Source organism: Rhipicephalus sanguineus, chromosome 9, assembly GCF_013339695.2.
Source record: "Rhipicephalus sanguineus isolate Rsan-2018 chromosome 9, BIME_Rsan_1.4, whole genome shotgun sequence".
Lineage (NCBI taxonomy): Eukaryota > Metazoa > Arthropoda > Arachnida > Ixodida > Ixodidae > Rhipicephalus > Rhipicephalus sanguineus.
Genome location: NC_051184.2, coordinates 63,191,553 through 63,263,641, shown reverse-complemented (window position 1 = coordinate 63,263,641; position 72,089 = coordinate 63,191,553). Strand labels below are relative to the sequence as shown.

General features: G+C 47.9%; 1 protein-coding gene across 1 annotated transcript; it reads right to left on the bottom strand.

Annotated features, from left to right (window-relative positions):
- Nucleotides 1–27,760: 27,760 nt before the first annotated feature.
- LOC119405592 (glutamate receptor ionotropic, NMDA 3A) lies at nt 27,761–57,666 on the bottom strand. Its single transcript, XM_049419458.1, has 12 exons — nt 57,624–57,666; nt 53,826–54,078; nt 50,871–51,180; nt 47,529–47,766; nt 45,358–45,548; nt 43,799–44,092; nt 40,356–40,730; nt 37,070–37,276; nt 36,187–36,306; nt 34,535–34,608; nt 31,640–31,761; nt 27,761–28,333 (listed from the first exon to the last, which is right to left on the bottom strand). Exons 1-12 carry the CDS (start codon nt 57,664–57,666, stop codon nt 27,957–27,959), a joined length of 2,604 nt encoding a protein of 867 aa, XP_049275415.1. The 3' UTR covers nt 27,761–27,956.
- Nucleotides 57,667–72,089: the final 14,423 nt, after the last annotated feature.

Sequence of the window (72,089 nt, the reverse complement as noted above, 5' to 3'; positions counted from 1 at the left end):
GGTAGAATACAACGAACACAATAGCACTAATTTAAGACAAGAATACGACACAACCGCGCACTTATTAGACAGTTTGCTGCTTTATGAATGTGGTGAGGCAAGAGGGGTGAGCGTCAAAATCGGGAAATCGGCAAAAGGGGTGCCGAGTTGCCATGGCTTTTGGCAACCACAGTCAATGCCAGCGAAATCGGTGTGAACTTACAATCTTGAAAAACAAGCAAATGACCTTCTTCATTTGTAAAGTTCTTTTGCGTAAGCCTATCAGTTAAATCTTCCTCTATTTGGCCCACGTTTTTACCGAACGACCACGGTGTTTCATAAAAGATTCCAGTTGATTCCTAACGTACACTTCGTGGTTTACGACGAAATTCCGTGCTTTGCGTAGACAGGGGCTTGTAATTATACAGAGCATAGAGCTTTTGAACGGGGCAATGTAAATCAGCGCTTTAATCAGCTCGTTTAGGGATCTTTTTCAAATTTGCGCGATACACTATGTAAACTGCTCGGCGATTGAATTGCGGTACTCGGAGCGCATTGCTCTGCCGGTGGTAAGGTTGACGGTGAGGGCGAGAGTTTTCGTGACACGTGGTGACTGCGTCCGGCAAACCGTCGTTCAGTCTGTGGTTCTCGGCGATGCTGGTATAGCGCTGCAATCCTTCAAAACGCCCGCCAGCTGCAGCCTGCCTTCGCGGTGCTGAACGTTAGCGCATTGTTGAATATTCGGAATACAGCGGAATATCCTCAGGACATGAATGTATTGAGACAAAAGTGGATGCCATATGTTACGTGTCTCCATGATCACATAGAATTCATAAATACAGCAAACACAAGGGCACTAAGACATCGTCCATGAACACGACGCAGCTGAATACCCTTGAGACAGTGTGGTGCATGTAGAATCTAGTGAGGAAAAGTCGGACAGCTTCAGTTACGGTTCTGTAATTACGTGCAGACCATTCGTACAGCGAACACAAGGACGCTAAGATATCAGTCATGAAGACGACACAACCGAGCACTTATTGGACAGTTTACTGCATTGTGAATGTAGCGAGGCAAAAGGGGTGAACGTCGATTACCACTCTATCATTACATATCGTTCAAAGGCACAGCGCAGGCAAGGACACTAAAGTTTCAGGCAGGAACGCGACACAACTGGACACTCGTGGCACATTTTTCTGCGTTATGAATCCACCGAGGCAAAAGGGGTGGGCGTCGGATTCGGCTCTATGGTTACATAGAGTTCGAGGATAGAGCGTACACAAGGACACTAATATTTAAGGAAGTTGCATGACAAAATTAACGCTCGTGCGATAGTGTACTGCTTCGGGAATCCAGTGAGGGAAAAGTGGACGCTGTCAGATGCAGGTTCATCACTACACAACTTCAGCAGTGCAACGAACACAAGTATACCAGAATTTCCGCCGCAAGTGTACCACAGGAGAATACCTGTAGCATCGCGCGCTGTATGAAAACTCCTGACAGATCAAACTGAACATTTTCGGCTCCATCTCGTTGGTTGCAGTCGGACTGATCGGAAACCAGTCTACTTTCTTGAATAGCCCTGAAGAACCTTCCCAGCGGCCGATACATTTCCAGTGTTCTGGGTATTTGGTGTGCGGTGAATATCATCTCTTAGTGTTCTTTGAATACTTGCACTCAGGCAACTTTCAGCAATGGTTCACACGTTTGCTCCCATATGACATAAACACATGGTCAGATCGCCGAGCACAGCGACAACAGTCAGCGAAAGGGTTTTTAACAAGCTCCTCCCGCCTGTGTTGCGTGAAAGCCACTTCCATTTTGGACATTATTGAGATTTCACGTTCGGGGCCACGTTGCAGATCCGTGCATGAATCATAGTTGAAGACGCAGCAGGGCGCAACTTCTTGTCTGTCCAGAGCATTTTCCAACTTTTAGATTGTGTCTATTTGGTCGCCGGGTTTCTTAAGCGTTATCTTCGAGTTGAGTTCACTGCGGAAATACGATTACAGAGGTAGTATAGCAATCAACCAAAGATATAACAGTGCAATTACAGCTGTCGAGCGACGAGGAACTCTGCTGTGCTGAGATGTTGAGGTTGCCGGAACTGCAGTCAGCTGTAGTGTAACCGAGTCGGCGATTCTCGCTAAGAGTGGCCTGTGAGCACCTTCCATTTTGACCAGCATTAATGAGATTGTCACTAGAAGTACAATGATCAATGAGAATAGCGGCCAGGACATGGATACCATTTCCGAAAGAGTAAAATGGTGAAAATTGATCCGAGAATATAACGTATTGTGAACTACCGCAATATTCGGAATGTCCACATCAAGTTCATCATCCTCACTTAACCTGATTTAGAGGAGTGAATGTCATATTGGTTAGAAACAATCGCTTTTTTTTCTTTGCCAATAAAGAAACAACACGAACGTTGACCGAAACCTCCCATTCGCCCACAAAATGAAGCTTTTTGTCGACATAATGGTCACACAAATTGTTACTCATGGCATAAAAGCGGCCGTTAAGGCAGTCTACTGTCAGCCGGCGCTCTGAGATGTATTTTGATTTGTGGCGCTCTATTGGCAATTTTGACCGCATCTGTTGTGGTACTCTGTTACGCGGTGCAGTTGATTTCCTAAGGAAGAAACATTGGTGGTCTTGCACCTGGCGTCGAAAGCAGAAAATGAAATTATAGATCATTCATCTTGCTGCGCATCCTCGACATTTGGCTGCGTTGTTGTATGCTTGATCAATCGAAGTCTAAGAGAAATGGCATGTCAAGATAGCCTACCTGTCTACCGAGCTCGAGAACTGGCCAGGGCGGGGAGCGTCCCTTCTATATGGCAACGAAATCATCTAGCTGGCTATTTGGAAAGTAATAGGCCTTTTGTGATTATTTACAGGGCCAATCAGGAAAAGTGAAGTAATCAGGTATACCAATATGATCTTCATTATGAAGATTAGGGGTGTGCGAATATTCGAAATTTTCGAATATTCGTCGAATATTACATTCGAAATATTCGTATTCGATTCGAAAATCGTGTATTCGAAAAGTTTCAAATAATCGATAACTTCGAATATTCGAAAAATTCGAATATGCGATTCCATTATCATGCAGAAAATAACTCGTCTTCCACATTTCTGCTGCGTTCGTATAGCTAAAAACGTTGCCGAGAGGAGCGATAAACATCGTAAGTGCACGGAGGCACGATATCTGCCTGCGACGAGCGCCCCAATACGTATGATTTATTGCTGGTGCATCTCCGACGTGCCGCGCTGTTGGCGATCATGTAACCGTACATTTTCAATATTATGCTGCCGTAACGTGCCGCACTACCACTCGTTCACTATGCGGGACCACTTCTGAAGAAAGACAGTGACCCATGTGAGTGGTGGCGGACTGTAGGCACCTTCAGATACCCCAGTCTGGCAAAGCTTTGCCCCATGTACCTCTATACCAGCCACTTCTGTTCCAAGCGAGCGTGCCTTTTCAGTGGCGGGGGGGGGGGGTCTCTGTTTGAAGGGAGCGCCTGCTGCCTGATCATGTGGAGCAACTCATATTTCTTCATGATAACATCTAGTCATTACTTTCATTGTGCCGTGATATTTGCTTGTGTTGTGATGTGCATTGTGCTAGCCTGGACATTGTGTTCTGGAGATAGCAGTGTATGTTGTGTTACCAGTCAGGCTGTTAATGTTTTTTTTTTTTCAAATAGCTACATGTTAAATAAAATATTGTCACTGTGGAGGCATTTTTCCTTTGATATTCGATATTCGATTCGATATTCGAAGGTGGATATTCGTATTCGATTCGTATTCGAAAAAAATAATATTCGCACACCCCTAATGAAGATTGAATCGATTGTTTGTAGGTGCTGAGTCCATGAACAAACGTGACAGGCAAGCCCTCGGTCACTTATTTGCTGTTTTTCAACTTTCTTGGTGATCTCCTGCACTATCACGTAGCAGAGTTTGTGATTAGATATCGACAATTTCGTTTCGCCGCAGTTCTATTTCTGGACATACATGCTTTGTATAGGCAGGCGCAACTGATCGACCGCTACGTTCATGGCCTGTTCCAGAGCACCTGGTTTGTTTTGTTCGGCGGCTGCGAGTAAGGCAGCCATTGAAGTTGCTGCCCATGAATTCAAAGGGAAGCGGTGGTCTTCGCGTGTTAGATGGACCTATGCGAGAGCTGCTTGGTTTCGTGGGCGTGCCATTAAGGAAACATTCCTAGGCTCAGCTTTGACCATCTCCGCGTCAATCTCTCCGCGCCGAGTGTAGGATCAAAGGCATGCGTTCGAAGTGACAGTCTGGATAGGCTTCAACCACGATGGTCATTTTGGCTTGCATTCTGTTCTTCAGGAAATAGTGCCCAGGACCCCTTACCGCAACACGCCACGTAGTCACCGTTCCTTCGAATAGACGTACGAAGAAAGCGTGTTCTTCTCTCCAGTGCTTTTCGGATACGAGCATAACGTCAGCTCTTTTCGCGAACAGTGATCAGAGCGTAGTGCTTTCTTTTTTCTCCGAGCTCACTTCAAACGCTACGCCTTTCCAGAAGTGAATTGTCACGAAGACAATTACGTAAGACGTGGACAATGTGTGCGCCGTGTTGGGCATCGCAGTATGCTCGGCGCTTAATGTACGACAAGAGGTATCGCATATGCGTTCTTTGCCACTTGATGTGCGAATTGTTTTGCCGCTGACTTATCTTTGTAAGGAACGGTCAACTTTGACACAAAGTGGGCCACTCGTCAAATACTGCGAAACCTCTCTACACTCGTGTAGCATATGAAAGTTGAGGTTTCTTAGTATTCATTTTGCTGGTCATGTCAGAGGAAACCTGGAAAAACTTTCTGAGGCACTTGAGTGACACACTCCTAGGAAAAGTGCTGCTGCTTTCTGCAGAGTATCACAGTTATATAAGGTGCGTAATAAAGCGACCTGCAGCTGAAGCACGCGAGATACGAATGTTGTCATTTGGGCTCTTTCTTGCGAATTGATCACATGAAGGAGGAAATGCACGGTCTGAACCGATTTGCTTGTATTCCATGTCCATATCCCGTTAGTGAACGGATCGTTGTTGTATCCTTTTTGAATCGGTGCTCCGGATTTTTCTTCAAGCTTTTCGAAAGCCTATTTGTGCCTTTGTCTCAATATGGCGTGCCAGGGGACTTGCGCAACGAAAAGCGGCCGTGAGCAATGGCCTTCGATTCGATATTTCAGCAAAATTATTTTGGCGCCAGCTTCGAAAGCAATCGCGTCTGTAAATAATCACTGATAGACCACCTGGCTGGGGTTACTTGTTTGAAGCCTTCCGATTTGGCAGCCATTATAGGCAGCGAATAGATTGCGTGCTTGCGATGAGTCACTCGAAGAGTCGTAGGCGCCTCACGCAACACTCGTCTCCACTCTTCTCGTTTTTTTGATGATCATCTGCCCACTGCAGATGGAAAAGCGCCGTCTCGTACATATTTCATTTGTATACCAATCCATTTTTGGGCATTTGCACGTGTTTGACGACAGGGGCGGCCTGATCGGCGGCAGGTTTTGTGGGACGCGCCAGGGTGACCGGTCGGCTTGGCATTAGCAAGGAATGGAAATGCGTGACTGTTTCGCCGCAAGGCAAAGCAGTGAATGCGGAGCAATTTGGAATGTCATACGAGTTAAGGCTAGCAGCTAACTCCTTTAGTGTCGGATCCGGCGTAACTCCACAAAACGCTGGCGTAAGGGCGTACGGCTGCTCCACCAAGCGAAGTGGTTTTCGCGCTGTCATTCCTTCACCGCCAAGTAAGCGGGGAGATCGTAGCACTTAAAAATGTACGGAGCGTCTGCTGATCCCCACCAAAGGTGTGCAGTGGGAACGCGGGCGACCACGTGCTGTTAGTCAAAGCACGCCTTCTTCCAATATCAGCGATGCCACGGAAGAGGTTGAAGGTCTTGCCTGCCTTCCTGAGTGCATCTGGTGCAGAGAAGTCGACCGTCGCATCCCGCGGGAAGTTTCACTGCGTGTCTTCTCTACTACTATTTTTCTTTTTCAAGCGCGTCGGAACTGTGGTTCTGAAAATGGTTAAATCCAAAGGTCAGTCTGGTATTCAGCAGCACGTGTGGAACATAGGGGTCAAATGGGGATGCATGTTGTGGGTTCTGGAAGATTCGGAAATGGGTTACACTGTTCGTTTCAACGTAGACACGAAAAGGCACCTCAGGGTGCCCAATACCAACCACAAAAATTTAAAAATACCAGAACGAAACACTACGCTACAAAGAAAGGAAAGTTGCTCAGAAAAACGAATGTTTTCTGCGAAACATGTGCAGCCAACCTGCGTTTTACCGCGTCGAGAAACTGCTTCGCGTGGTGACATGGTACACACTAGCGCTTATATTTTTGTTTGTGTGTAAATAACTTTTTTACTTACAGAGCTTATATTTGCAGTATTATTCCATGAGCAATTTGTGTTCAAAACGTAATTTCAGTTTCTTTCAACGTTTTCGCTTGCAGAGTATCATTCATGTATTTATGAATTTTTTCTTTTTGTTACATTTTTCTTTCTTTTGATAAGTGTTTGTTAATATTCGAAATAAATGCGTTATCTGAAATTAATACCGTTGGGGAGACCAATTCTTCCTCTACCATTTGATACCATACACTTTAGCATGAACCAATTTTTGTGTCACGAGAAAAAAAAATATATATATCCCGGACTGCCCAAAAAACAACCGAATTTTCCGCGGTCACGAAAGGGTTAAGTCGACACAAGACCGCACGTGAGCGCACCACGTGACGTCACTACAAACGTACCATATTCGTTGTGTCTTAACGCTATAGGCGAAGCTGAGAGTACGCGGCCGGTCACACTAAAAAAGCACGATATATAGTCAGCTTCCATTAATATTTGTTGACATAGCCACCGAAGCACGTCAGGACTTTTTGGCCGACAGCACGGCAAAACAATAACCGGAACGATCCTCGTTGACTGTATGCCCTGGAAACAAGGAAGAAAACCATTTACCTTGGGTGAGCGAAGCACCCGACGACCGTCGATCTCTGACGCCGTTGAGACAATGTCGTACGTTACACTCGGAAGCTTCATGGCGTACGATAATATACATTCGAGCGCGATTTGAAAGTTATCGCGCGAGCGTCGACTAAGAACTACGACACAACAGCGCCACGGCCCAGAATCCTCTTTCGAGGAGAGGGAGGTATCAGACAAGCTTCACTACCTCTCTTTGCTGTTCCTTAAGCAGCGATCACTCCCGCCTGAGGAAGGCCCATTTTCATCTTTTTTTTTTTTCATAATGACAACGCGATATATTTTGTTCAACTTAGCAAGCCGTTGAAACGAAGTAGTAGCAAGCACCAGCTTTACCAGATCTTTCCCAAAAATTGTGTTACCGTCCCCGAAGACAAGAGCCGACGAAGGATATACCTGATCGCAACGAATCGAAAGCTCCAAATAGAGAATTTGTCGTAGGGGCGATTGTTGTAGCATGCAACAGCCAACGAGGGCTAGAAGGATATGTAATCTTGATATTCACTCTTCCGGAACGTGCCGCTAGGTTCTGGGACGCTAGGCCGGTCGACGCTCGCGCGATAACCTTCTTATCGCGCTCGACTGTACGGGCCATAGCCTGTAGCGCCGTGTGCAAGCCGCGTCACGGTTCACCGAAAAATCGACCATCACATCTTGCAAAGGCTCCGGTGGCACGGGCAGTGGGCCGGTTATGAGGGAGCATGTGCAGACAGTCGTGCGAGGCGTGGTAACGAAACCGTTGAGGGGCGGGCTCTGTACGTTTGCGTCAGGCTCAAAGATAAAAAATGACGGCTCTTCGTAGAAGACGAGACCGAACAGGAAGGAGCACGCAGGTAGACACGCACGTATAAGCTCTGAGTAAGCATGTGGGCAGGGACGTGTTGTACATTCCGACAAAGAAAAAAAAATAGCGTCCGGAGGAACGCGCCTCCCACATCCGATAGGTAACCGATAGCGTCTGGCTCGCTGCTGATCCTGTTGCTAACGTATTAATATCTGACTATAGAATGGCTTGTCATCACAGACGCCCTAACAGTGAGTTCAGCAGTAGTAAGAAAGCACAAAAGCTGTGCCTCTGCCAGTTAATGCAAATAGCCTATCGTGCTGGCAATCGTGTTGTGCCACCAAGTTATATTGTTATATTGTTTTAATTGCATGAGATTTTACGTTACGAAACCACGATATGATCACGAAAGCCGCCGTAATGGATGGCTCCGGAATTTTCGACCACACTGGGTTCTTTAAACGGGCGATGTGTAGCTTCCAGCGTGCCCGTCGGAACGAGAGAAGACAGAGAGTACCCGAAGCGCACTTCGCTCGTTCTGGAGCGATTCCAGAAAATTTTGCGGCAATTGACTCGCAAGGCAATAAACTGCGATACCGAAGTCATTCGCTGGTTACTTGGCAAAGTGGCTCATGACCCCTTTAGCGTGCGCCAAAATCTAAGCACACGGTCCACTGGCATCAGCCTCTATCGAAATGCGGCCGCCGCGGCCTGGATTCGATCCCGAGACCTTCGAGCCGGCAGTGAAGCGCCATAACCAGTAGACCACCCACGGCCAGTTCCCCAAATTCATGAATACTTCTAAGGTGTTTCAAAAGAAACAGTCCACAAAAACTAATTATCAACATAATATTGATAAATAAAAATTCGAACGGCCTTGAACACAACCGGAAATCTACCGAAAACGGGTTCGCATAGTATGGCATGCAGCAAATCACTATTCCCTTTTCGGTAGCAGTCTTTTGAGATTTAGGATCCTGAGCAAGAAACGATGAAACCCAATGGCGTCTGAACAATGACGCCTGTTGCGGTAATTATTGCTTTAATACGGGTAAGGAACTGAAGATTGCTTGCTCCTTCAGCAATCTGCAGCACTCCTTCAGCAATCTTCAGCAATCTTCGGATTGCTGAAGATTGCTTGCTCCTGTATCTTTTTTTGTTGTAGAAGAAGTGACGCTCTGAAAAAGCGCCAAAGCCACGACATGACTTCGAGGCACGTCGTAGGGGAGGACTCCGTAAATTCCAAAAATCGGCTGTTCTCTTGCGTGCACATACATCGCAATACACACTGGCCTCTAGCATTTCGCCGGCATCAAAATGCGACCGCCGCGGCCGGGTTCGAACCCGCGACTTTCGGGTCAACAGTGGAGCAATGGAACCACTGTTCCACTGAGGCGGATGCTACCGAGAAAGGCAGCCAACGAGCAAGTCAGTGCTGAGCACAAAATCATTCATTTATTTTTGATTCCTTACAGGTCCTATTAAAAGCATTGCGTAAGCGGTGGGCTAGTGCAAGAAAGGGTGGTATTACACAGTGCACGAGCACATAAGCAGATGCAACGATTACATACGTGCTCGTATAAAAGCGTCACTTTCTGAAAAGGTCTGAGGCAGCTAAAATTAACACCCCTTCGCTGCCTAGGGGATACACAAGTTTTCAGCATCCTTTTTTATTGCGTAAATGTTCTAATTTTGGCCGTCAAGATAGAGTTTTTCTTGGTGGAGTGCTAAAAACAGTTTACCATGTCACAAAACACAATTACCATGCCAGAAGCGAGATTGGGCTTACAGCATGGAATGGAGCCCAGGAGTGACTTTAACGACATCACTTACAGAACGTAAGGGCCTCCTGTAAGGAGAACGAACTGATTTGTAAGGTTTAATGATCAAGCACTCAAGATTCGTCGATTAAACTGCGAGCACCACACCATCAATATCGCCACAACCAGAACGACACAGCTCGCAACTTGTAACATGGCGTGCTGAATAAACAAACTGTCCAGGTCAAATTCGAAAGTCCCGGCTGTATCGTCATACCTACATTCGGCATCAATCGGCGGGATCAATTTTCCCTCCTGAATGGCGAGGAATAACCTTCTAAGTGGTCGGTACGCAGGCAGAGACTTGCGGACTCGCAACCCGCTGAGAAGTACCTTGAAGTGCTGTCTGAACTCCCGAACCTCTGGAAACCTCTCGCGCAAGTCGCAGGGTTCCTCAAGCATCGCGAAACACACTCTGTCGCGTCGCAAAGCGCAGGCGAGGCAGTCCGGGAAGCTGAACGTGCTCAGTTTCTCAATATCATGGTGCTGGAACGCAGCTCGAAGCTTGCGCATTAGCGGCGCCTGTACCGCATATTGCTCCTCAACGGTGAGGTGGCCCCAGGCTGCCGAGTTCACTTTCGCACAGGGCGCCACCTCGCGTCTGTCGAGGGCGTCTTTCAACTCCTCAAGCGTGGCGACGCGCTCAGCGGAACGTCTGAGGGTCACGATCGCTGCGGAGGTAGGCTGAAAGGGGCAGTATGGACAAGAACCACAGCCCCAGCAACACCCTGTGACCGAACACGCCGCGCCTCGTTCGAGTTACGGGAACGGTCGCCGAAGTCGCCAGTACGGCAGCCAGGAGGAGGGTCACCGTACCGGTGGTTCCGTGAGCACTGGGACGTGGTCCTTCGGTAACGAGCACTTGCGCTACGGCGACGAAGACCAGGAGCGTCAGCGTGGCTACTACAAGTCTCCAGGACTCGCGGCCGACCTCCGAGAGCTCGATGGTTCGGTGGGCGCTCTTGCGAGAGAAGAAGGTTTCGTGGTCGATAACCGTAAAAGGGAAGTCGAAGACGAAGAAGTCGTGGTCGTAAATGAGAGCGATGATGTACGCTACGTCCCACTTGTGAGAGACCGTACCGAGCACCATGTTTTTGATAGACATCAACTTTAAATCTAGGGAAACGTTGCAGTTATCCTTCAGTAGGCGAAAAATATTCCACGCTAACGCATGGTGGCAAAAGTCTTGGTGGTCATCCCCGTAAAAGTTGGCCCTAGCGCACGCTACCGTCAGTCTCTGGCCGCTGAGCCGCTTCGATTCCACTGGGTGGTATTTTGCATCCTGGAGCGCCGTCAGTCTCTGGCCGCTGAGCCGCTTCGATTCCACTGGGTGGTATTTTGCATCCTGGAGCGAAGCTCTACATGTATGATTAGGGGCAGCGGTTGATGCAGCGGGCGACAGAGCTTCGCCTGCTGCGGTGTCATTCAGGACGACTAGGCGGATTGACTGGCATGGTAAGAGGTGCGGCCAGGAAACCATTTCGTGCGACGGTGTCTCGGAGTTGGGTCGAAGGAACAACCAGGAAACACAGAAACGACTGAGATTTGCGGCGCTCACGAGCTTCGGCACGTCATCGATAGGTGTGCTGGTATCTGCGCCGACCAACAAGGATTTCTTGCCTTGTTTCCAGTTTCTGATGACGTGCGAAAGGAGCAGTCTGTCCGGGACGCGCCACGTCGTTATCGCCTTGTCGACGAGTCGAGCGAAGAGAGTGTGTCCTTCGTTCGATGGCTTTTGCTCGAAGGATACGATGATTACGTCCGTATCTCTGGTCGACAGCGATGACAGGCCTAATCGCTGCTGCTCCTCGCGCGAAACTCCGACGGCAGCTGCGAAGCAGACGAGAAGAATGGGTATGATTGTCGCAGGCGCTGCTGAACGTAATGCCGCAGCTGCCATTTGAGTGAACCACCGCTGCGGTGGCGTATGCTTGCGCTATGCGTCACTTTTATGCAGTCACGTGACACGAAGGATATTTCTCCTGATTCGCCAGCCGGAATTGCGACGTCTCTTGTTTGTTGGCGTTGACTCTAACACCTGGAACAACCTGTTTCGAAGTGCAGGTGCCAAAGCGCTGTGCTCGTGCGGGATGAAGCTTTCCTCTGTTCCGAGCCCTTGAACGAGGGAGGGGAACTATGTTCTAATTGAGTTCCTTTCCAATTCATTCACGCATTGGCTGCACCTGAAATGAACGCGGTAGCTCCGAGTCATCATCTGTTGCCGGTCTCACACTAGGGCTGCCGTTAAAAAGCGCTAAAGTAAAAAAAAATAAGATAATGATAACGCTGACGATGCGACTTTCATGTTTTCATAATGGTATAACAACGAGAACAGTAGTTTAGCTTTTTTTTGTATGTCAAGTGTCAGCAGGCTACATCGACGTTCAATCTATCTTTTGACACGCTACGCGTAATCTAGCTTTTTTTTTTGTATGTCAACTGTCAGCAGGCTACTTCGACGTTCAATCTATCTTTTGACACGCTACGCGCACAATGGTGCATAAACACAATTACCGGTAAGGGATGTCATAAGAGCACGCGTATTATTGGAACACCAACTAAAGTGCCAGGCAGTCTAATTTCACGCCCGAAGACCACGTAATAGCGCATAAACATACTTAGCCGCGACACTGTAACCATGACAACGACTTAGAATTACAAAACAGGCGGAGTATGGTCGATGGTTCTTCATTACGTCGCGCGGTGTTGTTGGACACACCTCTGCTTGAGTTCTCATCAGTAAGCCAGATAAATTCACACAGTATGCTGTTGCCATTGGCGTGCACAGGGTTATCTACTAGTGGGGGGTGGGGGTCGAGCCGAAATAAAGCGCAGCACCCTCTCTTCGCTCCACCACTCGCTTAGGCCGATAACGAAAGAAAACAAGCTTCTAAATGGATACAAAAGTCAAAACGAAACTATGAAGTGCTTCTCACAACGGCCTGCCTTTTTTTCCGACTTTCCGTGGTTAAATGTGGCAAGTACACAGTCATTAGAATGCGATGCCATGTATTGCCTCCGCCATTATCATAAAAAAACATGGTTGATCCCTCTGTCATAGGAATCAATATAACACGAAAGTAAAACGTGTCTCCGCAGAAGTAGTGGAATGCTTATTATACACGAGAATTTGCACAATGTCTATTGGTGTTGGGCAGTTATAGCACCGCTTGATGCGGAGGCACCCGCGTTGAAGCCTGGTGGCACATCTCCACCCCGACTACTAACGTCCATGAACATGATTAAACCTTTGTGGTAGCTGTAGTACTTAATATACACATGGACACATGATATGGCGAATACCGCGCATATGGGTAACGGCTACAACACGTACATACTAAAAACTAACTCGACGTGCACTCTTTCAAAGCGTCGTAACTTAAGGAGAGAAACGGCAAGATGTGCGCTCACTAGTAGTCGGTGCCAGTGCACTCGAAGCTGTAGACGATGGAGAAACTCCATTAGTCCATTTGGAAGCGGCCCTACGATGGCGAGGAGGCGTCACACGCGGACGCGAAAGGCGAATCGCGCAACTGCGTCGTCGCCGAATAGAATCACCGTTGACGCCCGATTTCATCGCGCAGAGTTTTCTACAATATTGCAGCGAAAGCCTCCGCCGCGCTGAGACTACCGAAATGCTCGCAGTCGACGCTCGTTTGTGTCATGGTGCTTTATTCGTGGCCTCCGAGATTGGCTCCAGCAACGCGCCGTTGCTAGTGTTGCTGAGGCCATTCCATTCGCACGGGGAGAGCGTAATCAGAGCAAGCGATGTGACAGGCAGAAGAGCGTTGGTTATTGGACGCTGAGCTTGGGCTAAGGTCGTCATCTCGCAGAATGTTAAAGAGTTAACAGAAAGATCACAACGTGACCGGCTATAAACGCGACGCGAAAACTCGACGCGCGTCATGTCTCCCCTCTGGTCTGGTCGTGATTTCTCGCGGTTCGAGGGGAGAACATGGTGTGACAACCAGGCGAGCGTCGCAGAGCTATCTTTCTAATATGGGTGGATGCTATGAGCGAGGCTTAGGCTAAAGCCGCGACCTCGCAGTATGTTAAGGCGTTTAGAAAATTACACTTGTTTTGGAAACGCACCAAACGGCACTGCCGTAGCAACGGTGCAACATCGCGTTACCGGAGCGAATCACGGAGGCCACGCATTACTTCGCCCTACTGCTCCCAGATGGCGACACCACCACGCTAACCAAGAGCATTGGGAGAGGAAAGTGTGAGAGATAAAAGACGTGTTCGTGACGCCTCCTGCATGTGTGGCCGTGGCACAGTGTTTTGGGCGTCACTCGCCTATCGTCGCGGTCCGAGAAGTCGTGGGTTCAACTCCCGTTTACGGAACTTTTTTCTTTGCCATCTGACCGTATGCATTTGGTGACCTATTTCCGTCACAGAAATACGTCATAAATGTCTTGGTGGAACCTGGCATAAAACACTTCCGTGTTGGAACACGGCATCCTGCACATTAAACAATGACGGCACAAGTCCAACTGAGTAATGGCATGGGACAGACCTGGCACTCCTCTTAGATGTCTAGGAGGGGGCGGCTGCTCCCCTTGTCTCTCCTCTGCGGATATGGGCGTTGCGATCTTTCACTTATCACGAAAATGGCTTTTAGATGTGAAGCATCTTATAGCGGAGTTCAATCCGGTGGTGGTGGTGTTCGGCGTGACCACCCTTAGTGCGCACGCGCAAGCCCTCTCCACATACCTCCTCTCCCTCTCCACTCCCCTATCCCCTCCCCCTCTCCCCTTACTATTTCCCCCTTTCTCCCCGCCCTTTCCTCCTTCCCCCTCTCCCCTTACCCACCCCTCTCCCCTCCCCTCTCCACTCCCCCTCTGAAAGCGGGCTCTACATGCCGAAACGCTGCTTCGCATCGCCTCATGGTCCCCTTTAGCGGGAGATGGTGTGATTTTTGACGTGTGTTTTTTCCCTGGATTCAATTCTCGGTTTATGAAAGCTTTGCTTCACGTGCGCCCATCCACTCATTTCGCGACTTTGCCTAACCCAGTTCCTTCGCGTTATTTCCTTAATTTGCTCGAATCATCCCGTACGTACGTGGTTTTAAAGGACTAATAATATATCCCAATATTTCAACGGTTTCTTAGCGCTGATGTCGGTAGTCTGCACTTAATGACGATGGACGAAATGTTCTGCGAGATTTGGGTCACAGATTTCGCATGTGTTCGCACCTGGTGTCTGCTCAAGGGGCCACGGCGCGCAGCCCGCGTACACAGTGATGAAAATGATGGTACAGGAGACGGCGGCCTGAGGTTTGTCATTAAATTTATTTCAGCATCAACAACTTCGAACAAGTGGCAGCCTAGGCTCGACCATGCGTCGAAACTATGTACATGCGGTCAGTGCTTTGTTACCAAATAGAAAAAAGACCATCCTTCTTCTCCGCTGGCTGACAAATTGCGCTTCAACCAACACCCGGTCAATGCTGGACCAACACTGGACCTTCGCTCCTTGAAAAAACTACAAGCGCAATCACTCTAAACAGCACAAAATACAGCAAGCACAGTCGAGAGCCAATCGCATCGACGTAATGCAGTCATTCGTCGAGCGCACAAATAAGCGATGAAGGAGAAAAACGCGTCACAGAGTGGCTCAACAACAGGAAGAGAAAAGAAGCAGCCATCGTAGCTGTACACGGAATTTTCCGTTAATTGCCCCTAACAGATTACTAACAGCTACGAAAATGCCCGCTGACAGTACTTTTTTTTCCTCTCCGGAAAACCAGCATGCATCATACGTTAGAGCTAGCACAGGCTGCTCGATCTCATAACGCCGATAATCAGTGCAAGCGCAAAAAACTGCGACAGGTAAATAATAGCCAAGGAATCGTCGATAGGAGTCTCATTGCAAATCGCATGTCAAACTGGCTGTTGGCTGTGGTAGCAAAAAGGAGCGTTCGAAATGTATTTTTTAGAATAGCAGACACATGAGCCTGATTCATTACAACTTCTAAGGAAATGCGTGCACGTTACACGTTCGTAATTCAACTACACCGGTTCTACCTGCACAACTAACCTTAAAAGAAAAAAAATGACTATGATTCATATAGCCATGCACCTAACAACACTGATGCATTTCTCTTCACAGCTTTAACCCAGCACAGTGACATATTTGAAGGCATGGTGTGACTTGGCTCTAGTTCCATTCAATCCTAGGTGGCAAAGTTTATCTAAGCTTACCGACACCAACATACGTTTGTAGATAGCCATACTAAGTTTCAATCGATACTCATCCGGTATGTACGGCCCCGCAATTGAGGGCTCAAAGGCGTTAGAAGCGGAAACCCACCCGCTGCGCTATTAGGAATCGATCATTAACCAAGTCACAGCACTTACAGCACAAGACATCGGCTAGCCTTTGTTCGTCTGCCAACTAAGAACGAAATGAGCTCATGGTGCTTGGTTGTAAAGCACATGGTAAACTGCGACGCAAGCTCGTCACGCTTAGGATTCCTTCGACCATTTTACAAGCCTTATTGCAGGCGCCCAGCAGACAGTTGCCGGCGGACCGAATATGTAGCGTTAAAGTGTGAGACAACGATAGGGAAGGTCTCGCCAAATAGTATTCGAATAATGGTCAAAGCAATCTTGTAGTACACGTGAACTGGGAGAACAACGTAGGAGACAGGATACATGGTCGAATGATTTGGAGGTCAGCACGGTCAAACATTAGCCGAGCCGCCACTGACAGTTTCTTAGGCAAGGGTTTGCTCGGTAGCAGGACTGTGTACGCGTCCGCACTTCAGGTCTCAGAGTTAGGCATAGAACTAGCGATGAATACTGAATGGCTGAAAGCATCACACACATTGTCTCACAAGACGTTGTTCACCTAACTAAAAGGTCAGAGGAATATTGAGTGCAGTCAAAGTCATTGCTTCAGTCGCAAGTAAACGGTCAGTACCAGCAATGCGATCTCAACGCCTTCACAAGACTACATAACTACGCTGCGAAGCAGTAGTTTACATTCAATAAAGAGAACAGAGCGACCGTTAATGGGCCGTGAACAAGACATTTCAGTTTTTTTTTCTTGACATACATACAAGTCACAGCAAAGTTGTGGTTGGGGCCGAACCACAGCGAAAGTCTGGATGCCATTAGTGTAGCTTGCACTGCTAGTAACACTCGGTAAAAGTGAGCACAAACACTGACCTGTAAAAGAACAAATACACCTGCCAACGTTGGCCCAACATTGGCCAGCACTGGCATCAGCACTGTAGTCTGTGCAGGGCCGACCGAGCCCTTATGCCTTAAGACCAGTAATATCGCGAGTGTTCGTGTGTGTGTGCTCTTTTTTTTTGCAACTTTTTTTTCTGCGCCACAGCATTAGTACACGGATTCTTTTTTTCCAAAAGAGAAGATTGCCGCAGCGTAAAAAGCAACGGCGTAAGCAGTGCTACAGAACATGGCACACCACATACCATTATCTGGCCTGGTCGTCTTGTGGCAAGTACATCACCGAAGCGGGAAGAAACACCGTGTTATCAACGTCATCGCAATGCAGCCAGGCTTTCTAACTGCCGGTTTGGTATAAGGTTCGGTGCAGAAGTGTTGCAGCAGTCGCTAATACAGAAAGGCCTATTGTTACATTCGTACAGTTCACTGAAAACTATAAACTAATGGTTAGCAAGGAGTGGGGCAAAGTGTGGAGTCGACCTGCACTGCGCGTATTCGAGTGGAGTTAAGCAGGGAAGATTTGTCGCATGTTAGCGTATCCTAATGCCGCGTAAAATCAGAAACGATGGCGTAATACGCCTTCGGTCACTAAGTCGCGTCTGAACTTGCATTCCCACTGAAACGTCATCGTGACGTGGGACAGCTTGAGTCCTGCCTGTGTGATGTTCAAAACATTTGTGGACAGTACGACCGTGTACATACCGCGGAACGTCTGTCACGGAAACATCGAAACATAGAACCGCACTTACGACCTCAAAGCGGACGTGCTGATTATGCACCTCCGACGTAGAGTATGGAAATGCGTCGCTTACGCTACACGGAGCAGCCGGTGGAGGGTGTCACGCGTGGTTACCATTTCGAGAACTCAGGCGGCGGGAACACCGCGACCAGACCAGAGTTGGGTTGTGCGATGCGCCTTTGCCTGGACTAAAAAGCGGACCCCCTCGTTCAGAGCCCCTAGGAAAAAACGCCTGCGAAAGCACTACGGTGAAGTGTTCTAAAAAGCCGTCTACGAAACACCTTCGTTCTCTCTTTCTTTTTTTCGGACCTGTGACGTGCGGAAAGATGGCGCCACGGTTATGACGTCACAGGACACTTTAGCGCTTCCGCGCGCCCGCGCCGCTTTTTAGATTAAGGTGGATACGCGCTGTAATAAACTACGTGCATTCACCGGCTACACATACAGTTTCATTTGTGAGATGAAAGCGTTTACTTCCCTCGAAGGGCGCCTAAATACGTTAAGTTCGCATTGCAGGACATTGTGAGATCCTAAAGTTATTTGTGTCACGCGCTATCTATACTCTTAATCATGTCCTGGTTAAATGCTGGCTATATCCAGGAAACCAGACGAAAATTGTCCGGTTTCCTGGCTATATCTAACACTTTAAGCGGGACCTGATTAAGAGTGTAGGTGTGAATCAAAAAGAAGCAACCAGAATCTGCGGGAAGTATTTGGAAGTGGTCATTTGCCATGGCGTTGAACAGATCACCGAATATGAGCATCTCACTATCCACAAAACCGTTCTCACTGAAACGGTTCGTTGAGTGTGTTATGACGTCCATATCACGCGAATCGGGGTTACTGCAATTTTTGCAGGGTCGCATTGACGCTTATAGCTCCATAACTGAGAGTTAAGGAGGCACAAGTGCACCACAAGTGCGAGTTTTTTTCTTGACTTTTTTTTTGCGCGCGGCCCGTGTGCGCTTGCTTCGGCAATTAAACTTGCTGCCACTGTGTCATTGGAATTAAACAACAATAAGGCAGCAGACTCAGTGCATATATTTCCATAACGACTAACAACATGTAGCGCAGTTGTGCAGTGGTACAGCATCTTTCTGGGGCAGGAAACGATTAGTGTGTTCAATCGTAAGACAGAGCAATTTTACTGTTCCTCGCGTGGTCCGTACGCAAGTTGAGATATCGCGATTAGTACGCACCATTACCGCTTCGACGTTAAGACTTTGGACCTTCAGACTTACGTGCAATGTACAGGCGGATGCCTCCAAGACATTAAAAAAAAAAGGCATAACCGGGTTCCATCGAGCAGCAGTGTTGACAAATATACCATAGAAGCAAACATGACATAGTACACGGGTCACAAATTCGGGGTTAATTCCCACCACAAAGCGTCACTATTAAGACTAAGTCACACAAGAGCGCTACACTCAGCTTTACACAGGCGCCAAGGTGCGAATAACACGGAACAAACAATGTTTGAGCTGGTGTCACAGAAGAAGGAGCACAGTGCAAATAATTGTGATGTATCGCAGGGTGTGACTTTCTGGTCACACTTACCAAAAAAGCATGCCATTGATGTAGCAGACTCACCGGGTGCAAAGAACTAACGCCTGAGGCGAATAATGAGGCAAACACGTACGGGGAATTAGTTCCTACCAAAGTGGCTAGTAGTAGCGTCCTGTGAAAGTGGCTAGCGGTAGGAGAGATCGTAATCGATAACTCTATTGGCACAAGAAAGACTGAACTTCGATATTGGTCCTACACGCGAGTCATAGTCATATGCTGTCTGTTTTAGAGGCGCAGTAGTTTCAAGTGCGCAACAAAGTCTTCAGAAGATGCAAAGAAAAAGAGGCTTTAATTCAGGTTTCTCGGACCTCAAATACAGGGTACACTTAATAAGGCAATGAAAAATTTCGGGGTTTGCGAGTTTGCCCATCTTCGCAGTGCACAAATGCATACTGTTCTACCACTGATGCCTGCACGGATTTATTCATCGGCGCCCCGGGTATCAATATTCTTCCTAGGGTTTTATGTAATCATGATTGTTTCTTTCTCAAAGAGGTTTACCATAGTTATGCATTAGTTTTCGCGCTGCAATATCTTCATGTAGAACACTGCTATAGAATACAATATTTAGAAGATCACTGCAGTTCTTAAAGTCCTTAACTGCATTACAAACTCTTGTACGTACGTTTCTTGAGAACGCCGCTAAAACAAGGTAAAAAAAAAGTTTCTCGTTGCAGCAACAACCCCGCACAGTACCTTCAAATGAATATCGAGGTTGCCTGACTACTTTTTACCGTTTCTTTGGCAATAGTTTTGTCAACCTAACTATGTAAAGAGCGAGAGTGATGGATATAATGAGCGGGAAGTAATTAGTGTTATGAGTGCAACGTTCACTCGCATTTTCCCTTTCTCGAATAAATTGGCAATGCTGTTGCGACAAACACGTTTGGCGACCTTGTGCCTAAGATCATGCAGAGAATCAAACAGGCTGGGCACTAGTGAGACAGCCTAGATAATGTGCTTGCAAATGTGCGATGACATTCGCGTAAGCATTCACCCTTTGCTTTGTCGAAAAATCATTATCGCCATGTCTAGGTCTGAAATTCAGGAGATATCTCGAAAAGAGCGAAACTGCATGGACATTTAACCCCGTATTGTTGCTTCCGAGTTCGATATAATAGGCTCGCAAACAGCAAGCCATTGACAGCTCACATAAGTATATACCAGTATTTTGATAGGTGAAGAGTAGAAGTGCCATGCGACTTTTTCTCTTTATTTTGATTGTTAGTCTTATGTGCAGCGACAACGTGCGCAACTTTGACTCATACCTGACGAAAGTATACCTCACGAAACCTCATGCGTTTCTCGAGTACTATTAAGGAACATTCTGTAGTTCTGTGATGCGGCTAGTGTTCGTTATCACAAGCAATGGTCTTTCCACTGAGCTATGCAATGAGTGTTTATTCGGAACCAAGCACACGGACCTTCAGCTTTGAAAAGCCTTACAAGAATCCACCTTACGGTTCCCACGTCCAACAAGAACTACAAACAGTTTCAAGTGAACACTTGTTTCGCCGTACTTTCTTTTTTGAAAAGTAAAAAAAAAAAACACGAAGCGATCTTTTGCTAACCACCCCTCACAGGCGGGATTCGCATACCTCGCAAAGTGCCCCTGCATAGCCGCTGCCAAACGCCCGTCACACTCCACGTCTTAGCCGCTAAAGCAAGCACCAGCGTTGCGTCGCAAAATGAACGCTTCGCGCAGGAATATTGTGTACAGGCTCAGCAGAGGGACCGTCTTAGAAAGTGCATAGTAAAACTTCGTAGAGCAATTGGTGCTGGCGTTCATCTGCGGTGTTGGCCCAGTTATTGACCTTCCCAATATATATATATATGTGTATATATATATTCTCTCTCTCACATTCAGGGCGTGCCGGTCACTGCCGACTGACTGGCTTTTCACTTTCAGGACGTAGCGGAGTGCTCCGGCTGGAACATGACAGCACAAGTAGATGTGATATACGTTAGTGCTTGTGATGCCGATTGTTGAATGACTCTTGTAGTACCGCGGTAATATGGTTCGAAATTTCGTAACTGAGCCATGTTCCTGTCAAGATAATGGAAAAAGAGCATCAATGCCTCCTCTTAAGTGTGTCTCAGTACAAGGCGCTTTAGTTCAGTTCTTTATTAGAATTATTACTTTCACGAAGGCTGTCGCATCTTATTCATATAATATTTAAAAGTATATTCGACGAAGCTGCTTTTCATTAAACCTTGAGTTAGCAAAACTAGCAGGTGTAGGATATCCACAGGAGACATACATATTGAATATTGATGCTCGTGGCGTTATAGTCATTGTATGGCACTGTTTCAGTAAGACTCTCTAAGACATAGTTTATAAACATAATATACTAAAAAATATTGAGCCATATTGCATCAAAATAAAAGAAGCGCTTAAAGCAAAGGAGGACTGTTTTTTTCTTGTCAGTGTCCATCAACGTCGAAACAGGAAACGCGTTGTTTCAAAGTTCAATGACTCTGATGCAGCCTTGGTCCTGTTATTGAATGAATCTGCGTCAAAAACCCACCACGTTAAAGTGGTGCGGCTGAAATTGGTTAGCGGCCATTTCTCTAATCCGCACAGTAAGTAATCTTCATCCTGAAGATTCGATCACCGGGAGAGTCAACACAGAGAGTTCCGGCAGCCCTGACACCAACACAACCGTATTGCTTGTTTTTTTTTTAACAGGTGTCGCTAAAGAAGATACATTCGTGAACGTGTATTTTGTGTATACGCGTCTATATATATAGATTGTGTATAGTTTTTATATGTATATATATTTATAGATATATATGAATGTGAATTCTTCCGGTATAGGTGTACGAAAAGTCACAAAATACTACAGCATCTGCGTCGACTCCCATCAACTGCTTTCGTATAAAGCCATTTCACATTCCCCACTACAGGTGGCAGAAGGTTTCTCGTGCTCAGTTGTTCGAACTCAACGACGTTGACATCAGTGATGAGTGGTCTGTGAAACGTTATCGAGAAACCCAAAAAATGGTGACACCGCGAGTTTCAGCGCACCATGTTCCTTAAAGTGCGTTTCCTCCGAGGAAACTGACTTATAAAACTACAACAACGAATGCGCAAACAGTTCGTACCAAGCTTCGCCATTAGGTAACTGGATAAGGTAACTGAAAGCTCAGTGATATCTCCGAAGCGCGCGTGCAAGGGGTTACAGATTTTTAACCCGCACCGACAACGTAAGTCACGAATGCCTTTTAAGAGTCGACGAAAACGGTATTGCGGAGAAGACGTGATTGGACTGTTTTCAACATTAAAGTTGCCAATCCAAACTTTCAGTAAAGTTTTTCGCGAGGATTTTTTTTTCTATAGAACCGTGGTTCTAGTACGAAATTTGCTAGGAAGCCTGATGAAAATTGGAGCTTACTTCGAGACCTAAACACTTAAAGATTATAATTGCTAAAATGGCGCTTCCTCAAGTGGTACAACAATTTGGACTCCAGTGTTTCGCCACTTTACACAGCGAAGTGACTTTCAGTGCGCGACATGCCCGTAAAGACCACTACAGGCTATGGACAAATGAAACGCCAACAAGAAATTTTGAAGCGGAATATTATTCGCGAAGGAAAAAGTGGAGAGCACTATCTGCGACCGCTAATTATGTGGTTGCACCAAAGATGGTATAAGTCTCAAGACAAAACCGAAATAACGCTCTCATAAACGCGTACCGGAGGAAGCGAGAACGACGGGACACATTTTAGCAAAGTCTAACTTGTTCTTATCACAATTTTCCACGAGTGTGCACGCATTGGCGCAGATATACAATCCGTGCCGAACGTTTTCAACCGAGTCACAGTTCGCACGAGAAACCTTCTTGCAGCATTGTCAAAACACCAGCCAGGAGCGAATACGCACAGGGAAACGGTTAACTTGTGAGGGAGCAGTTCTTAGATATTTTGATTTGTCCTATCCCGACAATGAACAACCGGCGACATTTGTCCGGACTTTGCCCACGAGCATTATTTGTGCTCGTGTTCGTCGCAGGTGTTCTTTTGGTACGAGCACAATAGACGTCATGTGACTTTTCTTTTTTTTTTTTGTCGACGTGGAAAGTGCATACGCCCTGGCTATCACACTCGCGTCTGATGCGCGTCGAAAATAACGAACAAAGCGCGTTAGCTGGCCGAAGGTGTGCGATGCATAACGTCCCAGAGAACCACTTCCGTACCTGCAAACTTCTTTCGACGCGATGAGCGAATGGCGATGTTAAATTCGACGACACCCCTGTAAATAACAGCACATCAGCGCGCTAGGTTCATTGCCTTCTGCGTAAACTTTGATAAGAGATGAACGCGTTCAGTTTCCCTGCCTTTCAGGTATTTTTAGGGGCATATTTTTAGAAAGATTCGGTCATGGAACAGATCAAACAGCTTAAACCAATCGGGTCTTGAACAGTGCATTCAGGATAGCAGGCTGCTCCGCTTTGTGTATTCTTTTTGCTGGGAGGGTAACGAAGCGACGTCATTACCGCAAAAGAGAAGCATGGCAACGCTTTGCAGACTACGCTGCTATTGAAGTATTAAAACGATGCCAGGTTACCACGACGATATTGCGAAAACATGAGTAGCGTCTCATTTGTCTTTTCCTGAGAAATACAAGGTCCCTTAGGCGTAACTCACTGATAACATAGGTCCCCTAATGCCAACTCTCTCGACCCTTAACTACGCTGCCTAGTGTAATGGTCTGGGTTGAAACAAAGGGACACGGTAATTACGGCCAGGGAGAGATGCGGGCTGTACAGAGTGGTCAACACGCGAGAAGGAATCAGAAGCCTAACTTGCAATATCATGTGCAGGACTAACGGGACCTTCCAAGGAACCATCTTCGCTGAGCGTTGGGACGAAAGTATAGGGTGAAACCTAGCGCAGCAAGCTTACAAGGATAAAGTACAGACTCAAGCGTGAATCAAATGGTCATCGAGGAGCCTTCGTGCAGAACGTATGTGGTTATCTGGGGGGGTCTCGTGAGCGTTCGAGCATATAGGACAGAAGCTAGCTGGACTAGACATTGATGTGTTTACCCGCTGGTCTACGGAATGGCGTGGTGCCTACAAACAAATACATGATCTTGTTGCGAGAAAAGGCGTTCGCCCTGTTGCTTCTTTTTTTCACATTCGCTCCAAGAAGGAAAAAAAATGGCGACAACGGTAACACCAGCGAGGCGGCTCCTCTAAAAAGCATCTCCTAAAACGAGCGTTCGGCATCGACGCCGTGGACCTTGCGCAAAATACGAGTCAACTTTCGGTAACACGTGGTACTCTATAGTATATAGAATGTACAGTATCGGCAGGCCATCCGACACGGGGATGAAATCCGGCACTTCTCTAAACATTTGCATCGAGTCCTACACGACTGACCTGAGGGGGACGACTATACGATAACAATGAACAGCGGCTGAACACGGCGCCAAGAAAGGGACGCCGATTCAAGTACGTTGAACATAGAACCGTCCCAACTCTCGCCCATTCGAATGGAGGCAGCGTCTGTTCGACGAATTTGCGGGCGCACTGAAGTCAGAGCTGGCGGGAGGTGTTCAACGGAGTCGGGCTGTACCCTCCAACATGGGATGGTCCCATAGAATGCACGTGGATTCTTGTCCCCTTAAAACGAATTTTGTTTTTTTTTTTTGTATTTGTGGAGGGCGAAAACGTTAGCCAGCATAGTGAGCACTGTAGACTGTGCAGTCGAATAACTAAAACTGGAGCTCCCGAGCAGTGCGTATGTCTGATGAGCTGTGATGTACACCTTTTTCGTTGCCAGTGGGAGCGCAATGCCATGTACAAAATAAGGGAACAGCTATGCACGTGGCTTTCAGCTTTTTATGTTACCTCGTTATCCTTAATTTGTGGCGCTTTCAACGCTTCGCGGCGCCTGTACTGTATTCCGTATATGAAATTTTCTGGTCCATCTGGACAATTGAATAGAATAAACATGGCCAGATCACTAGCGAAAAGTACAGGATAGTTCCAAACGTGCAGCACAAGCCGGATATGCTGACGTCCCTAAGATATCATGTGACCACACTGAACTCCGTGATTCGAAGCCAGCAGCCTCCAGGCTATAAATGTGTCCTAGTTTCTTGGCAACGTTGGGACTTTGCGCTGATAATATTAGGGTGTTGTTCTTGCACTTTGCCACTGTCATTACTTTGCTGTTTTGTTACAGAATCTACTCTCCTCCTTTATTATTTCACACCCCATATCCCTTTCCCAAGTACAGGGTAGCCAACCGGAGGTTTCCTCTGTTTAACCTCCCTGTCTTTCCTTTACCCTTATTCAACTCTCCTAGCAACGGGGTAAGCCACGCGCAACCTAAGCCACAACCCGTCGGCTCAATAACTTCGCGCGCCCCGCCATTCGTCCTTTCAATCCAAGTGTCTGACGCGAGGCTTCGTGGCGTCGAGTGTTCTAAGGATGTAAGTGCCACAGTTTGGTCCCGGGGTGAGACTGGGTATAGGTCGGGGTCACGAGTCGGCGCCGCAACAAACAAAAACGCCTTTCCCGCTGGACGCAGCGTCTCCGCTTGAAACGTCTGTCTAAAACAACCGCCTTGATCCTCGGCAATGTGAAAGATGTAGCTGGGTGACTGGGTAATCCGCCTCCTTTTCACAACGCCACGCGCATGCGCCCTTCCCCCAGCGAGAAAGTCGCAAAACGCTGTGGTGGGGTATGCCTTTCGATTTTGGAGGCTTTTGTTCTGGCGATCCCGGTTCTCCGGGATCACTCCGCAAAGCTCCGCTCCCGTTAACAAAATGGCAGAGAACAGGACAGAAAAACAAAAGCCGGATTGCTTCTCAGATCGGGCAGTAGGTGTCGTAGAAGCCTATCTCGCGTGCGGTGCGTGCACTTTTAATAATAATAATAATAATTATAATAATAATAATCATCATCATCAGCCTGTCTACGCCCACTGCAAGGCGGTCTTGGTTAAATGCTGGCTATATCCAGAAAACCAGACAAACATATCCGGTTTCCTGGCTGTATCTAGCACTTTAAGCGGGACGTGATTAAGAGTGTGCTGTGGTCTTTGTTAGCGGCAATCTACCGGAGTAATCTCATCGATGCGAAGGAATGTAAGCGCCAAAATAGAGTGTCTGAGTCTGCGTCTTAACGACGCATGCTCGGCACTTCCGAAGCGCTGGATCAAAGAAACTTCACTTACGAACATGCGTTCGTTTGACGCGACCTCTAATAATAATAATAATTGTTCGGGTTTAACGTGCCAAAACCACGATATGATTCTGAGGGACGCCGTAGTGGAGGGCTCCGGAAATTGCGACCACCTGGGGTTCTTTAACGTGCACCTAAATCTATGTACGCGGGCCTGAAGCATTTTTGCCTCCAACGAGAAATGCGCCCGCCGCGGCCGGGACTCGATGTCGCCACCTTCGGGTCAGCAGTCGAGCACCAAAACCACTAGACGGCCGTCGCGGGTTAACGCGACCTCTCTGTCGAGGCACCGGTGCTGTTGGAAAGCTGTACCAATGCAGCCCAAACTGCGCCGTTTTATTGCGACAGCAATTATATGAACACTCGAGGCTTATTTTTGCCGTCTTCGTCATGTTCTGTATATACTACAAGACGATAACATCGCCCCGCACGTCATTTTTTTAACGGTATTCCTAACCTGCGGCATATATTGTAAACGCAGCTCTCTAGCGGCCAACCTGTTCGTACAGAATTAGTTCACATCGCGCAGAAAAATAACGCGAGCACATCGGACATCCTGTTCATTAACATCAGGGACACTCGTCCAGCAGGAAAGGCATTCGGACACCGACGCCGTACTCAGCTAGGAATAAGACGACAACCGCGCTTATAGAGCGGGCTTTATAGCACCATCGGTCTCCTCCACCCCCTTTAATTGAGAAGGAGGGGGCGATACTGAGCGTACAGAGCGAGACCAAAAGTATTACCTGACAACTACGTACGTTTCCGCCCCTCGCGCGGACCAGTTAGGGCGGAGGAGCCGAGAGTAGTTAGCAGTAGTAGTAGCAGAGATAAGAGTAATGGCTTCAGCGAGTAGAGAGATAGCGATGGCGACACATACAGAGATAAGAGAGCCCGCGGTTGTACGCTCATCAAGTGCTGCAGTGTGAGTGAGAGAAAAAAAAGAGATGGTCGACATCGGCACCCGGCGCATTTGCGAGTATTTCGCAGAAAACGATGAGGTTTTTCTCAAAGCACCGCAATCGACAAAAGCTGCGGAGACAAAAGACCCACGTTGCTTTTAAAAGGCTGTTACGCTGCTAACCGCAAAGACCTTCCACGTGCAGGTCCCGGGCACTGACCTGCCGCTTCAAATTTCCTGCAGCGCATCCTGGCAAAGAACTGTAGCTTCGCGCCGAGAAATGTACCACGTGACTGCAAGAATAGGCAAGCAGCTTTGGCTAAACTGTCAAGTGGACAGCGCCGCACGATTCAAACGCGTGATAGCGAATCAGGGACGGCCACGTGAAGCGACAGAGGGGGCCGAGCGTTCGCACCGATGACATAATAGTCAAACGCTTCAACAGTAGCCCCGCCCCCACCTCGTCTCGCACCGTCGGCGAAACAAGTTACAGTCTAATGCATAGCGATCTCGATGGCGCTAGCGCGCCGCCCAAAAGCAAGCAAAAGGAACGAGCGCATATAACGTAGATGGCGCTGCACCGTCGCGGGCCTCCCGGCCATCACGAGGTCCGATTGCCGAAAGCCCTTGCGTGCCACTTCATTGGTTGGCGGCCGTCAAAGAGTACGTAAGCACAGGGACTAGATGCCAAAGGAAGAGCCGCCGCTAGCAGAGCGGCTCTTCGTCCCATCATCAGGGCGGCTTCCTGCGCAGGGCGTTGTGCAGAAAGGCCAGCTTTCGCTCGAGCGCCTGCTTTTCGCGTACCGCCTCGCGCAGCAGGTTGAGCAGGCGGCGCTCGGAGTCGCGCCAGCGCCGGACGAGTTGCTCGCGGGAGAGGCCCTGTAGGCAGACGTCGTCCAGCGGCCCGGACGCGGCCAGGGTGACTCGTCGGGGCTCCCAGGGCGGCCGCATTTGCGAGAGGTCGCCCAGGGACTTGGCTCGCCGCCGACGCACCGGCACGCGAGGTGCCACGAGCGTCTCGAGGCTGACGCTTAGGAGTGCGCCCGCGCCCCGAAGGCGCGGCGAGCTGGGACGGGAGGCAGGACTGCTGCTGCTCGTTGATGGGGAGCCTGCGAAAAGGTGGTACGCTAATATCGTAATGCCGGATTATGCTCAGCAGGTAACGATTCGGCAAGATCATGGCACGAACAATGTTTTCTGTATGTTCTGTACCATGTATTGGAACCTCTGTTCGTTGACGGCTTTATTTTATTGCGATAGGAACTTGTCCTTAGTGCTTAATATTTTGTGTGTATGTGTTATAGGGAGGACTGGCTCCGTGTCCTCGCTGAAGGCTCAGTGCTGATGGTCGGCCGGAGCCCTCAGAGGAAACACGGGGGCAATGGCAGCGAAAACATTTCAACCTTCACTTCCCGAAGGCCAGGCCACGACTGGCGTTCCTCGTTGCTGCCCGAGTCACGCGCCGCGGGATGTCCATGTTTGTCTTCTACGGCTCGGCCGCAGCCAGCGCCCCCTATACTGCCTCTGACTGACCTATGCTCCTTATACTGACCGGCGTTGTCAGTATAGCGAATATAGGGATTATATGAAGTAAAGCCGTGTCTTGTGGAAGCTGTTATATATCCAGTGGTCATAGCTGGTCTGACACTTGTGGAATCTGTTGTCATGTATTCAGCGGCCATAGCTGGTCGTAACACTAGCGAAGGCCGGCTTGCAGTAGTACACGGGAGCGTTCCGATGATAAACCTTGACATGTTCATATCGGATTGTATGCATCTGCTTCCATCACTGGAACAGATCAGTGTGGACACGTAGTTGCTCTCTTCGGCGAGTGCACTTACTGTCGTATTTTGGTTGTAATAACTTTCGAGATGCTGTGTGCTGTTCCTGCTAACATCTGAAGCTGTGGAACAAGGAATATCGGTGGGGCTGACGTTTCGACAAGTGGCTTGTGTTCATTCCTGCCCGAGTGGCTCATTCTACTTAACATTCAGCACAGCCAACACAACATCTCGGACTACGTCCAGAAGTGCCTCGGACAGTTCATCAGCGTAACCTTGAATTGAGGACTTGCTTACGTGGTGACAACTTCGAAAGTTTTTAACGTTTGCATTCATTCATTCATTCATTCATTCATTCATTCATTCATTCATTCATTCATTCATTCATTCATTCATTCATTCATTCATTCATTGTTTTCGTCCCGTGAACCGCTGTATAAATTGCCTTGCTGACAGAGTTGCCTAAAAGTGTCCGCATGCCTAAAAAAAAAAAGCCGGCAGATCCCACGCAATGTGGGAATCGATGTAATGCGAAGCAGCCAGCAAAGAGCTGCATATATAGTCTTGTTTGTCATTGAGGCAAACGAACTCATTCATGTAGTGATATCTAGTTCACTATATATCGCAAGTTTGTCATGAATGCATGCATGCACAATCTGGTATATGCCATGCTAATGAAACGTACATTCTGGTATATGTATACGATGCGTGATATTCGACACGCACTCCTGTCATGCCATACTGATTTTGGTATATATCCAGTTAACAAAACGGCCGCGAGCGCACCAGGAGCGTGGCGTCTAAATGATGCCCTACATTACATGCGCGTCATGATTGTCATATTAAATCCTGTTATTTATGTTCGTCAGACAGTCAAGTCACGCAATACCAATTTTGGTGTGTATGAAGCTACCGAAACGGCCGCCAACGCACCATGAGCGTGGCACGTAAGACATGCAGTACGTGACATGTGCGTCATGATTTTCATATTAACTACTGTTCTTTATGTTCGTCACACAGTCATGTCGCGCAATTGCAATTTTGGTGTATATCAATTTAGCGAAACGGCCGCCAGCGCACCATGAGCGTGGCATGTAGGTCATGTTATACATGACATGCGTGTCATGATTTTCATATTAACTCCAGTTATTTATGTTATGCACATAGTCACGTCGCATAATACCAATTTTGGTGCATATCAATCTAGCGAAACATACGCCAGCGCACCATGTCATCCTGTACATAATACGGGTGTCAGGAATTTCATATTAACTCCTGTTATTTATATTCGTCACACAGTCATGTTGCGCAATACCAATTTTGGTGTATATCAGTCTAGCGAAACGTTCACCAGCGCACCATGTCATGTTCTACATGACACGGGTGTCATGATTTTCATGTTAACTCCTGTTATTTATGTTCGTCACACAGTCATGTCACGCAATACCAATTTTGGTGTATTTCAAGCTAGCGAAACGGCCGCCAGCGCACCATGAGCGTGGCACGTAAGTCATGCTGTACATGACATGCGTGTCATGATTGTCATGTGAACTCATGTTATTTATGTTCGCCACACAGTCACGTCGCAAGATACCAATTTTGGTGTATATCAAGCTAGCGAAACGGCCGCCAGCGCACCATGAGCGTGGCATGTAAGTCACGTTATACATGACATGCGTGTCATGATTTTCATAATAACTCCTGGTATTTATGCTCGCCATACACTCTTGACAAGCCATACCAATTTTGGTATATATCAAATTAACGAAACGGCCGCAAGAGCACCAAGACTGTGACATGTAAATCATGCTTTACATGACATGCATGTCATGATTTTCATGTTACGACCAGTCATTTATGTTTGTCATACAGTCATGTTATGCCATACCAATTTTGGTATACACCTCATGAACGAAACGGCCAGGAGAGCACAAATTCGTAGGCAGATAGATAGATAGATAGATAGATAGATAGATAGATAGATAGATAGATAGATAGATAGATAGATAGATAGATAGATAGATAGATAGATAGATAGATAGATAGATAGATAGATAGATAGATAGATAGATAGATAGATAGATACGCTCAAAGTCGCAGAAGTTCGCTAAGAAATGCTTCGCATTTAAAATACGAATATGATCGATGGCTCAAAGTTCTAATGCTTTCAGTTCGTAATGTATGTTATGTCTGAAGACTGCTTTTCTTAAGAATACCTAGCTTCTCGGATGTTGTGCCGTTATTTTTGTGTAAGAGTCTATGATATAGTTGAAATTGTTGTTTAAAATATACTGTGGTTCAAAAAATTGAGTATTTAGTCCGCAGTCCTTTCTACGCTTCGCCACTACGCAGTGCCGCAAAGTTAAGCGCCAAGAAGTCACGCGTCTACTAGGAAAAAAAGAGTATGTGTTGCCCTTTTTAGTGAGCCCTCACTTTCCATGTGTATGGCTCAGTTTTTTGGGTCCCACGACCCTCTGACCACAGTATCAAGGTCTTCAAAGGGAGTTCACGTGTCTCTTTAATGAGATTGATATATGTGACAAGTCAGGAATCACAAAAAATTGTCAACGGACTCCTGTTTTTTTCTTAGACTCTAGAATCGGAACTTCATAAGACTAACGCCTCTGAACTCACCTCTGTGCTCCCGGACCAAAAGGGGCCCACTACTGGATGTAGCGCTGAGCGGGCCGTCGTCTTGGCGGCTCGTTGGCGACTCGGCCTCGTCGGCGTCTCGTTCCGATTGTTGCTGTTGAACACTGCGCGACCATTTGAGCAAGGTAAATGACAGACCATACATAGCAAAGTGTGGAAGATTACAGAAATCACCGTGCTCTGTTAAAGCGACTCTAAAGTGAAACACTAAGCCCGTTTGCACATACAAGGTATTATCTGAGTACTCTATGTTCATTAATTTCGCCATCATATTGACGCAAGATACATTCAAAGTACGCGCGTTAACAGTTTGCTACGCCCTCCTACGGCGTATTTGCGAAACAGAGGAAGCGAATCGCCGGTGGAGCACGCCACGATCACCGCTGAGAACTCAGGCACGTGCGAACTGCACGGGACAAGAGGAAAAGAAGAGGTACCGAACTCTGGTGACAAAGATACTGCGTTTTTGCAGTGTTAGACATGAACATTTTCTCTGACTTGTTTGTCTTAGGGCACAAGTTCGCCCAGTTTAAGCTACTCAAATAAAGTATCATTCTCAAGCTGTGCGTGACAATATGTTAGTTATTATAAAAGGAAATGAAGGCCAAAGTCCCATGTCTGGATTTTGCGCCGAAACTTCAGAGCGTGAAAGTTGGTGTGACGTCACGAATTTCAGTGTCTATTTGATAGACACAATATTAATGAGAACTAACAGACAATAACGCCAAGGAAAGCACAGGGGGTGTTATCTGTAGTATTTAGAATGTAAGTGTCTATTTGAGTATTTTGGCCACAATGGCTCAACAAAATTTCCCGAAACTTGCTATGCGGAGGTTTTGTGCCGCTTGGAACACAATGTGACCCATTCTTGAGAGGAAACGATTACGCATGCCCTAGCAGGCGCCGTTTCTTCGTATACCAAGAGTATTCTCTCGGCAAGAGTGGAGCTTCCGGTATTGCCAAATTGCAAGTGGCTAACACGAGAAAAGTAATTTTTCTATTTAGTGTGCCTTGAAGTGCGAGAAAAACGCGAAACATGTTTGTACGAGCTACATACGTGACATCTGTAGTAAGGGAGCAGATTAGCTTGATTGGCTTTGCATCGGGATGTGATTACATGGCACGAACGTGACTTGAACATGTACACGAAGAAAGACACGCGGAGAATCGCTCGCTTCTAACTACAGACTTTGCAGAGCGAATCATTGAGCGAGTTCGAGGTACATGTTAGATGTTAACAGCGCTTAGAAGAACAGACTTTGCAGAGCGAATCATTGAGCGAGTTCGAGGTACATGTTAGATGTTAACAGCGCTTAGAAGAACACAGGTTAAAACACAAGAGAGGACAACAGACGAACCACAGTTCTGTTGTCTTCGTTGGTCCTCTGTGGTTTGTGTTGTTCAACGCTGTTAACCTTTAACTAACCGTAGACTTTCATTTTGTGTCTCTCGTGGCACAAGTTTTTGTTAAGCAGGTGACGCTTCGTGCTATCAAACAACATGGTGATATTGAAAGTAGCACACAGCCCTATGTGACGTAACAGTAGTGCCTATACAAGAACTAATGAAACCGACAGACTATTTAAGCCAAGGAAAGTATAGGGGAAATTATTTGCGCTTTCTTAGCTGTATTGAAATGATTCTCACTTAAATTGAAGAAAATTAAAGTGGGCGAAAAATCACCCTTTCCGTTGGCGGGATCCGAACCCACAACCTTCGAATTATACGCGTCCGATGCTCTTCCATTTGGGCTACAACGGAGGGTGCTCCCCTGTCCACTTTTTTGTAGGTTATTTATGTGTGCTTAATACCTGGGAGTGTTAGTCAGCGCCACCCGTAGCCCAGGCGGCGAATGTGGAGCACTCTTTGTTTGCCAGAGAGCGTCACAGGGCACGTGACTTCACATGAGATGGTGGCTGACCAATAAACCCTCACATGCTACCTTAGGTATCAAGTCTGCCGGGAAGAAGCCCTCGCTATGGAGTACGAAACTGGGGGATTGTCCGAGGGACTTGTTTTTCTGTATTTAACACAACTAATGAAAGCGACAGACAGTTATGTCGAGGAAAGTACACGGGACATTATTTGTGATTTCTCAACTCCGTTGTAATGATTGTCACTTATATTGAAATAAATTAAAGTGGGTGAGAAGTCACCCTCTCTGTCGGTGGGATCCGAACCCACAATCTTCGAATTACGATCACAACCTTCCAATGCGAACAAGTCATTCTGGTCAATAAAGTTAGTTGCCTTTCTTCTCCCTAATCACTGCCGCTCGTCTGTGTCAGTTTCACCGTTATATAAACACAGCAATACGGGAAGAAATATCTTCTGACATAACAATAAAGAAAGGCGGGAAGTTAGGAGCAATAAACAATAAACGAAGACAATAAACGAAAACAATCTAAGTGTACATGGCCTGGCTCTCTGAAATAATAATTATTTCATCTATTTAATTAGATAACGACAAATAACGCCCTTGATTTATTTCGTATAAACGAACATCTATCGGTTCCATATTTTCTTCTCATCAAAGCTGTCGCCTCTTAAAACTTTTTTCCTCGAAAACTTTAATTTCATATTACCTCACGAGACCGTACTGCCGTACATTTGGAGTAAATAGAAAACGGTCTAATCATGTTAGCAATAAATGTGTCACAAGAACCGTGTTTATTTGAAAACAGGATCTCTCTGTGCCGTGTATTACGCATACGCAGACAGTGTACTTTTTACAGCTACCACATAATATTGAGGCCCCGGTTGTGAAGTGACGCAGTGTAATGAAACTCAAGCTTTTCGGCTTATTTTCCTTCAGATTTTTTTCCCACATTTCAGCAGTTGCAGAAAAAAAGACTAGCATTCAGAGGAACTACTCACGCCCGACGCACTTCCTGGATCATCTCAAAGAACTGGGACTTGCTCTTCCTACGGCGAGCCTCCTCCTTGATTTTCTGAAATGAAATCATTTTATGAGTCATTAAATCATGCCTCTACTTTTGATGTCCACGCGTCATCGCTGTCCAGACTTGTTCCTTTCTTTATTCTCTACGAAAGTAAACTAAGGTAATAAAAGCGTGGTGTACGAATGGCCACGAGAGTTTCCTACAAGTGTCCAGATGAAAAGTTGTGGCTGTTTTTGAGCATGAGAAAGACCAGAGAGTGGCAGCGGTATCGGAACGGTACCTTTGTCACGTAAACAGGAAATGGGACACAGTAAGAATTATTGCTGTGACTAGTCATCTGTCTAAGGCAGATGTTCCGGAGCAGAAGACAGAAGCTTGCAGAGATGAGAACTCGTTGAACTGTGAATGACGCTTAGAGCCAACGCTTCGGCAAGCGAACCTGCATTCATCAAGGCAGCGTCTAGTGATGAAGACCAGTCAGTAATTACTGCACTGATGAAGACCAGTACACTTGTAGAAATGGCTGCAACGACTCTCCCTACTCAACGATTTTCGATCAGTTTCCTGTCTGTAGCAGCAGGTGAGTCTTTTTCGCACTACCCCGTAAGCGCGTTATTTTCTACCAGCATTACTAAGGTAATAATGTATTTCATCAAAACATATACCGCTAATCCCGGGCTGCAAAGTCATATGGGACGTAAGCAGCGACTGTTTATCGCTGCAGTTCAACAAGAGTTGAGACCGCGCTCATTAGAGGTCGGTTTCAATCGCACATTTGCACTTCGTTTTTCATGCTGAACTCTGCATGAGTAAGAACGCTACGAGATGCGTTCCATGATGAACAGGATGTTTTACGAGTGCTTACCTTCAACACGGCTTCATGCTTCAGGAACGCTATGCACGTGTCTTAAACCGGGCTACGTTCGCAGTTCTGAGTCATCCACTTCCAGTTACCGTTATGCTGCCTTGTTGTCCTTTAATAATTGATATCACCGTGCGCGCTTATTTCTTTATTTCTATGTGACCGGGATTCACGTGCTAGAACTCGTGTTACCAATGGGCGCAGGCCACGCCAGAATGTGTAAGAACCTTCGCGATTTTGAAGTTTTGCGATTTTTTCGAAACTTCTTATCAGATTGCGCAGAAGACGTGGACAGTTAATTTACGAACTTCCACGAGCACCGGTCATAACGCTTCAGTGAACGATGCCACGTGTATAAATACCCGCAGGTCAATCGTTATCCACCAACGACGATTGTGCTCGCCGCTTTGTGCAGCGAGTGCTTCTTTTGCGATGCACAAGTTCAGCCAATAAATAACTTAACATTTACTGTTTGGACTGCCTGATTCTTCACCCTGACAACAACGGCGGCCCGACATCTCTATAGACAGTGGCCCAACGTCTCCATCTATGAAGGTTTATAGGAAACTGAATGCTCAGTTAACAAGTTTGCGGGCGTGCCAAAAGTACGATACGAATGCGAGGCATGCTGTAAAGTGCGGGCTCCTGATTATGTTCAACAGTTTGGGGTTCCTTAATGTGCAACCACGTCTAAGTACGTGTTCTTGTGAATGTGTAGGATCGAGGCAACACAGGACAAACGCGCCAAAAGTGAAGAAACGTACTCGCTTAACGCTCTTCTGGAACAGACTGGCGATTTGGCCTTCTCGAAGGTTGCTCACAATCTCCTTGGCCGAGTGATGTGGGGATACCAGCTCCACCGTGTTGATGAAGCGGTAAAGTTTCTGAAAAAAAAAAAAAACACCGGTAAAGCGTCAACCACGAAGATACACGCGTAGAACGCTGTCATGCGCGCAGTTGTCTTCTCTGTGCCGGATCGATAACACTGCCGACTTGAAGTAGGTGTGTCAAACCACGAACTACTGCGAAAAGGTGGCGCGTTCATATACGAAGTTCACTGTGGGTACCTACCGAGAACAAGTAACTATTGCTGTTTTTAGAGCGCTCTTACACTTTAGATTTGATGTTCTGTAGAAATACTCGGATTAGCTGTAGAAATACTCGGAGTGTTTCTTTTTACTGCATAACTTTAAACCTTCCTCCTCATCTAGCCAAGTGTCGAGCCCTTAGTTCCATTTCCTCCCCATTTTGCCTCCACTGTTAAACATGAATAGGAGGACCTAGAAAATGCGATAACATAAACGTCAGGATTGCTGCTTCTTGGGCTCGTTGGAATAGCCCAGTGTAATTTTCGGACGAGCTTGAAAAACAGGGACACAGCGAGGCACACATAAACCACAAACGAGTTGCTAGAGCGCTTTCGTTTGTGAGTTATGCGTGCCTCACCGTGTGCTTGTTTTTCTAGCGCGTCCAAAAATTACGCTAGAATAGAAACGATGTCCGCAAAGCAGAAGTCCTCACTTGTCTTAAGAAAACGAGTGCTGTGAGAAGTTCCGGACTCAATGCCCAACTGCCGTGTCCTTCTATCGGGAGGCCAAATAGGTGGGAAGGTCAGAATGACAGTGCTATATGGACGTCAGTACAGACCTGGCTGAAAAACATGAGGTTCGGGCTCTTCCAGAAGCAGTTTCGCGAGCGGGCCCTGAGGCCCGGCAGAGCGTAGCGGAAGACGAGGTGCTCGATGATGAGAACGAGCGAGCCGGCCAGCAGACCGACCAGCAGCATCAGAAACAAGCCGGCCACCGCGCGCACGCCCAGCGGAAGCGGCTTGTCCAGCCGCTGCAGCAGGCCATCCTGCGATGACACACCGCGGAGCAAACGAAATTCCATTCAATGCTCTCATAATGCTTTTGCATGTGAAGGAGCGGCTTTAGACGCACGACAATCCGAGAAACGCAGAAGCAGTCATCTCGCGTCACGTTACGCTTTCGACCGCGCGATGGTCAAAAAGCACCAGAAAAGAATCAACAGTGCTGGCCATGCCTAAGACATTATTAATCAAACATTTTCTATATAGAAAGAAACTTGTCAGTACAAAGACGATATTACTTTCGACACGCGCGCGCCGCCATCTTATGCTGTTAAACGAATGCTTTCTTATTAAGTCAAAAGCGTTAGATGTCTCATTAAACGCGTAAATTGACAGTCGGCGTCGGTGCTGTCAGGGTCCGGCGGCGTCGGCGTCAACACGACTGATGCAAAAAAGACAACACACGATGACGTCACCATGAAGTCACATAACGTGACGTCACGTGATAACGTCGCCACATGAAATCGTCGCTTGGTCAAAGGTGGGCCAATCAAGGAGGCAGTGCAAAACCAGGTGAGGCGCACAAAGCTTGCAAAGCCCCCGATCCTGGAGGCAGTGCAAAGCCACGTTATATGCAGAAAGCCTTCCGTAGGGGGGCTGGAAAGGATCAATACATCGTCTGGGAAGAAAATGAAGATGGCGTTCGCCTTCGAGTCATCTTAGGAGAATGCATAAGAGACAATGTGAGTTTTTTTTTTTTTTTTTTGGTACGTCGTGGCCGTAAATTGACAACTCGATGAAACGTCGAATGCACCAACCTAGCCGTTTACATGCGCATGAGTCTACTACCATAGCAGTGTCCGTTTATTTGTTATAGACACAAAAACGGGAAAATTAACAGCCCAATACGGTGGCATCGAAACCCGTCCGAAAAAAAGAGCCTATAGCGGCAATCAAACTTACATATATAGTTACGATGGCATGAACCTTGCTTATTTCTGTTATATGAAGTTCCGACTCTTTGTAAGTCTCCAGGTTTCTGCTCCGTAGGTACTATCCGTACTATCCGTACGATTACAGTACTGAACTTGTTTGACCGTGAAGCTGTGATCATTGCATTGAACTTGTGAAAGACAAAACGTCACTGACACTTTGTATACAAAGCTCATGCCAGCATTGCACTGCATGAATGAAGGCGTCAGTCATGTTTAATCCCGAAGGCAGTAAACATAATCGTACCTAAAATATTTTGCGTTGAAATATGTGATCTTTTCTGGGAATCGTGAAGTACGCGTTTCTCACACGGCGTTTTGAATGACAGACCGCGAACGGAAAAAAAGAAATGCTGAGTTTGGAGGAACAAGAGCTGTTCACGAACTTTATACATGGCTTTAAAGGCGTAAATGGTCGTTCAGAAGTTCGAGAGGTTTAGCTTTACGTTTTGATATTGAATAGCATTAGTATTTTTCGTACAGAATTTCCAGAGCCGGCATCATTCTTGTTTTGGAGAAAAAAGGTCACTGCAGAAGTGCAGAATCACAATACGTAAACGTGTTTAAAAGAGCTTGTTAAATCCTTAACAGCACACGTATACATCCAAACACCTAGTGACAGAGGACGTCTATTCGATTTGGGCGTTTGAGGATAGCCCCTTGAGGCGAAAATTACGATGCACTGTCTGCAAACGCGTCAAATTCGCATGACATTATTCTAAGGCACTCAGTATTACACTCCAAGAAAGAAAATTAAGGAATCTGTTGTTTTGTGTGAGTTTCCGTAATTCATGTTGATTAGCGTGTAATTGAATATCTACTTATTCTGAAATAAGTCAGCTTCAATTATGGCATAAAACGCATCGATTGTTGGGCCCAAAGAGCATGCAGAGCTTTTTTTTTGCATTTTTTTCGAGCAAAGAAAAGAGATACTCTTGACGTTGGTCCTGGAACGGACGCGTCAATCGTCGAAAATGGTAGTGTCTCCAGCAAAGCGATCCGCTGCAGCAATACGCAGCAGAATGAAGTTAAATGACCGCCAGTTGTCCACTCAGGAAGCCTGCACGAATGTGCACACTGCGTTTCAAGCCATTTGAAGAAACACCTGGTGCGTGCCGCGCCTCCGAGGTTGATGTGTATAATTGTAAAGACCGCCGCTGAAGGGGACAGAGCATGCTAGGCTAAGGTCGCGCTTCGGGCTTGTCGGTGCTTCTTGACGGTCATTGGCATATAGCGCGTCTAAGACGGCACAAAGAGCGACATAAAAAATACACGCATATCCTCGAAGGGAATGATGATGAGTGGGTAAAGCACTGGGGATCGTTCGGTTACCGTAAATCTCCAGTGACATTGCCCACTCGCGCATGTAAATGAGTGTCAAGGCCTGTGCATATACAATGTGTTTTATTGATGGGCGCTTAATGTCGGCATTTTTGTGGTGTTCCGACCTTTTTATTTTGTGGCAGAAATGGAATGCGCGGTATGGAACGCATCTCCACGAAGTGAATGATGACGAGTGGGCGAAGCTGGGTCCCCAGGTCCATGATGTCTACGTTGAAATCGCCGACTAGTATAAAAGGTTCGTGCTTCTAGGTGTTTTATTATCGCTCTGTCACAATTATGATTGATATTAGTCTATTGCTAAACCTTTTTTTAGGGGATTTTATACACGGTGCAGTACCGTGAGCACGGTCACCACACAACGGACAAGCCTAGACCCTAAGGTGCTTCGTCGCTAAAACATACACACAAAGCGCTAAGGCAACCCTGTGTGCACTTGTCTCTGTGCCACTCTTCCTCCCGCCGTAGACGGACTACGCCAATGGTATTTAGCATGCTACAGCAACTGTAATAACAACAGCAGAGTTGCACGAGCGGCTTTACACTGATAGTGATGCCGTATGCCGCAGAAGCACAAGACAAAGAAGACCACAGGACAAGGGCCTTGTCCTGTGGTCAGCGCCTTGTCCCGTGGCCTTTTTTTGTCTTGTGCTCTCCGCTTTTGCTCTGGCTTAAATATGAAGCTTAGACAACTCGTCCAGGCTTTGAGCCGTTTTGAGGGCACGGTGCTTCGTTGAGTGCGCCACCAGCACAACTTCGAGCGAGTGCTTTGTTCCATAGGGACACCCACCTGTAAACAGGGCGCGCGGCCGTACCACTTGCTGTGCAGCTGGTCGAGGTAGCCGAGCGCGTTGTAGCGCAGCACCAGCTCGGAGATCCCTTGAGCGAGTGGAAAGCCGCGGGTCATGCCCACGGCGTAGGCGTCGTCGAAGATGGAGTCGCCCAGCAGCCGCAACCGGCAGCTGGGCTCGTTGGCCCGGTAGTAGTTGAGCACGGCCGTGTCGCCGATGAGGACGTCGAGCGCGCCCGACCGGAGGGACTCCAGGCCGTCCTCAAGCGTGGGCACGCCGAACCGCTGGATGTGCTCCCAGAGGCGCTTATTCTCGGCGAACACGTAGCCCTCGGCGGCCGTGCCGCGGGCCGTGCCCGTGCGTTGGCTCAGCAGCTGCGAGGACCCGAGGGAAAATATTACCGACGTCACCTATAGAGCGACAGCAAAAAGTCGCCGCCCAAGATCGCCACACAGATGGTTAACCAATGCTCGTGAAACGTGTGGCCCCGGCGTTTATCCCTTGCGTAATGGCCACGGTTCATTAAAATCTCATTTATTGTTATGTCTGTCCAGAAATCTTAATGAGTATCTGCAGCCCGTATGTTTCCTTCTTCACTTAAGTGAACCAGTGGCTAGTAGTGGCGCTTGCCCAATTTCTGTGGTACTTACGTTATTGCTTGCTTGCTTGCTTGATTTATTGATTGATTGATTGAATAATTGATTGATTCCTCAACACAGTTGCACATACCCACTCTGGGGGATTGGTCAAGACTAACATATCGATGATAACTTGAAGAATTCTTCTTCATTTTTAGTGGACCAGCGGTGAGTAGCGGGGCTTTCTGTGGAACACATGCACTAGGAGTTTTTTTTGCGTACGTAGGACGGCGACCCGCTCAAGTTTCTCCGCCGACGCCAGCGCTTGCCATTCCCCTACCGGAGAAAACGAACTTCTGCCGCTTGGTACGACCCCACCGTTCCCTTTGGTACCCCCCCCCCACATTTGCGAAGCTTGCACTGCACGTGAAACGTCTCTCGTTCTGCGATGTCGCCCCGACGGGGGACTGGTTTGCGTTGTTAACTGCCATAGCAGCATTGTAAACACGAAGGGGTTGATTCCACCCGTAAAATTCTACTGATTCTAAAATAGACGGCACAAAAAAGCAGACGACGGGCATGGCTTATTGAAGTGCGCTGAACAAAGTAAACAAATTTCACTGCATGCGCTAGCAGTGCGTGGTAAGAGTTCACGCGTGCAGATAAAATCAGTGTCTGTACTAAGCATTCAACATGACCACAGTTCATTCCTGCTTCACAACTGCACTGGTCGATTGAGTTACATGGTGATACACGTCCGCGTCTTGGTTGTGCCGGCATTGAAGCAGACATTACTAGAGTGCGGTCAACTTCCGTCTTTTCAGTAATAATAAAAATTTACGAAGCTATATACAGTGTGGCGCGGAGCCAACTTACACATTTCAAATTGTTGAAGAATCCGCTGATGGCAATCGCAAGCCATTGATGACGAAGTTGCAGCAATTTATGAGGACCTACGGAGGCGCGTGCGCGACTTCAAGAAGCGTTTGCAACATCGCGTCGATGTCAAAGGACGCCATCTGCCAGATGTCGTTCTCAAGAAATGACCTTGTAACTGGCGGCAAACGAATGACATACTTGGTCCTATTTATAGAAACCTATTTTTCCTCTGCATCCTTATATAATATATGGCCACCTGAAATATAACGTTAATGAAAACCAACAGATAATGAGGCCAAGGAATGTACAGGGGAAGTTAATTGTCATGTTTTAACTGTGTTGTAGTGATTGCGACCTAAATGTGAAGAAAGTCAGGTGGGCGAATGAATGAATGAATGAATGAACTTTATTTAAAATTAGTCAGACAGTTTTCTACGGAAATAACATTGTCAACGGTCTTTTCGTACACTTTGCTTTTTTTTTTACCCATTTACATCACAATTACTAAATACAGTTACAACAGTATAATTAACGTCCCTTATCATCAAACAAAGAAACGAGCCCTTAAAATTCTCTACTTGAAATATGTCATTTGACTCCGCGCCACCCTGTGTTTACGCTGGTGCCACTATTCTATATCATACAGGAAGTACTAGCGAAAGGGGTGTAGATATATGTCCTACTTGTGTTGTGCGGTGGTAGATTTTTATTTTATCCATTTACGCAGTGCCGACGGAAATGCGTGGTAGCTAACGGAGGCGACACGGATTTGAAGGACATATATTTTGCGGGTAACAGCACAATCCTGTCTCTTAAGGCAAATGTAGTCAATTTGGCACCCTATGCTGCCTTCTCTCGTTTTTCTTCATCTTCCTTAGTCGCCACAATTATTTCCTTATGCAAAAAGCCCTTCGCGCCCAGACCAGGACGATGTCGTCCATTACTACCTGCTCCGCATCTCATGCAAGGCTGAGTGCGACGCTGCCCCTTCGCGACACCCTGCAACCACGAAAGGAGTCCTCAGTCACGTGGATTTTCTTAGAACGCCTCGCGAGCCACGAAACCCGCGAAAACACGTGAAGAGTGCGGCCAAAGCTACGGGAACTCAAGGCGGCGTTAAGGGGTGAGCGGAGAGGTGACCAGTCGCGTTACGAGTTTTCTCTCCACATTCATAGACAGCGCCCGGAACCGCAGCGCCCCTCCTCAGTGCGGCACCGCAGCGCCCCTTCTCGAAGCGGGTCTCCCCTATATGCGACTTCGATGTAAAAAGTTAGCTGTGAGGACACGGACACGAGTGAAATGAGAGTGGTAACAGAGGAGCCTCGTTTGTTTCTTGCGGTCGCTCGCGTACGTGTCTGCAAACTGAACTTTCTTCTATGCTTGTGTGTTCTGGTGTGCCAGACTTCTGTAGCCATCTTCATTCCGAATACTACAAACATTTTATTGACAGATAGTGGAGGGTCTTAATCGGTGGCGTAGCCAGGGTGGATGGTTTAGCGGTTCAAACACCTCCCCCCCCCCTGGACTTTTTTTACATTTTGTATGTGTATATATATACGCGCACACATAAGAACACAAGAACGAACATGGAGCACCCACGAACATGAAGGGCGAGCGGACCCACCCCGCTCTCACAAATAGCAAAAATTACTGGCTACGTCCCTGGTCTAAACATATAGCTGATGCTTTGAGTATTCACTCTTATACTGACGTGCCGCTTGAGCAAATGATAGAGAAGGAAGCTCTTCTTTCACATCTTGCGCACACGGTTTACATGTCTTAATTGTGTCATAAGTGTCATAATTACTACACTACAGTTGAATACTATAAATACCAACCCCTATACTTTTCATGGCGCCATTTTATGTCGATTTCATGAGGCTGTGTCTAACAAAGAAGGAAGCCCTCGATCCACTCTCCCTCTTTCGTTGCTACGCGAGGGAAACGCGAGCAAATATGGCAAGTGGGTTGGTGTGTACACTCACGCTGGTGTCGTGGAAGTCGTGCACTTGCATCTGGAAGAAGAGGCCGGCGAAGTGGGCGGCGATGTTGGCCGTGTACGAGGCAAGGAATATGACGGAGAAGCAGCCCCACAGGTTGATGAGCACCTTGTTGGGCCACGACTTGGGCGCCTTGAAGGCCACGAGGTGCGAGAAGAGGAGCGACCACATCACCCACAGCGCCGACGCCAGGCTGAAGTTCTTGGTCCGCTGGCGGCCCCACGGGTTCAGGCCGAACGGCGAGAACCATTCGTACAGCGCAGCAGCTAGCGCTGTCACCTGAACGAAATTGTTAATTAAAAAAGGGGTCTCGTAGTAACTTGACTGGCTGCACTGCCTAGGAGAGGAGGAGAAGGGGACGTAATAAAATGGCGGAACATTTAAATATATATAGGTGTGATATGGCCAGTACATCTACGAACGCTCAAAGCTTCGCCTATATCATGAAGGGACTCCTTTGTGGGGTCGAGTGCGCTGGGGTTCACTAAACTCACGGTATGGCCAAGGTAAAGCTAACGTCCACAAATACCAGTGTAATGATTCGGTCTTATGTACTAAAACCACTGTATGATTATGAGGCGCGTCGTAGTGCGGGAGTCAATTTCGGCTCCCTTAGTGTTAGCATGCACCTAATTCTAAGTATTCCGGTGTTATTGCACTTGGCCCACATCGATATGCGGCTGCTGCCGCTATAGGCATCGGACACGCTTCCTGGAGCTTAGAAGCGTGACATTTTGCTTGATGAGCTACCACGGCAAGTGCTCACAAATATCATGCAGACGGGTGAATAATTGATAGCAATGTTGTACTTTAACATGCCGCTTCTAGCATGCTGATTTAGAAGCTAACTGGATGAATGGCCGAACAATATCGCTTCCATGGCGTCTTGTGCACCAATTGCCTTGTCAACACACACATATCATGAAACCAGGTGCAGTGCCGTTATGCTATGGTTGCTTTGTGTATTATTTGTTATTCAGATGTACAAATATAACATTGGGTGTACTTCATAGGCCCATATGCGTACTAATCGCACTTGTAGTAGTGACCTATGTGCACTGTATCGCACACGTACTATTTGTACGCTTCGAACATACATTTGGCTTGGCACTAGCACAGACACGGCGAGCAGCCTGTAATTTTGGATTTGAATTGTGTTTCGGGAAAGAGGCGTCCAGACACATCTTTATGAATCTTTGTCGGCTTGCTGGCCCATATACCTTTGTGATATTTTCTTGGCGAAAATACACGTTTTGTCCATAAACGGTCATTTCGACCAGTGCTCGTTTCGCCAATGGCGCAATGCGGAGCCATTGGCATTTACTGAATCACGGAAGGTGGCCCAAGTTTGGAGAGTAATGTACGTCGACAGCGCGTCGCCCCGCGCGTAGCGAGGTTGGAAGCCGCTGTCGAGCAGAAAAAAAGAACATCTGATCACGGCCTTTTTTCCCAATTTCTGGGCGAATGGAACACGCATGGGACCATCACTTGAAGTACCACAACGTACCGAGTTCAAGGGCGAGGACTCTCAAGCTGCGACTCACTTTGAGGCTGAGGAAGATGGCGAGCCAGAGGGGCACACTGAAGGGAATGAGGAAGGCCGAAAGGGGCACGTCGCGCTTGACGGCGTAGGCAAGGCACGAGACGCCCGAGTGGAAGTAGGGAACCGAGAAGTCCACCCAGCGGGACCGCGATGACGTCACAGAGTACGCAGTCGCCGCTAGGTGGGCAGCCCCTGTGGATGAAAAGACGCAAAGTGAGCAGCATTCCTGCATACGCATTGACTTCACGCACCACAGACAAGAGGACAGTTAGGGATCGATGAAAATAAGGCAAAACAAAGCGTGATGCCAGGGTCCGCAGTGGTCGTGACGCTTCTGCGCCACCGGCGCTGAAGTTGTCATTGTTGAGGTGTCCCGCTCAGCGGCGCACGCGCAGTACTTGCTCGGTGTGATAGAGGACTTTCTGAGACGCGGAGTGCGTTTTCGCTGCAACAGCGAGGGCGGTAATGATTATCTTTATTAGCATCCCCTTTGAAACTGTGCGGCGACAAATCAGGTGTCATCATCATGTGTTGCAGCACCTACACCCTACTATACCCTACACCCTACTATATTACTCTGCCTTATCACTTTTTTACAGCGAAAGCTGTTATGAGATCACTTCACCGGCCGTTTTTGGCGCCGTAGTTGTCCGCCGCCGCCGCCGCCACCGGTGTCCGTAACCAGTATCGCTCGAAATAAGAAAAAAATGAAATAAGAAAAAAATTCCAGGATGGAACGAGGTTCGAACCTGGGCCCTCTGCGTGGGAGCCCAGTATTCAACCTCTGAGCCATGCCGGTGCTTGAAACTGCTTTGCAAAAAGGTCCTATACAGGCTTCATGTCGGGAAGGAACCACATTAGCAAATGCAATATAGCGTGGTAGACGAGTAAAATAAGCACCAAGCGTCGCACAACGCGAATTCTGTAACCAGACGTCACACAATGCGAATTGCACAACGAGTAGGTTGTTGAATGCTTCCAACCCATTACAAAGGGCTCTGCCATAATTCTTCATCGTCATCAGGCACAGCATCAATAAAGTGCGCATAATGCCTTACATGCGTTTAGCAGGTACCAACGCTCTCCGTAGAATGACGAAAAATGTCACAGTGCTTGCTGCCCTACTTCTAAAAAATTACAATGATTTATAGCGTAGTGGTTTCCTCGCAAGTGCACTTGTATTGGTTACCAAGGAAGCCCATAAGCGCATGATCCATTTCCTCGGGGTCTCAGTAAAGTTCTTTGTACCCCCCCCCCCCGTCTCTCTCCCACGTCAACGTATGTTATACAGCATGACGGGAGAGGGAAATAGCGACCGGGCGTCACCCAATGCAAATTACATAACTGGTGGGCCATTTAAAGATTCCTACCCATTACAAAGGGCTGAGCCATACTTCTTCATCGTCATCAGTCGTCGCGTCAACAAAGTGCACATAATGCCTTACAGACGTGTAGCTGGTGCCTCGCTTCTCCGCAGAATGACGAATATTGGCTTAGTAGGTGCTTCCCAACTTCACGAAAATTGTGATTTATGGCGTAGTGGGTACCTTTCTAGTGTACTTGTATTGTAGCCCCAAGAGAGCTTAACGGGCTCTAGAAACGCCGCTCTTCCAGCTTTCGCTGTGACTGTGCTGCGGTTTCAGCGCAGGCCTGGCGTTTTTCAATGTTTTTTTTTTATTATTTAATCATTCAAGTCTCTATTTTTATATTAGACTGTTGGCTGCGTTGCGACGACTTCGGTTGTGTAAGTCGCTTCTGTGCTTTTATTCCACCGAGATACATAATCTCCGTTGCCTCTTGTCTACCGCTGTCCAGTTAATACATATCCACCACCAGTTCCAAGTTGCTGCCACTCCTGTTACATCATTAGTTGACATACTTGTATAGATAATATGTTATGCAGCATCCTGCTTGGCCAAAGCATGACAGTAGTAATTCGTCAAGGCTAATAAATTTAAGAGTGTTCAGCGCACATCGGGTCATTCTGAATATTTCGATTGAAAGGAATCGAAGACAAGGAAAGTGAAGGGGACAGCGCTTACTGCTGTCCACTTCCATTGTTCGCGTCTTCAGTGTGCTTGATACTAAAGATTCATAATGAGCCTTAACAAACTAGCGCAACACACTATCACGTTACGTATCAGGTATTCTATTCCTACGAAGTAAGTTTACCGGAGATGAGGTCGGCAGTGATGCCTCCCCACTTGCCGCCGCGGTCGGTGCCGAAGCTGCCGTCGGCGACCAGGTACAGGTCGAAGTCGAAGGCCAGGTCACGGGCGAGGGAGGTGAGCAGATCCATGGCGATTCCCGCGCAGCAGGTCACGTTGTACAGCGGGTGCCTGGTCGCGCCGCGAGTCTGGTGGTAGTGCGCGAACAGCGCTGCCAGTTCTTCCGGGTCAGCGGTGAACACCTGGAACGACGCACCCAGTCCGTCAGAAAAAAGACCCTATGTGCGGATCCTATATGTCCATTCAATGTGCCCTGATCTTCGCGAACAAGAACTGTCTGGTTCAGTTAGCAGTTCGGTGCCCGTTCAACACCGAATTGACAACGCCCGCATGAATGGCTTGGCCGCAAGTTGTCAGAAGCAGCCTTGTACCCTTGCGGCGTTTGCTTTGATTACGTAGGTCGGCACGCTCACTCATGAGCCGACTCAACCAGACTCACTCAGACGCAGATCGAGCCGTTAGTCTTAGTTTAAGCGAGTCCGGGTGTAATGTATTGGTGAGTTTGAGTCCGAGTGAGTGCGGTTGAGGAAAAGTTTGGTGAATCGGAGTGCGAGTAAGCCCTAAGCTCAAAGACATTTCTTGAGTGAGTCTGAGTGAGCTTCATTTTTTTGACGACCTATGGCTTGGATAGGTTTAGTTTCTTCCGAACAAAATTTTCAGCCATCATGGAAGACTGTAGAAGACCGTAATAAAACAAGAAAATGCATGTGTTCTAAGTTATTGGTACATGAAAGCTTTCAACCGCAGATTTTCACATGGAAGCGTCGAGAATGGCTACGGTATGCCAGCGGCTATGATGCAGCGCTGCCATGCACGATGTCCCGGCTTTCATATCCGGCCATGGCGACCACACTGAAAAATGCGAAAATGCCGGTACACTTCCTACTGATTTAGTGAACGTTGACGAATGTCATTTCAGAGACCCCCGCCACAGTGTACCTGAGAAGGATACGTAGTGTTCAGAAGCGTAGCCAGAAATTTTTTTTGGGGGGGGGGGGTTCAATCATCCTTTTTGTATGTTCGTGCGTGCGTTTGTATGTGCGCGTGTATATATGCACACGCAAAATCGAAATTTTCGGGGGGGGGGGGGGGGGGGGGAGTTCAACCCCCCTCCCCCGGCTACGCCCCTGGTAGTGCTGGCACGTAAATCCCCATAATTACAATTGTGTTAGATTAGCAACGACTAAAGCGAAGGTATGAAAAAGGTTCCTGTTGTCAGCGAAATAATGACAGAAAGAATACAATTTTAAGATTTAAAGCAACCTGTATTAAAAGAAAATGCTACATGACATTCTTCTGGCTGCGTCACGATCCGTCCCAGTTCGCGACTCGAAGCTAGCTGCCTTATCAGGCGGCTCCGGCCTGGTTCCTCGGTCGAGGTGGGCTTTTTGACCCCAAGGGGATCACACGACCGCAGGCAGCGCGCAGAGAGGAATTCGTGGTATACACTCTCAGAAAACACGTTAGTTCGAACGTCTCGAATTTCAGCGGCGCGTCATACAAGAAACACAAACAGAGCCAGTAGTCTGCAAAAGATATTGCAGTGAGGAAATGGACGTTAGCATTGTGGCAGTTTGCTAGTACGACATGGCACATGACTTCGAGGAGTGACGTCGCGCCTTATGGCAAAGCTTACACGAATCCATTCGACTAAGTTAGCTTAATATACGGAAACGTCAAGCCACCTGGCTTAGAACATCGGTTCATTATACAAATATATCTGTATCTTATCTGCTATGCAGATAAGCGCCGAAAGCAAAGCGCTGTATTTCGCCCTCTACACCTAAGCCACAATTTACTTAGGTGTCTTCGCCAGACAAGAAGGAACAACTAATTGTGCGACTGTTGAACTTGTTCCAGGAACTGGCTAAGGCGGGGTTTCCAACACTCATAACAACCTGAAGGAATAAATCACTGTCCCATGGGCTGCCTAATACAGGATTTCCAATACCGATAACTGGCTGCCTTATGCAGGATTTCCAACACTGATAAGATCCCAGAGAAGAGATTCATAACTGGTGACATATTACCAGCGCAAAGAATTACAGAACGCTTCAAGCGAATACGTCATAGGGGGCACGCCAAGGGAGCTGTGGCAGATCTTTCTTTCGTCTCTTCCGTGGCAATTTGAATGCGGTAAAAAGATTGAGATATACAGCACACAATCTACTCCATTTCTCCACGTTCTCCAGCGAAAGAAAGAATGGTTAACCGAAAACACAGGCTAAACAATCGACTACATCAAATAACATTTCGAAACAAGCATAAAGAAAATAACACGGCAATGGACAGTTGACTGGCACGCGTTCACTTTACACTGGGAAGTTCACAAGCGCACATTTCTCTCCAAGTAGTATGTTCCCGTAGTCGAGCACCATGAAGCTATAGTTGTTGGAAGTTCGTCTTGAATCGGAAGTTCATGTCATTGTGAGTTGCAACATATCGAGACGTGGTATTGTGACTAAGCACTCATGTGACCTTGTTTGTCCAATGAGCTCACATGGACCTTTGTGCTCACTGTATATACGTCATCTTACACTCAATAAAGTTCAAGTATTGAGTCTGCGCACGTGCTGTCTCTCACCTTCTGGCGAGTTATTCTCGAACTGCTCATTTAGTGGACTGTCCATTTCGGTGGCCGCTGATTGCGGGAGTTTGACGAGAAGCGCGCCCCCCGTTTCAGGTTCTTCTTCCGCAACGTCACTTTGACGTCACAGACACTTCACAACTCTCGACACAAACGAGAGTAACGGAATGCGCTTCAACGCAACAAAGGCAGCTTTTTGAGATCCCTTCTTATGCGGCGCCAATCTCGCGGACCGTGCATTAACTCTGATTCTGTGATCGCGTTAGCCCGCGAACTAGGTTCAATGGGGCCGCCCGTTTCATGCACCTGTGAAGATCTGTACGCATTCCATGCATCGTTGTCAAGCATCTAGGACACGTTCATATGCGAGGACAGACTTGCCAAGTTTGTTTAACTGTTTTGTGACTGTGCATTTTGTCCACTTTCTTCGAGCTCGGGAAGTGTGTCACGCGGGTGCAGTGCGTCGACGTGGTCAAGAGCGTGATGACGCACCGGCTTGTCGCTTTATCGAGTAACTGAACGCTCCGTCGGAATGGACATGTCTATGACATGCACAGTTGTAAAATAGCTCCCCTGTTGTCCGTGTCTCTAACGCAGTAAAAACCATTTCCCGTTGTACGTTCCCGCCCAACATATGCTGCTTGTAACTGCCCGGAAGCGTTGATACTACCTGTGGTAACGGCTAAACGCACTGCCCACCTGTAGACAGGGGACACCACTGAGGCAGCTGCCGTTCCCGATGCGGGTGGCGGCCATGACGAAAGGCGCCGCGTACGCGGTGACCACGCGGAACCGCTGTCGGCCCCAGGCGCGGGGCCCCGTCAGCGTGGGCTGCTGTCCAGGGCCCGAGGGCCAGAGAACCGAGTCGAGCTGCGCCGAACCACGCGTTACGTTGCCCACGGGGCGCCAGCGCGCCACGCTGCCCGCCGGCACCAGGTTGAGCACGTCGAACACCGGCGGCGGGAACCGCTGGCTCTGCACCGCCTCCGCCGCGGCCGCCCGGAGGTAGCTGCGAGACAGTTAAGTACAGGTAAGAGAGCGTGGAAGGGAGGAAAGAAAACAGGAAAGACAGGAATATTAACCAGCTTCGGGCAACCGGTATGCTACCCCGCACTGGGGAAAGGGATGGTGGGTGTTTTAAAGCTAGAAGAGTAAAGAAAGTGAGAGCACACGCACACACACGCTTCTCTGTCTTCTCTTCTCCCTCTCCCTTTTTCAAGAAATGTATTTTGCGCCTCAGTCGTCTGTAGCTAAGCAATGCACACACACACACGCTGCGTGTGTGCTTACGTGTGTGTGTGTGACATACAGTTAGCCAGGAGAAATGAGCACTCGTTACCTAATTTTTCCTTGTAAGTGCGTGCCGATGTTACCTGTTGGAGAAACTGCATTGTCGTGCTTTACTATTCTGCCAAGCGTTATGGCAATTGTGTTAACCTAAAGAGAAAGCATTCATGGTAGCGCTTTTGAAATCTTCTTGCGAGTTCAGTGATGCACTATCTACGGGATACGTACATTGTTTTCTGTCACACACATACACGCACACACGGACACACGACGTCGCAATCCGTCAGCCTTGTGCGACATACGGCATCACTATCAGTCTACAACCGCACTTGCAAACACGTTGTCTTTCCTTCAGCCATATGCTCTGGGACCTCCTTCTGTATACTTGTGTAAGAATGTATGTTTTTTATGAAAGTAAATAAACTGAAACTGAAACTGCAATTCAAAATTTTAGCAGTGACTTCGCTGCTATCATCCTCGATGAGATTCCTGGGATTGCATTCCAGGATGACTGACTGTTGGCGAGTTTGTAACTCATCCTAATAATAATATCTGGGGTTTAGCGTCCCAAAATCACGGTACGATTATGAGAGACGCCGTAGTGGAGGGCTCCGGAAATTTCGACCACCTGGTGTTCTTTAACGCGCACCTAAATCTAGGTACACGGGCCTCTACCATTTCGCCTCCATCGAAATGCGACCGCCGCGGCCGGGATGGAACCCGCAACCTTCGGGTCAGCAGCCGAGCACCGTAACCGCTATACCACCACAGCGGACAGTGTAACTCAACTTAGAACGGTGGTGCGCCAAATGTTCGTTGTTTCAAGAAGTTTTGGGTTGATAGTTTGCGCCGTGTTTCGTGTTACTTTCTCCTGTGTTGTCGTTTTTTTTTTTTTGCGCACCACTGTACTAAGATAACACTTCAGGATGGTTGCTAGCGACATCGGTCAGTGGCCAAGGCGAGATAGAGCGATCGTCTCTGCACAGCGTCTCGAGCGCAGTCGCAGGCGATGTGCTGTATAAAGTCACCTCGATACCACAGTCGTCAAGAAGTGTGTGGCCAGGAGCTGGGGGTCCCACCTCTCTCCCCCAAAACAAATTTAAACAAAATAAACCCCCCTAATTAAACATAAAACACACTCAGGAACGTGTACATATAGGGAAGTCGGACATCCTCCCAACCCCGAAGCCCCGAAATAATATCCTGGCTACGTCCTTGGCAAAAGTGCAGGGCTAACAAGCTGCGCGATTTGCTGCGGTGACGTATTGAAACAGTGCCAGAGACATGCGCAAAGGCTGGGTTATGCGTCAAGGTGTTCCGTGTCAATGTCAATGTACTTTGTATCAAGATCAGTGTTGCTTTGTAGCTGGACTTTGTGCTTTTGTTATTTTTTTGTGGCTTAACTGAAAAACTTATGCGAGACGGCTTTACGTGTGATTTTATCCATTTTTATTCCATGACTGCGGTTCTTGCAATTGTGATTTTTTTTGTGTGAAATGGACTAGCCGGCGCTATATAAGAGCGCCAACGTCATCTAAACAACATACTTTTTATATTCAAATGTGAGAGCTCTCACAACATATTCTCATCATACTTACCCCTGCGACTTGTGAACTTACTGTTATCATACTTACCCTTGTGGGAACACTCACGAGGGCAAATATGACGCGAGACACTCTTTAGGACCCTTATGTGTTTCGTCTGCAGCTTCGTACTGCCATCGGGCTGATGACGATATTTTTCCCCTCTTAAACCTTCCCCCACCTTGTGCGCGTCCGCGTAAATGATTTGCCACACACAACCCTTTTGATAGCTTGCACGTGACGTCCTGGGCGCAAGTTCCTGACGTACTGGTACTCCAACATGACGGCTTCGATGACGTCGAGGAGGCATAATCACATGGCGGTTAAGCTGCTTCAGTGTGATAACGACGCCACTGGAAGGGTTTTGGCCTCTGTGCACGAATAGCGAAGAACCTGCATGTGATATCATTAACGTTACATCACAAACTTCGCGTCCCATTCATTTTGGTTCTCGTTTTTGTTTATTGCAATATAAACTTGCTCTTAAGGCATAATTCATTGTGTGTACATGTGAATTAGATGTGTGCTGTAACACCAGTGTTGTGTATGAAGTGAAGCAGTGTCTTGTGGAATCTGTTATCATGTACCCAGAGGTCATAGCTCGTCAGGTCGCTGTAGCGAAGGCCAGCTTGCGGCAGCTGACGAGAGCGTTACGACTGTAACCCTTGTTGGTACTCCAGCATGGCGGTTTCAGTGACGTCATTGCAAACCATATATATGTAGAAAAGGAGGGCAGTGAGCCAAGAACCGCCATTGTCGCTAAAGTCTGCACGAGTGGTCGTACCCGTGCAGTCTAGTTGAGAAGGCATGCCGGCGAGCCCCGGCCTCCTCCCAGCAGGTGGGCGCCGGGGCGGAGGAGGCGTTGCGCAGCGCCAGCGGCCACTCGACGGGTCCCCAGCGCGCCAGGGCGTCCCTGAGGAGCCCCACCAGCCAGCGGGGGGCCTCGGTGCGCTCCACGGGGCCCCGGCGAAGGCGCAGGCTCAGCGCTCCCAGGGGACACCGTTCGGGAACGTCCACGGGGCCCTCGCTGTCTTCACCTGCGAAGAACAGAGACAGAGCGAGCTGTGTACCTTGAACTTCGCTTCCAGGCGTTTCGACGAACGCGGCATTATGTCCAGGAACAGAACAGATGGATGAGACACACCCGTAGGCGTGCGCAGGGTTGTTCATTAGGGGTGCAAATTTCACCGCAGGCCTTCCTCCCCTTGGTCCAGTTCGAAAGAAAACAAGCTTCACAATATATGGAAAAATAAAAATGAAGCGATGACGTGCTTCCCAGAACGGCCTGCCTTTGGTCCCCAGCTTTCCGGATGTGAAGGGGCCAAGGAAACAGTTCTTGGAATGCAACATCAGGGGTCCTCGGCCTTCAGTATAGTCAAAAAGCTGCGTCGCCACGACCCGGTACATTAAACAGTGACGGAACAGGCCTGATTGAGTGATGGTATGGGGCAGTCTTGGCACACTCCTAGAAAATTAGTCCTCCCCCCCCCCCCCCCCCCCCCACCGAATCATCTAAGCGAGGAGCACAAAGCTTCGTCCTGCGCATCATAGCGCGTTTATGAGAACATTTTAAATCAAGCCACTCCCGTTGGAACTATAAAGCAGTGGGTAGAGCTATGCTGCGAAGGTGGAGTTAAACGTTCGAAACTTCGTGAAAATGAAATTCACAGTATGATCCATTCCGAAAGTAAACCTGAAGACGCTGAACGAAGTCGGTATAACTCTGCAATTGTGATCCGGCTTGAAAATAATGCAAGTCAATAGTTGAACTGCGAAAGACAAAAAAAAAAAGCAACGAAGTTCGACAAAACGGCAAAGATGACTCCGCAGTCTCCTTCCTGGCCAAGTGTGCGACTTAATTGGAAGGTGTAGGGAAGTGCTACCTGTGCGCCAGCGAATACCACGCGTTGTGGACTGGACCTAAATACGACCCTTGCCTCAACTGCTGCAGCAAGGACATGGCACATTTAGTCATGTTTCATCGCCAAGGGAGCTGAATATAACACATGGCACAGCGCCTCTTCAAGATTTCGCGCTTTGAGCGTGTAGAAAGAGCGAATGCTGTTTCCCGCAATGGGTAATAACGCTGCCTTTGTAGGCCTTGCTTTGGGCGCAGCCACTGCTCAATGCAAGCTTGCCACAGGCCTTAGCGAGCGCTCTAACACGCACACAAGGAAGTGAGGCTCATGATGTGAAATCACGCCGAAGACTACAAAAAAAGGGGGCGGGGGAGTGGGAGCCCCTTCCTTCTATAAAGCCAGAAAGCCAACCGTACACCTACTTCCTTCAGGGTGGCTCCTACCCTTCTAAATAATCTCTCTCACTAGAGCAGCTCCGCCTCCCCAGCCTTATGGTAAAAACCTGGTACTCATGCGCAATTAGTTCAGTTTAAGCCTTGCCACCCTCTTTCTGGGAAACGTGCTAGAGTTGAGCCGGTTCGCAAATTCGATAGCCGTACGTGTGAACAGCCGTCGTAGCACTTCTATTTCGGCCGGCACGCCACGTACGCCAAACACTCCCGCTTCGGACTCATTGCACGTCCGACTCGTATGCGAAACAACTCGGGAAGACGCAAGACCTTCGGTACTGAAAGAGGGTGCCCGTAAGCGCGCAAACAAGTATACCGACACCTCGGCAAGCGGCTGAGGTGGCTGATACTGGGGATACCGACACCTCGACAACCTAACTCGGCTGCAGCACGAGTCCATCGCGTTCCTCTTTCTTGCTTCTCGACACGAAGCGGATTTTACCTCTACCAGAACCCTCTGGACGGAAGGATGCAGAGACAATGGGTCCACTGCCACCAGGTGTTCCTGATGGGGTCCCCGGTCTCTTTTGTTCCGAAGATAGGACCGAAAAAAGCAAAGTTAGACGAAGAGAGGAGAAAAAAAAGGGGATGAGAAAGGGCGAAGAAAGGAAAGATAAAGTGGCCGAGGTTGATATGTCGCAAGCACGTCTTTCAGAGAGCAGAAACAAAAGCGATCGGATCGACGCGCCAAAAAAAAAAAAAAAAAAGATAAAAGGATGGCTAATAGAAAGCAAACACTCTCGTATCCCCCCAAAAAAGATGCCCTTCCAAAAACTGCGAATCACTCAGGCACACAAAAAGAGAATGTCAACAAAGGCCGTCGTCGTCGTCGGACGAGGGAGCAGCCAGAGTTAATCGTTACGTCGAACGGCGAGCGAACCCCCTTCCCTTCTCGGTCCACACTTCCTCCTCTTTCTCTTCCAATTTCTCACCTCCACCCCCCTCCCTCCTCTTCCAATCCTGAAACGATCTCGCTAACGGGTGGTGACAAACACCTCGCCCTCCCGCCCCCCCTTTTCAGAAGCCGAGAAAAGGTTTTGCGTTCCTTTATCCTCCTCGCGAATCCCTCCGCTGTCCTTTATCGGGACGAAAGCCGTCCTCGCAACGCGAACACGACAGAGAAGGGAAAAGACAAAGAAGTCCGACCAAGAAGAAAGCAAGAACGAAGCAGCTATAGGGAGGACAGAGTAGCTCCATAAAGAAGCGCCTCGGCGCCCTTCCTTATGCCCTTCCGCCCCTTTTCCTTCTATTTCCTCAGCTCCCCACTGGACACACAGACACACACGCTGCGGAGAGCCGATACATCGAACAGCGGCTGTCCTCCTACTCTGGTTCCACGCCCTCCCACTCCCACCGGTCCCAGCGGTGCACGCTCCACGTTTTATATTGTTGACCCGAGTTTCACCATTGGTCCCGTCAGAGGTGGTATTCAGTTTCGGGCAGCCACCGTTTCTTCTGTTTATTTCTTTTCTTGGTTCAACGTCCGTCGGGTTTAAAAATGGCTACGTCGTCGTCGTCGTCGTCGTGACGGGACCATTTACGACCGCCATTTTTTCCATCCTCTCAACCCTATATATCTCTTTGTCCGCCCTGAAGAGGACAGTGGAGCAGTGTGGTTGCCGAAGGAGAGGTTAGATGATGCTTGACGTGGGGGAGACCGAGAGCCCGGAGGCGTTCGTGGTGGGTCGGTAGGGCGAGGGGGGGGGGGGGGGAGCAAGAGGAAACACCCCAAGTCTTGACCCTGTGTATCCACGATCGATGCCCCCTAGCGACGGGCATGGGAGTAGCAGAAGAAGAAGCAGCCTTGCACCCATTTCCCAATCTCCGCGTTCACCCCATCCGGTCTCAATGATGGCCCGATATGCCACACTTTTCTTTTTCAGAGCACACACAAGGAGGAAACGGGAGTTTATAACGTCGGTATTTGAGACACCTCCTTCCTCTTTCGTTCCCTTTTTTTTTCGTTCTTAAAAATATATCGCAGAAGCTGCCGGCCGCATCCGCGCGCCCTTCGAGAGCCACCCAGCAACGCCACCTTCGACAGAGGGTGCTAGACAGATTGATGAAGCCGCGGGGACGAAATTGTCCGTTGCGAGCTTTGAGCTTCCGCAGCACGACGTGCATTCTTCGCTTCGTAGAAAGAGCCTGCCCAAATATTATTATAGAAACGATCTCCCAACTACAAAAGGGAGTAGAGTGATTTGGATGACGTGGATTTGCCCTTTCCTCTTTTCTCTTTTTGTGCTCAAATGTTTTCACGGCTTTAGTACATACCGATGTCGACGTTGAAGCAGGCGGGGGTTACCGTTGCATACATAGTCGAGCTGTCGTTGCGCCTGAGCCACTCATGCGTTGATATCAGGAGTGCATCGTTAGGCGTTGATCATTCCCGTGTCTCGCAGAAAGGTAATCAGCAGCCGGTGAACTCTCGCGATGAGTGTCGCTGTCTGGCTTTTCAGAGAAAGTGACCCTCTCAAAGGTCCTTCGCGTAACACCTTTCTTTTGTAAGCGCTCGGACCATCACTTCTATTTCCATGTCGAACTGGGGGCACAACCGGGATGAAACGTTCAGTGTCATGGCGCTGCCCAGTGGAACACACGGACTGTACCAAAGAAGAAAGATTGTGGCAACCGACACTACTCAGCGACTCACTTCAAGATCAATGCAGGGCCGTTCAGAAGGCCCACAACCTGGCAGTTAGGTCTAGCCTGCCTGTCCCCGATGCCATGCCATACAAATATCGCCGCAGAAGACACAGATTGGGGCCGCTCATCGCCCAGTCACGGAAATGAAACTCACAGGGTACATTGTGCATTTGCCTAGGACGACTGAAAGGCGAAAGCCATCCAGTGTGGCTACTTTATCATCATCATCATCATGGAAGCTTCAGAGGTCACGTGAGTCACTATCGATGCTGGAGAGGCCCGTGAGTAGCTTCAATCTTTTTTGAGGTCGTGGCTGATATTGCTGATGATGATGAAGTATAGCTTAGCCCTTTGTAATTGGTTGGAGGCTTTCAACCACCCACTGTTTACGCAAGTGACGATGAATGACGTGTACCCGTCTGGCGCCTCAAATGAGACCGTTGATTTCATCCTTCTAGCACTCTACATAACTAAGTTTGGTAAAGGTTAAACGGTCTCCTTTTTGATCGATCTTGGAGTGTCCGTCTTAGCTCGCTGTAAGCTTTGGGGTTTCTTAGTTTGCCCAAGTAAAGTGGAGCGCGCACTATGCCGGGCATTGATAGATCGGGCGCTGCTCCTTCACTACACGAATCGCTCATTATCAAGCACAGAAAAATTAGATACATACAGTACACGACAGGGGGCGCTTTCGATACTTTGTCGCCTATTCATTACTGTGAGCCAGTGGCTCCTCACGCAGTTGCTAGAGCGCACAACGCGGCTCCCGTTGCGCACGTCATTGCATATGTGAAGCATGGATAGATTTAGTTAGAGTGCCCTCTTCTTGCTGCTTGTGAACTAGGGGCGTCAGTCATATTGGTGTCGCCACCTGGTAGCAGAGAGGTCAACTACAGAGAGAGGAAGGCAAAAGATAGGCAAGTAGGCTAACCAGGCTTCGCTCGATTTGCTACCCTTTAAAGAAAGGAGGGGCAGGGAGGCCGGAAAAGAACAAAGCGGCAAGAACGAGAAAACCATTTGTAATGGGCGGGCAGCCTCAAACCACCTACTCGTTACACCTTTCACGGGTGTGACGCCTGGCGCGATTCTACGCTTCTGCCACGCATATTTTCTGACTCCTTTAAAGTGCCCCCATCTATGCATGCTTTGTTATTTCCTACACAATTACGTTTTGTACCGTGCTTTTGTGCTCGTGAACTATGCCGGGGACCGAAGCCTCGTGAAGCTGCAGGTTTCTCGGTTTTTTTTTTTTCATCTCTTTCATATTTATCGTGGGGAAATAAAAGTTCATTTGATTGATTGATTAATTGATCAATTGATTGATTAATTGATTGATTGATTGATTGATTGATTGATTGATTGATTGATTGATTGATTGATTGATTGATTGAATATTACGTCGGTTAACCTGCCTCCTCAGCCGACGTGACGACTGTGTAGGGTCTTTTTGTGAGGCTGTTTCAAGCACTAGCGTTGTACTGTGGTAGTGGTAGTAGTAGTAGTAGTAGTACAACTTTATTCATAAGGGTTGGGATAAGGGGTCATGAGCTCGATGGGTGGGGCCCCAAGTCCAGGGCTCCACTGGCTACTGCTGCCTGCCTGACGTGACCCAGAAGCGCAAGCTGTACCTCCGGGTCAGAGCTGGCGAGCTGGGCCTCCCATTGCTCGAAAGTATTAGATAGGTTGTACTGGCCTAAAAAGGCATCTAAAGTTGGTGGTCGAACGCCTGACTGCCACGCAGAATGCCCGGTTTTGATTCCGGCTCGAACCCTTGTTTTCAGTTCCCACTGCTCTGTTTACCAAACCGTCGATGACTTCCATGTTTGAGGTAAGCATGCAGGGTTTCCGCGACTCGAGTATTCTTTTGCTCTCGTCTGCACTCTCCATTCAAGGGCAACGGCGCCAACACGACATCTTCTGCGACACGGGCTCTTTAACGCTATCGAGTTAATGCGCTTTCTCCTGGTCTGCACCACCAATAGAGAGAGAGAAAAAATAGTTGACTGGGTGTCTATTTGTAACAGATATAGTTGCCCGCCTAAACATGTAGTTACCAGAGAACATCGCGAAAAACGGCGGAAACGCAATTTCGCGGAAAGGAAATCACGCTTAAAGTGACCTTTAGAGTCTTCGTGCAACATAAAACAAAAGAAAAAAAAAGAACTAGAAATAACCTACGCAGAGCAATGATAATAAAAAAGAAATCTACAATGCAAAAAAGACTGGACTATTCATGACTGATTTGACTGGCTCTGAAAAAACGAGAGTGGAGGTTTTGAGCAGTCGACCGCTCTCGCTATTTTTTCTTGAACTTCATACCTAATGCGCTGTGATTTAGAGGTGCTAGAAAAAGAAAACAATCACATTATTCAAAACGCATGTCAGAAATACGAGGTACTGTAAACCCTTCTTTCTTTTCTGTTTGCTCCCGCGATAGTAAAATGTGCGGAAATTTCGAAATATAACTAAGAAGGTTGCGGGTGTTGGCGTACAGTTCGTGTACCAGCGCTATATCACTTCTGTCCGTTTAGTTTTTCTGTGTCCTTTCCACTTTTGATGTGGCGCAAAAACGAAGTTAAATTTGAAGCGCTCAAACTATCGCATTTGGTTGTAACTGCGTTGATTCCCCTTTAGTGTTTAGGCTTCGAGAAAAGCATAAGTTTCCTCACGTAGCCAAATATTTCGCATTCGAGGTTCACATTGAACGACACTAATGTGTACCGCTACGGAAGGCACACAGCTGCGTATGAGCACCTCGAAAATATGAATGAATGAATGAATGAATGAATGAATGAATGAATGAATGAATGAATGAATGAATGAATGAATGAATGAATGAACGGACGAAAGAACGAACGAATGAACGAGCGGGCGAACGAGTGCATGAAGGAATGAGCGAACGAACTGGTGCATTAACAAAATAAATAATTAGTTATATTAACTAATGAACGAGCGTACGAACGAACGAACGAACGAACGAACGAATGAACGAACGAACGAACGAATGAACGAACGAATGAATGAATGAATGAATGAATGAATGAATGAATGAATGAATGAATGAACAAACAAACGAACGGCGCTTCGGAAGAACCTGTAATAAAATAATGCGACAGATAAAACCAAAGTGATATTAAGTACATCAATATGAACAAGAAAGGGGTAGCAAGATATTGCTAACTCCTACTGCGTTAATTAACATTTGTCCATTACTTTAGTTCGTGCAGCGAAGCCGACAGATCCCGTTGAACAATGTGCAAAATAGAGGAGCTGCTACGTTTAAATGGAGGCGCCAGAAGACAAGCGACCTGTCGCTCGATAACCGAACGTTAAAAGGAATTACCCAACGAAACGAGATCCTCGATGCAGGGCTAGCGTAAAACGAAGCCCAGTCTGGATCTCTCTCGATTGGGTAAGGATGAACATACGTTGAAAAAAGCGAGTGTCCCTCGGTGATCAAGAGAACAAGCAAATGAAGACAAAAAGAACAAAAAACAACGAAATCGCAAGACAAGGTTCAGGAGGGGTCTGTTTCGGGTTACACCGAGTCAAACTATACGTCTTTTGAATCAGCATATCGTTTTGCTAACTGCCGTCCTTTTCTGTGCCTTCGCGTTCCCTGTCCCTTCGCAGCAAATGAAAAAAAAAAGAGAAATAAGAGATAGGTGCGCTTTTTGAGAGAAATGGCCGGAACCGTAGCAGTGTGACAATGACGTTTCACTAATTAAATCGTTGATTGCTTCCGGACCAAGAGAATTCACGAGAGAAAAAAAAGAGGAAAAAAAAAGCAGAAAATTTTCGTTTCACGAAGGCAATCTAGTCGGAGAGTGATCAAGATTGTCTCCCGTTAGAGAAATTTGCTCCGTTTGTTCGTCAGTTGAGAGAAACATTACATCTCTTGTTGCTCACAAATATTTAAATAAGTTCATAGGCCCCCCGAATCTCTTCCCCTCGTCCCACCTTTTGAAGCAACAGTCCGTGTGTTGGAGTGTTCGAAACTTTTAAACAGCGATTCCAATGTATAGAGTACTATTAGGTTCGGTGTCCTAATCTAATAATTACTATTTGTAAATACGAATGAGAGCTTGAATCTATCTATCTATCTATCTATCTATCTATCTATCTATCTATCTATCTATCTATCTATCTATCTATCTATCTATCTATCTATCTATCTATCTATCTATCTATCTATCTATCTATCTATCTATCTATCTATCTATCTATCTATCTATCTATCTATCTATCTATCTATCTATCTATCTATCTATCTATCTATCTATCTATCTATCTATCTATCTATCTATCTATCTATCTATCTATCTATCTATCTATCTATCTATCTATCTATCTATCTGCGAAGGATGCGGCAGAACTTCCTATCGATCGGTAATATCACGATATCTATTATATGATATCTATCTGTATATTTCTTCATAATTCAAGTTATAAAGAAAAAGCCCGCGACTGCCCTCGTTCAAGAATTCGTCGTTGCGTCATCCATCGCGTCTTCACCCGGCCCGGCTACTCAGGAACCGTGGTGCAGTGTTGCAAAGCACAGGGTTGTGGGTTCGAATCCAGGCCTCAATGGCCGCACTTCCTCGTTTGAGCGTAGTAAAAGAGCGCTCGTGGGCAGTTGTTCCTTAATTGGCGCCCTTTAAAGAGCCTCCGGTAATCCAATTACTCCGAAGTGTTCCACTACACGTCGTCCCACTTAACCCGCGCCGCGCTGTTTGGCAGATTTGCCTGCATAATTTATGAACCAGGGTATTCAGCGCGAAGACGACAATGGAAGAAGGAACACAGGACCAACGCTGATCTGCATGCGTTCACTTGGCTGGTTTTCTTCTGTCTTCGCTCTGATTCCGCTCAAAACCTTCGTGCGTTATCAACCAATTGTAGCCTATCATGAGATTTCTCGCAAGTGCCGTTCGTCTCGCATGCTCGGGCACAGAACAGCTGCTCTCAAGCCACATCGCGAAAGAATTTGCAGAATATGCCACACGTAGCGGTATCAGTACTTCATACAAGTAATACCAAAGCAAGAGACATGCGTATCGACAAAGCGGCCGCCACTTCCCAAGTGGAAAGAGTCGTACGTATGATGGATATCACTCTTCGCCATAGTGCACATGCAGCGTCAACGCCAAACCATTGCCTCCGTGCGCGTTGCCACTCTCGGAGGCTATACATGAAAGCGGCAGAGACGCCGGCCGTTCAACAACTCCCACTTTCTTTTTCTCGTCTTTGCCTCTTGTCATGTCTTAATCGTTTGCGCACACGGCACTCGTGAGCAGCCCGGCGGCTGGACTAGAATGTACTATAATAGACACGTCTAGTAAGCAGGGCGAATGGCAGCGCGCCTTCGACGTCTACGAAGCGGCGGGTAAGCCGAGCAGCCGCACTTTCGAATGCGACAGATTTGCCACCATTCGCGCAGTGGCGTTCGTGATAAGCGGTGCCGTTGCTCTACGTTGCTGTGCCGACGTCGCCCTGCCGTGCCGGTGTCAAATATGTGTTTGTGTTGAGCTTGTGTTTTCGGCGTACTTGTGTACTGTGCTTGTGTCCCCTATTCGTGTCTCCCTCAGGAGTGCGCTGTTTGACGGTAGATAAGATAGCGCCTTCATCCGTCAGAGAAATACGGCACGTCGCCACCTCCTCAGCAGGAACAAAGCCACCGCTTCCAGTGAGTCATTATTCCGTATTATTTGAAGCACACCAAGGTGCCTTTACCAAACGGTTCACTCGGGAGAAAAGACAGTACGGGAACTTTGTGAGCGGGGGCAGAAGTGAAACGATTGGACGGAGCTTGGTCTTCGCCATCTTTAGCGTACTTCTGCCATACTTCTGCTTCAGTGTTCAAAAGGGGTGCCTATGTTAGCCTATACTGCTTCCAATGGACGGTGAGCGAATGTGATATCGCGCTCAATATGAGGTGCAACGCGCGAGCCGTATCCGCAACATCGTTGTCGAGAAAAGGAAACAGTGTGTGTGAGGAGGAATCCGCCATTTCAAGTAATACGCGTTACCCCTTGATTTCTAATCGAATAGGTAACCCCTGAGTCATTCAGTTCTCTTTATGGTCACGAAACTGCACCGTCACGCTATGGGCGTGTTTCATACACTGCTCGAAAATGCCGCAACGCGCCGCCGCTGCGCCACGGAGGCGATCGTCTGCGCCGTCGGCGTATTGAAATACTCGCGCAGTGCGAGACAAACAGCTGGATATGGGTATGTTTAAGTTAGCGGAAATGTTGTCTCACGACTAGGACGCCTAACAGATGTTGCATGCCGTGGTGCCGCTCCGGCTACAAGGGAACCAAGAAGGTGTCGTTATTTTCTTACCATTAGACAAGCAGCAGCGCAAGAAATGGAAGTGGGCCATATAACGCGGCAGGAAAGTGGCGATCTTAACTTTGAGTCGAAGTATACACGTGTGTGTGCGAACCATTTCGACGCCTCGGACATTGTCACTGCGTATGACTTTAACGGCGACTCCGTGTCCCTGAACCGCGACAAACCAACGCTGAAGGCTGACGCCGTTCCAAAAGTTTTGAAGGACTTCCTTCGTATCTCCACGAAGCGCAAACCTCGATCTCGCTCATCGACAGTGCGACCACCCTGCAAACGACCACGTGAGTCGTCGTGTGAGGAGCTCCGAGCATCGCCTACACCCTGTTTATACCGCACCGTAGCCACACGAATGCAAGGAGGTTGAAAAAAAACTTCTGGAGTGGAGGCGGCGAGCCGCCGCTGAAGCCAACGACCGCCATATTGCTCCGGGCAGAAAACGTGTCGGTTGTCGCTTGAGCCCGCGCGGAAGTTCCACAGATGGCGAATTTCTCCGCTCCTTTGGTGACAAGCGAGTGTTGTGGATGTCTCACTTGTTGGACTGCGATCTACTCGATAACCACATTTACAATTTGTCGAAGATTACCAAGCTGTATATAAAATACGCCGGGCCTGCGCGCAGCACAGTCACAGCGAAAGCTGGAAGAGCGGCCTTTCTAGAGCCCGTTCTAAACTCTCTTGGGGAAACTAATACAAGTACACTTTCAAGGTACCCACTACGTCGCAAATCATAATTTTTGTGAAGTATGGAAGCAATCACTATGCCATTATTCGTCTTTCTGCGGATAAGCGAGGTGCCGCTACACATCTGTAAGGCATTATGTGAACTTTGTTGATGCTGTCTGTGGTTCCTGATGAAGAATTATGGCTGAGCCTTTTGTAATGGATTGAAGCAATTAACGATCCGGTCACTCGTTGCGCAATTAGCATTATGTGAAGCCTGGTCGTTATTTTACTCTTCTGACACGCTATATTACACATTTAACGCAATTCCTTGCCCGACATGACGCCTGTAAGGATGTTTTTGCAAAGGAGTTCCAGTCACTAGCGTGGCTCTGTGGTAGAATACTCGACTGCCATGGAGAGGACCCGGGTTTAAATCCCATATGAGCCTGTTTATTTTTATTTATTTCATTTTTCTTATTTCGCACGATAGTAGTTACGGACACCGGCGGCGGCAGCGGACAACCATCCCACAGCTGTTGTGATTTGATAAAAGCTTTCGCTGTAAAATCAGGCTTCACCACATTTCAAAAGAAATCAACCGGAAGAAAATTCCGCAGATCCCACGCGTTGTGGGAATCTGTTTCATGCGAAGCAGTCAGCGAGTACTGCTATGCTGTATTTTATGGCTTTGAGCCAAGCGTTACGAGGTGGATCAACGTGTTTTTGTAAGTGTAGTAGCTGTGTGCACATCGTGGGCTTACCAGGCACGTCAACACTGGCGTTTAAACGGTAATTTTGAGGTGCAACGTAACGTCAGCCCTCACGTTAGAACACACACGTCAGTATTATCGAAACTAAGTGCACATTATGGTGCAACCATGTGGATATCATACGTAACTTTCGTTAATGTATTCCTCTGGGTCGAGCAATGCTTCAGTATAGCGTGCTGAAACATAGGAATATAAATGTAATGTTATTACACTACTATAAAAGCGGAGCCAACACTGGAACCGCAGACGTTAATCTGATATGACGCCTGTATCGTAGGAGTACATACGTACTGTGCATTGCTTTCTTGCAAAATTAGATAGCCAGCACCACAACCACACTTGACGTTGCACAGACATTACGCCTGCATAGGCTGTTTTTCCGAACCAGTCTATATACCCGACGTACCTTTGTGGTAGAATACTTCATTGCCACGCAGAATGCTTGGGTTAGATTCCTGCTGCGACAGGGGCGTAGCCACGTTAGGGCACACCCGGGCCCGTGCCCCCCCCCCTCCCCCGAAATTTTTTTTTTGCCATAGCATACAGAGCAGAAAATGACACTCGACCACATCTGCCTGCTCGTCCCCACTACAGATCAAGGAGGTGCCCCCCCCCCCCCCGAAAAAAATTTCTGCCTACGCCCCTGTGCTGCGATCTTAATATTTATTCTTTCCATTCGTCGCGTCAACGCTGCCGATGTCGGTTTTTCTTAACGCTCTCGCATTTAAAGTACCAATGTCTGTTCTCGCGGTTCCTGGGTAGATATAAACTGTCAATCACATGTGGCGCCTACCCGTACACCACGGCCAGTGGTAAACGGCTATGTGCCACACGTGTCTGGAGGAAAGGGTTTGACGACCTACGCGACAGAATTTTCCCGTTATTCATGTCATGGTACGACAGCCATATCCGTCCAATCCTCTTACCCTCCCATGCCGATTTTGGTCTGCACCAAGTAAAGGAGAGGCGATCATGAGAGCACCTCGGCGTAGGTGGCTAGGCAGATAGATTCGTAGATAAAAACGCTGAATGTGCCAAAGGTTCGCTAAGAAATGCCTCGCATTTAAGACTCCCAGAGCGGAGTAAGAACACGGCTGACAATTAAGGACTGTTATTTTGAAAAAAAATTATAGACGAGTGTAAACAAGAGCTGCAGCAAGCTAGTCAATTAATCTGCTTTCGTATCTCTTCTTTTGCTGTGTTTACTTTTTAAGGGTGCGTGTTTCATATGGTTAGTTTCGTGATTGTCTGCATTATGCGTAAACCAGAGCAGCAGCAAACTGGTCAACTAGTTTGCTTTTGTATCTTTTCTTTTGCTGTGTTTAGCTTTTAAGGACGCGTGTTTCATACGGTTAGTTCGTGATTGTGTGCATTATGATGCATTTTGAAGTTATTTTGGATTTGTTGCTTTATCGATTCACGTATAAACCACATTGTATATTCTTCTTTTTTCTTTTGAAATTGTGTAAAAGCCGGGGGTGAATAAAATTTTATGTACCACTTATTAACTCCTCCATGTGCTTCAATTCGGGAATGCTGGAAGCGAATTCTACGTGTTATCAGGCACGCTTCAGCCCATGTATTATGGTGGAAAAAACTGCCTTCTTCAATCCTGCAGGACAACAAAAAAATTCGGCCAAATAAGTGACACTAACTATCCAGTTCTCACGCTGAAACGCCCCCGCGGAAGCTCACAATTACGCTGTCCGCGCTCAAGCTGCGCTGCCTCTTGCCCGGAGCAAAATGGCTGCCAACCGGTTTCCCAGGCTTCACCCGCTCGCGTGGGCCTCCTTGCACGAATGAGCGTGTGACAGCTCGTTTTTTTTTTTTTTTGCATATGTTTACAGCTGGCACCGCTGGCACTTTGCTGCGAATGCACGGTGTTTAACTTCACGGTAATGTTAAAAAGCTGTACCTGTCGTAGTGTTCTAGTGTTAAATGTAAACATTTCGACAGAAGTCTGTCTGGCTGGGTGGAAGAATTAAGAAGTTGAGACGAAAGGAGCTTGCGAGGCCGCGGCGGCCTCATTTCGATGGGGGCGAAATGCAACACCAGTGCGCTGAGTATTAGGTACATGTAAAAGGACCCTAGGTGGCAAAAATCATTCAGAAGTCCCCCGCTATGGCGTTCGTAATTATATCTTGGTATTCTTTCGTTAATCGCAGAATTTTTTTTTTCCGCTGATGTCACCGCGAGCTGCATGTTTTGAGCAGTTTGTTTTTTGTCTGCCGGGCGCTCATTTTAATACAGAAAACGCGTTCAGGAATGTACTTATGCATGCTGAGTGCTAAAAAGCAAAGTGACCGTTGCGGAAGTTTAGAAAGCTAAAACACCGAGGCTGTCCCACACACAACCCCAGCGATAGCAGCGCTCGCATCGCCTCTCAAGCACAGCTGCGCCTCTGGCGGTGGCCGCTGGCTCCACATGAAACTGACCGTGGCCTCCGAGATTAACCGGCGGCGCGCCGCCGGCTAATCTCTGAGGCCATGAACTGACACGGCAGTTTCGTGACCATAACAAGCATTGAATGACTCTGCTAATACACTGGCCCGCCGAGCGGCGCAGACGGTCTTGGCCCTTAGCGTAGCGTCACCGTGCGCAGCGTGCTTCGTCATGGCGCGTCGCTGTCTTAGCTTCACAACTTTTCTGGCTGCTGCCTTTTCTGTGAAGGAGCGATATTCGTTGGCCTGGCCAGCGCGAGTGTATACACGACGGCAAACAGCGGCCATGCACGTCGCAGGAATGGCAAAACCCGCTCTACTTCTAAATGCGAAGCATTTCATGGCGAACCAAATGCACTTTGACCGTATCTGTCGCTCGCCGCGGTGGGATAGTGGTTATGGTGCTTGAATGCTGACCCGAATGTCGCGGGATCGAATACCGGTCGCGGTGGCCGCATTTCCATGTAGGAGAAATGCTAGAGTCCCGTGTACTCAGCTTTAGCTGCACGTTAAAGAACCCCAGGTGGTCGAAATTTCCGGAGCTCCCCACGGCGTCTCTCATAACCATTTGGTGGTTTTGGGACTGAAACCCCAGATATTATTATGAATGCGATAGTAACAAACTGGAGTGTTATATGCAGTAACGCTAGCAGCTTACTGCTTTAGCATGAGACTTGGCGTAAATCAAACAAAAGGCTGGCGTAAGAAAACGCGGCCGCTGGAGCGAGCGAAAGGACCTTCGTGGTATTTATGGCTTCAGTGTTAAGTTTCCGATGAGAGAACAACACCTACGACAGTGTGAGCCGTCTGCTGATCTCCTCTAAATACACGGCACGTGCGACCGTGGGCGATCAGGCCCTCACGGTCAAACTACGCATTTTCTGCCGGTGGTACGCAGCCCTCCTACGGCACCCCTCCAGGGGATTTTCGCGCGGCGGAGATGGCCGGCACGTTTCATCTCTGCTTGAGCCGTGACCGTCAGCAGCCCTGGCACGCTTTCACTCGCACATAGAACATTCGACGCCCGTGGTTATAGGCTTTTAAAGCAACGTCGAGTGGCGTCACTGCTCTTATCGCAACTGGGGGCATCCACGGCCACAACACTGCCGCTCCCGCTTCCGCGCACGTGCAGGATTCTCGAATTGCATCTGTGGTGTGCCACAATGTAGCTATTGCTGACTAGCAGTGCTGCGGGCCGAATGAGGAGCACATGCGCGCACGTGTCCTTGCCGCCGCCGCTGGCAAATCCGGCGACAAACCGCCTTCGCGGGCGGCGTCTGCCCCCAGCAACGCATAGCCCAGCTGCGCGAACATCGCGCCCGAGCATGAGCTTGGGTTCCCTAAGTTTTCGATTTGGACTTTATACGGAACGTGACGGCGACGACAAAAATGTGCCGGAAGTGTCTACATGATTGCTATCGCCATAAAAAGGAAGCAAGACTATAGCCGGCATGAAAAAAAAAAAGAATTAAAAGCAGTGAAACTTGTACTACCGCGGTTTCGACTCTAAAAGCTGCGCGCACGACGAAATTCCTGCGGTGACAGTGCAGTCTCCTCTCCTCCTCACAGCCTCATTCGCCGGTGGCATTGGTGTGAAAGCTGCTGTTCGTTTTACTGTTCGACCGTTCTTTCCACTGTATAGATCGTCGCTGTTGCACCAACCATGTTTTTTTTTTTCTGGTAGCTCTGTGTGGGTCCTCCTGAGTATTACTTCAATGTAAAACGAAATAATATATGACCGCCAAATCACCAACCTCTGCATAGCGTTTGTGATTTTCCTCCAAGTGGGCTGTGGAAGCGGCAGTTCTTTTCATCTACCTGCACGTGCGTTTTTATCACCATATGACCATCGCGTCATCGTTATCATCCGTTTGAGTTCAGTGCGAAATGAATTCTCCTCGAATAACCTCTGATTACCTCCGTCCTTTGCGAGTTTATGCTCCCGTGTGTCTGCAAACTGCCTAACATAGTCTACGTCTACGTGCATGCAAAACCTGTAGCTGTAGAATAGTGAGGTACCCTTGGTCAAGGCTGGTGGCTCACCGCGAGATTGCGCATCCTGCTCTACTATCGCCCGGCCTAGCTCTACGTGGCGGTTGAACGCATAGGCGTCTCAAAGCGTCCTATCTTGGATTTACTGTTCGGTGGCTGCACGGGAAGTTGAGTCGGCTGGTGGCTCCGAATGCGACTAGCTCTACACGTTGCCTTATCTCATATTCTGAAACGGGCATTTAAACGAAAGCTATACCTCCGTTCATTCACTCACCTCTGAGCTTTTCATCACGCCAACAGCCCGCCATCGTGCGTTGGTTACCATAAAAAGCTTTGCTGCAACTCATTCGGCCGAACTAACTGCGAACCATAGCACGTGTATTTACTGAATAGACCACTATCGGTACCAGCGCTTCGACTTGCATGCGAACCGCTGTGAACCTTCTTCTCATGTATGTTGTTTGTCTGTTTGTCTAATAAAGCGCCTTGCACGATTTCGCGCGGCCGGTACGCTTCATGAAGCTCACTGGACCCCTGGCAACCATCCAGCCGTTACTGCTAGACATAATCCATCACTAGTTGCCAGGCTCCGAAACAGAAACGGAAGAAAAAGATGTAAAGGAAGTTCTGTACTTGTGGCGCGGAGCGCCGGTTTGTAGCAGTCAATTAAGGTCCTGCAGACGTTTTGCTCGTTACGTTCGGGGTGTTTAAAGGGACGAACAGTACAACTCAATCGCTGTCAGACCAGTGATTGAGCACTCTGTTAGGAAGCAAAGGCAAAGCTGTGGCCGGCGGCAAGAAGAAGAAGAAGAAGAAACATTTATTTATGTCATGGCTTGTAGTGGTTAGGGTGGGTGGTGCCCCTCTTCCAGGGCCCCACTGGCTACAGCGGCTCGCCGGGCCTGGTCAAGGGTCGCCAGTTGGCTTCCCATTTCCAGTTCCGCGAGCCGCGCCTCCCACGACCAATTCAGGGAATCGTTGTTACACAGAGGCGAGATGGCAGCCTCCGGACGTTAGACGTGAACATCGCGTTCAGTTTTGCGACTTGCCGCTTACACAAATTGCCGAAGCGCAGTATAGTAGTTACAAGACGCACACAACACTATACGAATTGGCAAGGAATCATCTGTACTGATAGGCAGCATCGATGCAGTAACTAAAAGAATGGCACGAATTAATGAGGCTGTATTTCGGGATGTAGAACGTTGATATAGGTGAGGCGCTGCATCAAGTTTTCCTGATTCAATGTTACCGCGGAAACTGCATGTGGCTAGTTTCTGGCGGATCGCGTCCCCGGAAAAAAACAACGAGTTGAACAACAGTCGTCGGCGCCCCTCGCCACCGCCAATGCCTCTTTCATAAGCGTCGCGATACTGGGCGGCGGCATTTTCCACCAATCGCTGCGCCCCTTTGTCTCGTGACGTAGAGATCGCGCTATAACGCTGTTATCGTGAGTTGCCCTTCGGACTCGCTTTGGGGCGGATGCGTGTCGTTCGCTCGGAGGAAGAGGAGCGGTTATTCTAGAAGCTGCCAACGGGCACAGAAGCGCGAACGGGAGCAAAAACGACATGAAGACGCTGCCTCAGAACGTGCAGCTGCAGCCGCTGGCTTCCGTAGTCACACTAGTGAAAATGCTCTACATATTCTTTAAGGTTATGAAGGTACCAGTACTATATATTATTACAGCGAGGGAATCAGGGACGCCACGATGAACGCTGTGAGCGAAGAGACAGCAAGACTTGCGCATATTGTACGACTGCTGAGTACACTCCTACCCCATAGAGCAGGGGTCGGCAACCTGCAGCCCTCGACACGACGCCGACACCATCCCCCACTCCCCTTGTTACTTCCTATGTGGCAGTTTTGACCACAAATGA

What these genes read in the sequence shown, in the direction of transcription:
- LOC119405592 (XM_049419458.1), bottom strand. Translation starts at nt 57,666, where the DNA reads ATGTATGCAACGGTAACCCCCGCCTGCTTCAACGTCGACATCG. An exon ending in CCATCTTCCTCAGCCTCAAA is followed by an intron (nt 44,093 to 45,357) that starts GTGAGTCGCAGC and finishes AATTTCGTTCAG; the next exon opens with GTGACAGCGCTAGCTGCTGC. An exon ending in TCCAGAAGAGCGTTAAGCGA is followed by an intron (nt 34,609 to 36,186) that starts GTACGTTTCTTC and finishes ATTTCATTTCAG; the next exon opens with AAAATCAAGGAGGAGGCTCG.